The sequence below is a fragment of the Prunus mume genome, linkage group LG3 (genome assembly GCF_029339155.1).
Source record: "Prunus mume cultivar Tortuosa linkage group LG3, ASM2933915v1, whole genome shotgun sequence".
NCBI classification, from domain to species: Eukaryota; Viridiplantae; Streptophyta; class Magnoliopsida; order Rosales; family Rosaceae; genus Prunus; species Prunus mume.
This window is the reverse complement of record NC_142700.1, coordinates 9,956,064-10,026,643: the sequence shown is the minus strand read 5'-3', so window position 1 is coordinate 10,026,643 and position 70,580 is coordinate 9,956,064. Positions and strand designations below refer to the sequence as shown.

The 70,580-nt window shown below is 35.7% G+C and overlaps 9 protein-coding genes across 12 annotated transcripts in view; 4 read left to right on the top strand and 5 right to left on the bottom strand.

The window, feature by feature from the left end:
• Positions 1 to 5,577, bottom strand: part of LOC103325698 (cyclin-T1-3-like) — a 6,568-nt gene extending 991 nt beyond the window's left edge. The window contains exons 1-7 of the mRNA XM_008227879.2: positions 5,332 to 5,577; positions 4,509 to 4,828; positions 4,213 to 4,294; positions 1,859 to 1,993; positions 1,056 to 1,231; positions 820 to 971; positions 1 to 498 (exon numbers count right to left, since the gene is read on the bottom strand). The exon at positions 1 to 498 is cut by the window's left edge and continues 991 nt beyond it. Of these exons, the coding sequence (XP_008226101.1) occupies positions 1 to 498; positions 820 to 971; positions 1,056 to 1,231; positions 1,859 to 1,993; positions 4,213 to 4,294; positions 4,509 to 4,735 (1,270 nt within the window). The 5' untranslated portion in view covers positions 4,736 to 4,828; positions 5,332 to 5,577. The remainder of the gene's footprint in view (positions 499 to 819; positions 972 to 1,055; positions 1,232 to 1,858; positions 1,994 to 4,212; positions 4,295 to 4,508; positions 4,829 to 5,331) is intronic.
• A 966-nt stretch (positions 5,578 to 6,543) lies between these two features.
• On the bottom strand, positions 6,544 to 14,377 carry LOC103325699 (cyclin-T1-3-like). 2 transcript variants are annotated; one of them, XM_008227880.3, is made up of 7 exons: positions 14,236 to 14,377; positions 12,525 to 12,845; positions 10,264 to 10,345; positions 9,121 to 9,255; positions 8,508 to 8,683; positions 8,251 to 8,429; positions 6,544 to 8,023 (listed from the first exon to the last, which is right to left on the bottom strand). In XM_008227880.3, exons 2-7 carry the CDS (start codon positions 12,749 to 12,751, stop codon positions 6,966 to 6,968), a joined length of 1,857 nt encoding a protein of 618 aa, XP_008226102.2. In that variant the 5' UTR covers positions 12,752 to 12,845; positions 14,236 to 14,377; the 3' UTR covers positions 6,544 to 6,965. The 2 variants fall into 2 exon arrangements, with proteins under 2 accessions (XP_008226102.2, XP_008226103.2); XM_008227881.3 differs by having other exon boundaries at positions 8,278 to 8,429.
• A 1,531-nt stretch (positions 14,378 to 15,908) lies between these two features.
• LOC103325700 (Tetratricopeptide repeat (TPR)-like superfamily protein) lies at positions 15,909 to 18,267 on the top strand. 3 transcript variants are annotated; one of them, XM_089048293.1, is made up of 5 exons: positions 15,909 to 16,268; positions 16,535 to 16,723; positions 17,192 to 17,321; positions 17,352 to 17,886; positions 17,973 to 18,267. In XM_089048293.1, the coding sequence occupies exons 1-4, from the start codon at positions 16,089 to 16,091 to the stop codon at positions 17,717 to 17,719; spliced, it is 867 nt and encodes a 288-aa protein (XP_088904419.1). In that variant the 5' UTR covers positions 15,909 to 16,088; the 3' UTR covers positions 17,720 to 17,886; positions 17,973 to 18,267. The 3 variants fall into 3 exon arrangements, with proteins under 3 accessions (XP_088904419.1, XP_088904418.1, XP_008226104.2); XM_089048292.1 differs by having other exon boundaries at positions 17,192 to 17,886; XM_008227882.2 differs by having other exon boundaries at positions 17,192 to 18,267.
• Positions 18,268 to 18,442: 175 nt separating this feature from the next.
• WIN1 (HOPW1-1-interacting 1) lies at positions 18,443 to 21,020 on the bottom strand. The gene is made up of 3 exons (XM_008227883.2): positions 20,481 to 21,020; positions 19,909 to 20,343; positions 18,443 to 19,200 (listed from the first exon to the last, which is right to left on the bottom strand). Exons 1-3 carry the CDS (start codon positions 20,898 to 20,900, stop codon positions 18,661 to 18,663), a joined length of 1,395 nt encoding a protein of 464 aa, XP_008226105.2. The 5' UTR covers positions 20,901 to 21,020; the 3' UTR covers positions 18,443 to 18,660.
• Positions 21,021 to 28,091: 7,071 nt separating this feature from the next.
• On the top strand, positions 28,092 to 32,895 carry LOC103325703 (putative potassium transporter 13). Its single transcript, XM_008227884.3, is given in 12 exon segments — positions 28,092 to 28,287; positions 29,289 to 29,466; positions 29,469 to 29,519; positions 29,615 to 29,863; positions 30,003 to 30,053; positions 30,296 to 30,556; positions 30,635 to 30,687; positions 30,882 to 30,996; positions 31,325 to 31,579; positions 31,666 to 31,962; positions 31,965 to 32,187; positions 32,317 to 32,895. Coding segments are annotated over 12 exon segments (2,253 nt in total). The 5' UTR covers positions 28,092 to 28,233; the 3' UTR covers positions 32,783 to 32,895.
• Positions 32,896 to 35,074: 2,179 nt separating this feature from the next.
• LOC103325705 (uncharacterized) lies at positions 35,075 to 35,974 on the top strand. Its single transcript, XM_008227886.2, has one exon. The coding sequence runs from the start codon at positions 35,142 to 35,144 to the stop codon at positions 35,748 to 35,750; it is 609 nt and encodes a 202-aa protein (XP_008226108.2). The 5' UTR covers positions 35,075 to 35,141; the 3' UTR covers positions 35,751 to 35,974.
• Positions 35,975 to 38,219: 2,245 nt separating this feature from the next.
• On the bottom strand, positions 38,220 to 40,099 carry LOC103325776 (amino acid transporter AVT1I-like). The gene is made up of 3 exons (XM_008227960.2): positions 39,963 to 40,099; positions 39,256 to 39,863; positions 38,220 to 38,850 (listed from the first exon to the last, which is right to left on the bottom strand). Exons 1-3 carry the CDS (start codon positions 40,048 to 40,050, stop codon positions 38,332 to 38,334), a joined length of 1,215 nt encoding a protein of 404 aa, XP_008226182.2. The 5' UTR covers positions 40,051 to 40,099; the 3' UTR covers positions 38,220 to 38,331.
• Positions 40,100 to 41,104: 1,005 nt separating this feature from the next.
• On the bottom strand, positions 41,105 to 51,339 carry LOC103325706 (putative LRR receptor-like serine/threonine-protein kinase At1g56140). Its single transcript, XM_008227887.2, is given in 26 exon segments — positions 41,105 to 41,628; positions 41,631 to 41,682; positions 41,767 to 41,917; positions 42,042 to 42,273; positions 42,354 to 42,564; positions 42,981 to 43,099; positions 43,629 to 43,787; positions 43,886 to 44,081; positions 44,278 to 44,654; positions 45,206 to 45,270; positions 45,882 to 45,926; positions 46,165 to 46,230; positions 46,905 to 46,970; positions 47,060 to 47,131; positions 47,423 to 47,442; positions 47,444 to 47,495; positions 47,621 to 47,698; positions 47,781 to 47,852; positions 48,010 to 48,081; positions 48,192 to 48,263; positions 48,701 to 48,772; positions 49,021 to 49,092; positions 49,210 to 49,281; positions 49,375 to 49,446; positions 49,543 to 49,729; positions 51,185 to 51,339. Coding segments are annotated over 26 exon segments (3,099 nt in total). The 5' UTR covers positions 51,294 to 51,339; the 3' UTR covers positions 41,105 to 41,290.
• Positions 51,340 to 69,196: 17,857 nt separating this feature from the next.
• Positions 69,197 to 70,216, top strand: LOC103325707 (auxin-responsive protein SAUR72-like). Its single transcript, XM_008227888.2, is given in 2 exon segments — positions 69,197 to 69,628; positions 69,631 to 70,216. Coding segments are annotated over 2 exon segments (417 nt in total). The 5' UTR covers positions 69,197 to 69,348; the 3' UTR covers positions 69,768 to 70,216.
• The last annotated feature ends 364 nt before the right edge of the window (positions 70,217 to 70,580 follow it).

The following is a 70,580-nucleotide window of genomic DNA, read 5'->3' as shown; positions in this document are numbered from 1 at the left end:
TTCGGCCAAATTGTTTATCCTTCGGTTCCCATCCTTCCCTTGTATCACCTTTCCCGACATTGCTCTCTCTTTCTTGCTCTTCACTATGTCCCTCTGACACAAACCTTGATATATTTTGAGATTCCCCCACCTTGTCTAGGTGCAGTGAAACTGCTTCGGGGGGTTGACTATCTTTGAATTCAACATCCATATTCTGATCCAAAGCACCTTTCATTTCAGCACTTCTGTAGTCATTACATTGACTGTGGGTAGTTCTAGCAGGTCCACCATTCTCAACATAAGACTGCTCAGACCCTTGCCTAGATGCTGGCTTTGAGGTTCCAGGTCTTGTACCTCCAGCCTGCGAATGGCTGTTGCCTGTTGCATGTTCTTCATTGCTAGTTGTAGCTTTTGCAGAAGGCTGATGATTAGCGCCACTCACTGAACTTCCTTCAACTTCATTAGTGGACGGCGGTAACCGATTTTGTTCATATAGTTCCAACATTTGATTGCTCACTTCTGCAGCAAATAATGGTCAATTGAAACTGATACCCAACATATTTAATAAGATTCTTAACTAAATACATTAGACATGATCACAGGATTGTACGAACGGAGGAGGAAGGAAGAAACAGAGGGAGAGATTTCATTCCTCTCCAAAACATTTTATCCCCGCAATTGATTGGTTTCACACTGACTAACAAAAAGAATAAGAGCCGAAAATATTGGAAGAGTGAAGAGTGATGAAGTAAGTTCATCAGATGAAGAATAAGAGGCTAGGAAAGGACACTAATGATTGCTCTGTAGCATCACTTATTGAAATAAAGCAAGGACACCCACCCTCCAATTGGCGTGGGGTGACATCAAACTCTTGCCACCAGACCTTCTCGCCATCTGATGGAAGCTTTACTTTGAGGAACTTAGCAGCAAGAAAAATGGCACCAGCCGCAATGTGGTGGGGCTTAAATTGCAAGCAAAGTGATGTCCGAAGTCTGCATGCCACATTCCAAGTTCAAGAAGAAACTGAAGAAAGGCCAAGACGAACAAGCAAGATATATGAACTAAGAGAACCATACCCGTCATTAACAAAATTCCATGCAACTTGAGCAAGGGCATTTTGAGCTACTTTGAATTTCTTTATTGCCTCAACCAGTGGTTTATATGGATGGTTTACATTAAGATCAAAAGCAAGAGTTGCAAGAACAACCCTCTCTCCAAGTAGAATCAACTCTTTCTGCTGTTCATATACCTCCTGCATGATTGTTCCAAATGTATGAGAATAGATAAATAATTGCATTATAAAGCACATAAGAAATTAAAATCAAATTTGGATAGTAGTTCTGGGATAAAAGAAACATTAGAATGAAAAAGGGAAAAAGCAACAGGTGAGAGAGAGAGAGAGAGAGAGAGAGAGAGAGAGAGAGAGAGAGAACAATTAATCAAAGCCAGTTGGATTTATGTCTAGGAGATTTAGCAACTGGCTACACCTCTTGACATGTACAATTGCAGCATGGATATGCAGTCTTTGTGCTCAACCTATATGGGGAAGTTGGCATTTCTACATGGTAAAACCAGGGTAACGATAGAAGAATAATAGTGCACACATCAGGATTATCTTTACAGAAATTTGGAAGAACTAAATAAGTAGCATAACTAACATCAATAAATGTGTTGATAGATAAGTATAGGAATGCCAAGTGTAAGCACTTAATGATAATTTTTTTTAGTAAGAAACTATACTTTTATAAAAATTCACCAGAATGTACAGATCGGCGAACAAGAAATACAGCAAAAATACAACCACCAGAATCTTAAAAATAAAACACCTCTCTACCACATTTCACCAGAATGCACTATTTAGTGATAAGTTGATAACTACCTTTTGCTTGATTCTATGACCTGCTGCAGGATCCTTTTTATTAATAATTTCATACGAGACAAGAATGACATCTTTCAGCGGCCTGGGAGTTTCTTCAACCTTCCCAGCAAGAAACATACACACTGTTGCAATGGTCTGCAGAACAGTTCAATAGAATTTAGTCAATAAAATAAAACATCTTCCCTTTTTCTTTGATACGAATCATTTTCCCAATTAATTTCACCTTAATCATTTGTGGGATAGGAAACAAGTCTACAAATGAAAGTTCAACAATACAAAAACAGTGAAGCAGCAACACACTGAGGGTTCGCCCAACATTACAATTGCAGAAAAGCAGTATACCCTTTAAAAAGAACTAACAAATACATCTAACAACCAGGCCCTACCATAACACACAGAAACCCAAACAAACAGTTGTCTCCAAAGAAAGAACAAACTTTAAACTCATCTACAACTGAAGCCCATAATGACAGGCAACCCTATAACATAAGAATCCACTGCCTACGGACCCTTACCCACAAACATCTTGCTACTCATTGCCATCCAAACAGAAAATTGCCAACACATTACAATTCCACTAAAAGGTCTTTTTCCAAGCACAAGCAGGGGGACCACCCAGCTCAAGCGCGCTAACAGGAATAGCTTGTACCCCTGAACTCAAGGCAATAGGGCAATGAGGAAAAATCTGATCAGTGATTTTGGATGCCTTATGCACATGGTACACACCAGTGAGGAGATAAATAGGAGTAGGCTATTTCCTTCCAACAACATCACAAGTATTTACTCTCCCATGAGCAATAATAGAAACATAAATGTACCTAAAAAGGTGCTCTAGCCTTTCAAATCATTAAGGATGGGTTGAAAAGTAGGAAGAGAAGGGTTATCAATTAAGGGGGCATAGCAAGACTTGCACAAATAACTAACCAAGGATTCACAATGACATGACCTATCGAAATCACAATAAATGTAAAGTGAAATTTTAATCAAATAAGGGAGAGAAAATAATTAATATCATTCAGGTTTCTATGGATATTAAGATTCCGGAATATTAGAAAGTAGAGAAGACCAACTAGCTACCTATGGAATACATTATGCAATGAGGAAAGCCTAGAAAGGGAGAAAAGATAAGACACAAATATTGTACCTCAGATGCTTCCTATTCATTGGATTAAAGATTATATAAATTTATAAATAAACCCAATCCTAGACATGTATTTATAGAAAAACCCAAGCACTATTTAAACATAGAAACACACCCAAAATCAACTCCAAAATCAACTTTTTTGGTGTGTTTATAAATGAATTTTGAGTGTGTGTAATGATGGGTTTTGGGTGTGTTTATATGTTTAAATAGTGCTTGGGTTTTTTTATAATTTAAGCCCCTATTTTGGGTGTTTTTGGACTTAAAGATTATCAAGGTTTCGACTTAAATCTTTCATATGTTCCTTCTTCTTAGATAGATACTTAAATGAAAATACCCCTAAACATAAAATGATCGCATCTCATATGCGGTTGTGGCAATTCAATTATCACTGTTAAGGATCATACAAAGTCAAGAGGAATTGTATATTAGGTTACACCAATAGGAAATGTAAACTCGATCACTCCATCATGCGGAATTGCAACCACAGACAGTATGAATTTTCTTTCCAGAATGTAAGTGTTGGTATATTTCTAAAATAGATCTCCAGAATCGAATTATATCCCACAAATAATTTGTACCAGCATATTTCAGGGACATGCATCATGTCCCAGTTAATCAGGATTAAGATTAAGGCTTAGTTGAACAGATTCTATGTTTAATCTATGGTAACTTTAATGACATCATGGAAAACAGGCATAGTGATAGCCATTGAATGAGGTTGGTTGATCCACTCAAACCTATAATATATGCCACACAATGAAGATCAAAGGTCTAATAGAAAGCATGAGCCTTCTAAAGAAATCACATGTCACTGGAATTCCTTATATCAATTAATACTAATTGTCTTGCATGGCATTTGCAATACAAGTACAATAGAGATTAGAAAACTCTAATGCTAATTCTAGTAATATGCATGAAAGTCATGACAAAAGAGGTTGACATCAATCAGTTGTAAAAACCTTCGTGCACCCCACATAAAGAATCCTGCAACCATGAAAGGCATAATATTCCAAGCACACTGAGGTTTTCATTCATCTGAATCACACTCACAAATGACTACCAGTAAGAGGGAAAATAGAGACTAAAAACATGCAATAGAAACAGCGAACAAAATGCGCTAACTAGAAATTTTAAAGCAAACTCAAATATATATCAAATAAAACTATAAAACCAGAGGGGATGGGGGCTATTCCAGGTTGTTAATACTCACCCTTCTATCATTCTTTGCATGGGATTGGCAAAGGAAGAATCGATGACAGAAGATTATGGCTGTTGCAATCGTTACCTGGGGTCTGCATAATAAAATGTTCAGGATCAACATAATGCTGAATATTTTATCATAAATTATTTGATTTGGTAGAATTTGAGTCACACAACAAGATAAGGGTTTCAAATCCACTATGCCGTAGGAGAATGAGAATAAATGACAACCAAACAACAGTAAAACTACTATTAGAAAATAAAGGGTGAAGGAAAAGGAAATAATGGATAAGGCTTAAAACTCACACTTTAAGTCTCATCCCCAAGTCTTGTAGAAAAGTACAGTATGACTTGCGTAGATATGCCTCTTTCTTTAAGTCAATTCCATCTATTTTAGATGGAGAATTTTCTTCAATTTCCTTTCTGGAAAAGTACCAACAGGCTCCTTCGTCTAGCTTATCCTGAGTGTGTTTATAGGAACCAGTATCACTTATACCATAGTTAGAGGAATCGCCAGACAAAAAGGAAGCCATATGTATCTTTGTTCAGCACTTAATATAACTCTGACATAGACAGTTCATCAATATTGGAACCGTGAAGACTAATCACCAAATTCCAGCAGCTTCCTGCACATGGATTATCAAGTCAGAAACAGTGGGCCGTATGAGCATCACAAAAAACTTCATTAAAAAAAAACATTGCAAAAAATAATGAGACACATTGATTTAGAAAACTGTGAAATTCGGCACCCACCAAGTGATTTTTTCAAAAGTTCGGTTCTTTGGTCCTTTGAATCTTTTCTGGGGCTTCCTCTACTAAGAAATATCATGTATTGTTCCTTATATGGCTGAAAATCACTTGGCTATTATCTTAAAACTCAATTTCTCCCAATGAGCCAGGGGAAAATAAGACACACATATACACATGTTCCGCGAAATTATAGCACGCAATTACTTTTCTGTCGAAGCAGAAAAGACCCAGTATTGAGTATGTGCAAGGTAAAAGATAACCTAAATTTGATACAATTAGCTTAGATAGGGATCGAAGACTACGATGCCTTCAACACAATTGAATACAGAAAAAGAAAAAAACGAAAACCTGAAAGCAAAGTTAAACAAGTGATTGTTACCTTGAATTGATGAAGGCGAGAGTCCCAGGCAGAAAAGTGTCGACTTTTCCCAATTTGAACTTAGGGTTTTATGCAGTGAAGCGAGCAAGAGGGAGAGACGATAGAGAATAGAGATCGATAGCTTTCCTGTTTTGTGAATTTTGTATTTTGGTTTCTTTTATTTATTTCTCCTTTTGCTTTTGGGTTTTGTGGGTTTTTCTTTTGGTTTGTCTATTTCCCCTTTTTTTGGTCTAAACTTTCTATTTTGTTTACAAGTGATCCAGTGGTAGCATATATAAGCCACCATGGATAATATAATAATCATCATGATTTTATGTACGAGTGATTCTGCAACTTCCACCTAATTTGTTGGTCACTTTCAAAATAATTAGGATTTGAACACGATATCCCTTATATCGTTAGATTTCTTCATATTTCATCTAATTTATTGTCACGTTGTTCATTTTTGAGAACATTTTAATTATTTTAAGTCTCATAAGTCTCTCACCACAAAACTCGTCTTCTTGAGCTATGGAGTTGAAGAATCTTTCAAAATTAGAAGTGATTTGTCAACTCGAGTGTCAATTTCACTAAGACTTGTTGAATTCCCAATATTGCAAATCATTGTGTAACCCTTTGGTTAAGACTATAATTGGTACTAGAGCTTTTCAATTCAATTTGGCCCTTCACGACCTAAATGAAACATGAAATGATCAATTTGCCCTCAGAAATGCCTTATGGCAAATTGGATCAAATAGGGTAAAATCTGATGGTAGAGGGCACGTTTGCCATTTTCAATAATTCGAATCTTTAATTTATTCGTTTATAATTAAAAAAACATAGGGAAAACTGAAAATTACTTAAAAAATTTAGGGGAAATTCGCAAAATACTCTTCACTTTATCATGCTTATATAAAATTATTTATTTTTTTTTTTTTTGGTGGAATATAAAATTATTTATCTAAAACCCTAAAAATGAGATGGAAATTTGTGTCATTTAGAAAGTTAACGAACTCCGCATAATCTTTAACCGTACAGATAGAAGGTGAGGCCCAAAACGAAAGGTATCACACAATCCTTACCAGACAACTTTGTGCACGGAACTAAGTCATGACATGTGCTTGCTGCTCAGATGGCCCCAGAGTTCAGTGGGTTGAGAAAAAAGGGAGAGAAGGTCAGGGCAAAGAATCATGGCCCAAAAAAAAAAAAAAGGAAAGTGCAAAGAAAAAGAGATGCGCAATTTGTAACCATTGAATATATAATTGATTGGATTCAACAATGTCAAAAGTTTCTTCCCCATTTAACCATTTCCCCTACTTGTATCATCACCATCAATAAATATAGTGTCCAAAACATTCTAAGAATTAGATGAGATGGAAAAGCACCTATTCAGGACTGATAAACCTCGCTCTCATGCCAATTATATATCCGCAAAAGATCACAGTGGGGAAGGAATACACAGAAGTTAGTCAAGACACCGAGCCAACAGATTGCACTGACATATCTTAGGGTGCCTCTGGGGAACATCAAAAAAGGATTAGAGCATACCAAGGACGGGGTCTGCGAAGAAATCACAATATACACTTGGACATGAAGAGAACTTGCACGTCATTAAATCAAGACCTCTCCAGCAACTGCAAGCAGTGCACACCACCTCAGACATGATTTTCCTGTACTTGCCTCTTGTGATCCATTTCTGTGTGTACAACCCGGCCAACCTCGCTGTGATCTTCTGCATGATCAAACTGATTATGGTGGGCAGTTCCAGGTGAATAATCACACCGCTGCTTCTTCTCTACACCATTGAGTGGAGGGCTTTTTCTCTTGCGGTCACTTGAAATGGGAGAATGATATCCTTGGCCACCATCAGCAAGTGCAGATACCTCACCTTCTTCCACATTGCTTAAATCAGTTCTACCATTACTGGCATCCTCTCGTTGTTTTCCCTGATGCAAGTCCTCATTTTCTGATCTATTTGAGGACTTAACCCAGCTTTGACTCCCGTCTCCCTTGATTTTCTCACTCCCAGCAGCCAGTTCAATACCATCTTCGAGTTCCATCTCAATAAGATCATCCTCATCCATCAAATCTTTTTTTCGAGTCACATCACCCTGGGACTTCCTTCGTTTTTCCAGTGCTGCCTTCAACTTGTTTTTGTCAATCTTTTTTATTACATCCTGAGGTGACTGAACAAGTGCACCTTGTCCATTTTCCAAACTTCGGCCAAATTGTTTGGCCTTTAATTCCCCTGCTTCTCTTGTGTCAAATTTCCCATTATCTTCTTGACCTTCTTCATGACGGCCCTCAGAACCAGATTTTGATACGTTTTGAGCATCTCCCATCTGCTCCTGGTGCGATGACAATGGTGCAGAGTGCTGATTATCTTTGAATTCTACATTCACATCGTGGTCTGGAGCATTTCTGATATCTGTACTTCTGTTGTCATTATTTAGACTTTGGGTATTTCTAGGAGGTCCATTATCATTTCCAACATCTAATTGGTCGGGTTCTGGCCTAGATGATGCAAGCTTCAAGGTTCCAGGTCTTGTATCACCACCCTGTAGATTACTGTTGCTTGTAGCATATTCTTCATTGCTAGTTGTAGCTTTTGCTGGAGCCCGATGAGCAGTGCCACTTGCTGCAGTCCCTTCAACTTCATTGGAAGCTGGAACTCGATTTTGTTCATATAGTTCCAACATTTGATTGCTTACTTCTGCATAAAACAATTGAATGCAATTAAAGCTGACACCCAATGCCTTCACAAAATATTTAACAATCTTCTTAATTTGTTTGAAACTTTGATTTTTGTAGTTCTTCCTCAAACCCCGAATCTATATAGAGTAACAAAAAGAATTAGAGGGACAAAAGTAAAAGAAAAATCTGGATTGATGAAGGATAAGTGTGGGGGTAAGGACACTGTTAATTGCTCTGTAGCATCACCTACTGAATTAAAACGAGGACACCCACCCTCCAATTGGCGTGGGGTGACGTCAAACTCTTGCCACCACACCCTCTCGCCATCTGATGGGAGCTTTACTTTTAGGAACTTGGCAGCAAGAAAAATGGCACCAGCTGCAATGTGGTGGGGTTTAAATTGCAAGCAAAGCGATGTCCGAAGTCTGCACGGCAGATTCCAAGTTCAAGAAGGAAATGAAGGGTCAAAAATGAGCAGCGTATATTAACTATGACAAGCATACCCATCATTGACAAAATTCCATGCAACTTGAGCAAGGGCATTTTGAGCCACTTGGAATTTCTTTATTGCCTCCACGAGAGGTTTATATGGATGGAGTACATTAAGATCAAAACCAAGAGTCCCAAGAACAACCCTCTCTCCAAGTAAAATTAATTCCTTCTGCTGTTCATACACCTCCTGCAGGATTTCAACTTGTATTATAACACAAATGACAAATTGGAAAACATAATTGAATACACAAGACATATTCTGGGATCATGAAATAGTATCGTTTTCAGTTAAAAGCAAAAGTAAAAAGAAAACGGAACAAAAAAAAACTAATCAAAGTCTAGTCTAGTAGTATAGCAAGTTGCAACACAATTGTGCATGTCTGCCCCAACTGTAGGGGGAAAGTTGACATTTCCACATTCTATTACCAAGGGGGCATGCAAATGCAGTTGAGAACTTGTGGTATGGTTGAGAAGCAAAAATAATGTTACACATGCCATGAATACATAAAAAAATTTATTATGAAGTTCTGAATGAGTTCACAAAAGATAAGTAGCATCAATAGGAAAAATCTTAACAAATGAGGTAGAGGAATGTCATGCATAAAGGCACTGCAGTGAAACTACCTTTTGCTTGATCCTCTGTACTGCTTTAGGATCCTTCTTATGAATAATTTCATAAGACACAAGGATAACATCTTTTAGTGGCCGCGGAGTTTCTTCAACCTTCCCAGCAAGAAACATACAAACTGTTGCGATGGTCTGCGGCACATTTTAATTGAGTTTAGTGAACAGAATTTGATCATTTGTCCTATGTGAGTCTTACATTGATTCTCTCTTACTCTTCTTCTTACACCAAGATGAAGAGAAACCTAAATCTTCTACCTGCTCTTTATGACACATGCACACATGTACACCACAGGTGCACATATACAAAGGATGAAGTTGAACTTTGCAGCAATATAAGTAATTCTTGGGTTTTTTTTCCATAAGAAACAAATTGTATGGTTATCTTCTCTGTGCTAAGTTCAAGAAATTAGTGTGGTGATAGTGGAATCAATGATAGATTGACTCCATCAGAATCAATACACAGTTATTAACCTTAATCCTTTATCACCCATCCCATCCAAGAAAAACAGTACCCTAAATCCTTTAAGAGGGGACTTTGATGCCAAAATAATGGGAATTTCAAGAACATCATGGCATATTTGTCAGCCAATGAGGTTAATGTATCCACTCTAAGATCCACTACATGTATACAACCATTCATATGCTAGACAACTGAATATCATTGGTCCAGTAATGAAAATAATCACTTATTCGCAGGTCTAACAAAAAGTATGACTCATTTAACAAATTACAAGAAACTCGAATTTGTGAATCAACTTATTCTCCCCATCACCTTGCACGCCATTAACAATATAATTACAACATAAGTTTGACAAATCTTCAGGTTTGAATAGGAATGGGTGAGCATTCATGCCAAAGCAGATGCACCAATTAGTTACAATTAAGACCCTAGTTGAATCCAGAAGTTGGCAGAAGTTGCAATTAAGACCCTAGTTGAATAGTAGTATAGCTAAAATTTGAAATCTTCAAACAAGTATTCTCATAAAAAGAAGTTCACTAAGGCTAAACAGATGCACCAACGACAGCTAACACAACGCATTAGGTATCACCCCAAGTAGAAAGTTGAAAGCTAACTCAGATATAGATACATAGCCAAAGTTAGCCATAGGGGATGAGGGCATTCAAGTTTTCAATACTCACCCTTCTATCATTCTTTGCATGTGATTGACGAAGAAAGAATCGATGACAGAAAATTATGGATGTTGCAATTGTCAACTGGGGTCTGCATAAAGAAATATCCAGGATCGTTATCACGCTGAATCAATAAGTCAAAACAAGGCAAAAAAGAAAATATATCCAACCCTACCATGCAGTCAGAGATTAAAATGTTAGTTCCAGTGGTTAATAGCCTTTCAACCCTACATGATTATTAACATTCGAATCAAAGTTATTTCTGTTTTAAAAATCATGCACCAATTAGATGGAAACTAAGAGCATGCTGGATACCTTCTGTACTAATGAGACTTAAAGATATATATAACAACCTCTCATGACATTTCAGAAAATATTACCACCGCTTTTTGTAAGGTTGACTGTACCCACAGAAGATTTAAATAATCCTTTTACACAAATAAGGATTAGAAAGGTACATTAAACATACAATGTGCCTAAGGTAATAATGTTCACACATTATCCAAGAGTTAATCCCAATTTTGAATTGCATTTCAACAGGGTTCTCTTTTTGCATTTGAGATTATGCAATTAAGCATTTGGTAAGTTCTAACAAAGATGATTCAGATTCTGCTTCTGTTTTTACTTTCACATCTTTAGGTGCTCCACAAAAAAATTTAAAGAAACTTTTATAAAGCTACTAATGCTTTGAACTTGTTTTTTGACATTTTCACTCATATCATCTTACTACCAATTAAACCTATCAACGCATTACTCTTCTCTTCCTTTATACTGCAATATCACTTCTAGAATAGCATTTACCTAAAAACTACACTTACCTGCATAAACATTAACAAATACAATCAATTTATTTTTCACAACAGTTTTGGGGCACTACCAAATGGACCCTTAGTAATACACAAACTTTAAATCAATATAGAAACACTAAAAAATATGAACAATTCACTTTGCAGTAATAACAGGACAAGCACAAAGCTGATAAAAAGTAGTGAGAATTTCATCAAACTTAGTTAATCAGATCATTGAAAAATTAAAGAAAAATGCAAGGAACAAAACTTCATCAGGACTGTCTCCCATCATCTTAATCTTTTTAAGGTCTATATGAAGAATCTTTTTTTTCTCAATGGTATTCCTGACGTTTTCAAACATCATCTCTGGTGCACGGAAGCAATCTAGGCTCTAAATTTACATTGTTACACATTCTAATTGTCCTTTTGCCTTGAACTAATTAGAGACCATTGATGGAAAGAAACGTTCTAGTCAGTGACATTGGTCTTGGATGAATCTCCACGACCAAGACAAAAATGATAATGTTATGTATAATTTAAATAAATGTACTGGAAGCACTAAAAGAGATAAACTCCTCAGGAAACTATGCATCATAGAGAAATCCTCTCTTGAGGGACCTAGAAACTCCAGGAAAAATAGGAAAATATATGAAAACTCCCTGAAATTTGTTATTGAAATATCATAATCTTAGTGCCCCTCATAGGCTACAGAATGACTTATATATAAGCCTACTATATGCACTCATTAAGGAATGTACATTCATAATGAACCAGAATTTATTAATGAGTGTAGATTATGTATGCTCATAATGCATCAACAGTAGATATAAGTTCAATCGTGAACCTACTGTACAACACCATTACACAATCCAAGAATTCTCAGTTAACAAATTTTGAAAGAGAAATTGTTAATTCTTAGGGTTCAAAGGAATATTAGACTTTGAATTGTTTGTAAATTAGAAAAGAAAAGAAAAAACCCACACACAAAAATCTGTGGGTTTCAATCATAAACCGAATAGAGTTCTATTTGTTTGTAAACCCATGCAAAGGTCACATGCCTTTTTACTACACATTGTAGCGTTTGAGTAGCGTTCAAACGCCTTCTACAGTGGCTTAAACACAGATTTTTTTTATTTGTTATTTTGATAAAAGGTTTGGTATGGCTATATAGTTGAATAGGGACTTTTAAGATTTATTATTGCTTAAAAGGTTTAACAGGATGTTCAAGATTTGAAACCCTAAATCTTGACTAAACGCTAAACTCTAAGCCCCAAACTATATCCAATAATGAACTAAAAAACAAATTAATTGAGTGACACAAATTTAAATCTTACTAGTTACATTTTATTCTAGTATGGTATAGCAATCTTCTTGTTTTTCCCTTTTTTATAGAAGATGGAATCACAAACGATAGAAATAATACTTCATTGAAGATAAAGGGAAAAATAAAATCAAAATTTGAGATAAGGCTAAAAAACTCACACTTTAAGTCTCATACCCAAATCTTGTAGATAAGTACAGTATGACTTGCGTAAATATGTCTCTTTCTTTAAGTCAATGCCATCTCGTCTAGATGGAGAATTTTCTTCAATCTCCTTTCTATAAAAGTACCAACAAGCTCCTTCCTCTGGCCGGTCCTGCCCATCTTTATAAGAACCAACATCACTCATTTCACTATGAGAGGATTCAGCAGGCAAAAAACCAGCCATATGTATCTGAGCTCTCCAATTTAAAACAATTCAAATATAACAACTTGAGTGGTTGATAACAATAAAGACTATATCACCAAAGTCCACGAGCTTCCTGTTCATGGATCGCCAAGATGGGTCAGAAACAGTAGGCCATAGACTATGATGTAGCAAGGTAAAATAATATAAGAAATGAGTTGTAAACACAAAGTGAAAAACTAAAATCCATAAACGAAAGCATAGCATGCAATCATGATCATGATAGATTACAGAACTGTAAACTTCAGCAATGATTCAATTACTAGCATTAAGGCTATAGAAGAGGACAAGGTAAGCAAACACAATTGTTTTTTTACACACTCTACCTCATCTTCCACTAAATCAAACTTTCTTTCTTGTTTCCTTTTCCCAACTTTTAACTTTTTATTTCCATAGTGGAATTTACATCTTCATCTTCAAATTGAAATTTCTATTTCTCTAATACTCTTGCATAACGGTGCAAAAAGTCAAATTTGTGTCTTCCCAATAAAGCTACTTATGATTCAGGTACAAAAAACATGATGACCAAGAGAATGTCCAAATCTAATAATCCTTTAATTGACTTACTTGATGAGGTCCAAATTGTGAAACTCATCTAACTTTATGTAATAAAGTTTTAAGATGAAAATGTCAGAGTTCTTCCAATCACTCTCAAGTCCTCCCATCGCTATCATATATCTATACACTACAGTGGAAAACAATGTAGGCCTCACCATTAACTATTTTATCATAAGCCATCATTCTCTTGAATTTACCAAAAGCTCAAAATCTATGACATGACAAGAACCACTTTCATTCATCATTGAACTATAAAAACTGTATCATATTTTTATCTTGGAAATATAACCAATTTATTACTTGTTCCACTTTCACAAGTTTGAAAGATATAGAATAACGAAATTTTTCGTTTAGGAATTCTTAGTATCTAGAAGACTTTCTTAACCACTTCTTAGAGCTACCTCAATCATTCCCAAACTTCATCAATATATGAACAAAGTGAGTGGTCTCCTTGTTACTTCTTTGCTTACTACGAAATTCACCAATTCAACAACAAATTGGAAATTTTTCTATTATGATTATAATTAAACCACACACACACATATAATACCAGCAAAAGAAAACCAAACACACACTCACGCGTATATGTGTATACTAGTCAACATTTAATCCTTAAAGCCAACCCCGCTCCTTTTTTAAGCCTATTCTTCGAAAATTCAATTAACATAAATAGAGCATCATCTTAAAACCCCAATCTTTCTCAGATAAAAACAAAACAAAAAACTATAACGAAAGGTTCTTCCTCACAAACAAAAGACAAAACCCATTTTTAAGTTTGTGTACGTAGGATTGCGAATGAGCAACTTACGTAAAATTATCTTAAACGGGTTCGAATTTCGAATGAGTAAAATATAATGAAATGGAGAAGCTAAGAGCTCGAAACCAAAGTTAAGAGAAGTTATTGTTACCTTGGATTGACGAAGACAGCAGAACTAAGGCAAAAACCTACCCAATCTTCCCAATTTGGATTTTAGGGTTTATGCTGTGCAGACTCTGGAGAGGGAGAGCGCGAGAGAAAATAATCGCTGTGTTTTTAAGACTTTTACTCTTTTTCTTTTTTCCTTTTTTCCTTTTTCTTTTTTTCCGCTTTTTCTGATTGGTTTTACATGGTTGCCACGTAGGCACGTACGGATGTGTGGGATCTCATGGGTTTTCCTTTGTTTTTTTTTAAGGACCTTTCCTTTTTTGAATTTAAATTAACGATTAATCGATCTAGTTTTGTGAATTCTCTAAAAGACATGGTTCTTAATTATTTCTTTTTTCCTGAAATGCTATTCTTCATAAATAAGTAAAATAATTACTTGTTAAACGGTTAGACTATTTTTTAGTAATATTTACGCTAATAATAAGATTTAAAAAACAAAAACCTAACTAGGGATAAAAAAAATTCATTGGATAGACCTACCTCATTCTAAGCTTTTCCCTCATACAGGTGTTTCTTTACAAGGAGATTGTAGCTCAAATAGTTAAGAGCAGTTATCTATGCACTCAAAATTCTGTATTTGAATTCCTCTATATATACAAAAAAGTATCAATAATATATCATGCTAATTATGGTCTAGTTACCTCAAGGTCCGTGTTCAAATTTCTCTACATGTAGTTTGTGAAACCAACTCAATTGCATATCAATTAAATTAGACAAGTATCTTGATTGTTGTTTGATGAACTTGTAAATGTTGTGAACTATACTTATTAAGTTGGATGAGTGGAACTCATAAATGCTAGCTTAGACTCAATTTCAATCCATTTTCAAACTGAGCTATCAAATGAGGTCAAAAATCACAATTCACGAAGGCCTCAGTTACTCAAACCCTCCCACCCCTAACCTTGATTCACCTTTTTTATCCCAATCAAAGTAAGTAAATTTTGTTCTCTTAAGATGAGTCGAGTGCTAGGAAATTGTGAGTTCAAAACACGAACCTTCTACTAAAAATATCATTCTAGATTTGCAATATATATATATATATATACATATATCACCACCATTCACCTAATTATTGACCTTTTGGAAATTTGGAGTATTACAAAATTCATTACATTTCACCCCAATTCGAACCGTAATGTTTGTTTGGTATGCGGTTTGAGACATAATCAAAATCGTGATATTACATCAATTTGGCATGTGATTTTATATATTTTTGACAACATTGTATCAAATAAATATAATTTGACGGTGGATAGAAGGATCTATTTCTATATTTGTTCCATTTATTTTAGATCATTTTCTTGGATTTTATGTTATACAATATTAATAGATTTTGAATTGTTTGCATTAAATAAATTCTATGACGGATAAGACGATCTAAATGTATTAATAAATTCTAATGACGGAAAAAGAAAAAGGGTATCATGCGATTTGATGATTTGGTTGCGAAGCTTCTAATTAAATCAGCTAATTACGATTTAATTTAATTCCAGTCTAAAATTAATATTTTTAATATAATCACCGAATCAAAGCTCTCAATTTGTTGTGTTAGATTGATTTACACGTCGGCAATCACGTGTGACCCCACCCATATTTTTTTTAAAGTTTTGCAAAAAAAAGTATAATATTTTTGAATTTAAACAAAAAAGGAAATCAAAATCAAAATCAAAATCGCTATCTCATACTCTCAGGCTCTGTAAATCACAATTCACAATCACTCAAACCCCAAACTTTCTCTCTCTGATTCAATTTTTTGGGGGGTAAAATTCATAAGCGAACGCTGAACAATTTTGTGAAATTTTGGACGGTTGAGATTGGCGGGCAGAGGAGGATAGCATGGCGTCGGCGCCGGTGAACAAGATCGAGCGGGCCCACCTGATGTACCGGGAAGGGAGGTACTCGGAGGCCCTAGGGTTTTACACGGAAGCCCTATCCATGGCCAAGACGAAGCCCCAGAAGATTGCTTTGCACAGCAACAGAGCTGCTTGCTTCTTGAAGCTTCACGATTTCAAAAAGGTTCGCGCTTTTTTTTTTTTCTTCTATCGTTTTCTCTTTTCGTTTCTGTATAGGAAGTTCTCTAGTTCTGAAATCTTGATCTCAAAGGAGTTGCTTAGAGCTAGTAATTTTTGTTTTCGAATGCTCAGTTCGGTGAGAGAGAGGAAATCGCGAGTTCAAGACATGATTTTTCTGCTGAAATTAGTGTTCTGGAATCTGATATGGACTTGAAGGATGAAAATATGGCTTAATTGGTTTATTAATTGACTATATTTTGACTATATTAGGCTGCAGACGAATGCACCTCAGTGCTTGAGCTTGATTTCAATCACACTGGAGCTTTGATGTTGCGGGCGCAGACCCTAGTGACCCTCAAGGAATATCACTCAGCTCTCTTTGATGTTCATCGGCTGATAGAGTTAAATCCATCATCAGAAGTGTATCAAAACCTTCAAGCCCGTTTAAAGACACAAGTGGTATAATTCCTTTGTTCTTGCTGCTGAATTTTTCGTTTTAGAGTTTTTTGATACAGGTTTCTCACATTCTTATTTAGTACATTAGTTGAAGATTAGGGGCTGTTTAAGATTTTTTTTTTTGGTCGAAAGGGGCTGTTTAAGATTGATGCATAAGTTTGGTGGTCAGTTAATTTATTATAGAATGATTTGCATTTGGAGCCTAAAACCGGGGAAAGAGATTCTTTGTTCCTACCCTTCCGAAAACCTCTAGGGTTTTGTTTGTTGTTGTTTGAAACACTTTTTTGAGTTATAAGCATCATCATCATCATCGTCATGATGTTTGCAATTATGAACACCACTGTTGCAATAAATTTACAATTATGAACATCATCATCAGCAGCAGCAGTGCAGCAGGTGGTGAAATCATAAATTTGCAATTGTCAATTTCCTGGCTGTGAGTAAAGAATTATTTTTTCTGCTTGAGGAAAGTCCCTTGCTCCAATACCTGAATCCGACGCAGAGCTAGAAGAAGAGGAAGAAGACGAGAATGAAGTAGAGCTAAATGGATATGGAGAGGAAGAGAAGCAATACGAAGGACAAGAAGATGCAGTATTTTCAGGTGCAGTAAAAGAAGATGCAGTATTTTCAGGTGCAGTAAAGGATCAGTTTGCTGAGGTTAATAGGACGACTGCTGTTGCTGATGCTATTCCCCCCAAGACACCAGTAAACAGGGAAGTTCCTGAACTAGGAAAGGATCCAAAAGTTAATTACACAAAGACTACTTCCCCAGCTGAAGTTGCTGCCCCTCGTGCAGAACTCATCAAAGTACCGTCTGAAAAAGAAAAAGGATGGCAAGCAATCCCGAAACCGAAGGGGCACTCTTCTCTGGACTATGCACGGTGGGACACAGTAGAAGATGACTCTAGTGAAGATGATGACGACGACGATGATGATGAAGAGTCTCAACCTCAGTATAGATTCCGTGTAAGAACTGTTGGTGTCCGACCAGTTAAGTGAAGAGGCGGCAGATGAACAAATGTACACAATACACAAGATAGATAGCCATCATTATTGCTAAAACCAGCCACAAAGTCAATATCACAGTGAATTGAGGAGGGGAAAGTTCTTGTAGTTTCATATTCATAAATTTTGAAACCTATGAGAATATTGTCTTCAACAAGCAGGTGAGCTTGGAAACATATCATTTGTAAGAAACAGGATTCTGCATTTTAGTTCTCTGGCTGAAGTTGGATTTATTGACTTTGTGCAGTTCCTGTTATGCTGTGATTTTCAAACAATTCATGCTGTGACACAAACATAAGTGGAGGCTCAGTCCGCAAACAGTTGAAATCAAACTTGTCCTGGCTTATTAGTGCTTGCAGGGTCAGGTAAATTATTGGTTCTTGTGATGGCGTTTGTAAATTTTTATTGTAATGCTTGTAAGAAAATAATGAAAACTAAAAAGTTTTCAAGATTGCTACCAAATTCAAGCAACTTGTCGACCAGAAAGATGATACAAACTTGTATTTATTTATTTTTTTATTGTATTTTCTGGTGTCATGTCATGTGGAGTACGTAAATCGGTAATCGATGGCCTGATTTCTGTTTTTTTTGTAAAGTTCGGAAACGAATAAGAGAATTTGCCTAAAATTTGTGGCATCCAACTTGTTGGAAGTGTTTTGGGCCGCCACCCAATATGTCAATCCAAATAACAAGCAAACTCAATAAAAAAAACTAAAGTAACATTTAAGCACTTTCTTATTTCTAGTAAACGGTTCTAGAACCTAGATATAATAACATACTAAGATATACCTAGAAGAAAAAATATATATAAAAAGAAAATAGAGTCCCCATGCCAACTTTTGCCATTTGGGCTACAAAAATACATCGACATCAAATAGAATAACTTAAGAAGCAACAGCTACAACAATATATTATATGATGCAATTTTCTTCCTCCTAATTTGAATTAGTTGCATCAAGTACTGGCAAAGCTTGGCACAAGATCTCAGCTGCATCATCAAGCTCCTGCTCTGTTATGATCAATGGAGGCACGAGCCTCACAACGTTGCCTTTTCCAGCAGTCAATACTAGCAAGCCAGAATTTCTACATGCATCCACAAGAGGTGAGGCAGAGACATCCAATTCAATTCCAATAATAAGCCCGAAGCCACGTACTTCTCTAACATGTGGGTTCCCTCCCAGCTTCTGCTTCAAGATATTTTTGAAGTAGAGACCTTTCTTGGAGACGCCGTTCAAAAAATTGGGATTTGATATTTTGTTGAGAACGGCTAGGGCAGCGCTACAGACCAGAGGTGCACCAGCAAAAGTACTTCCATGGTCACCGAAAGCTATGGTGGAAGCAACTCTTTCGGTCACCAATGCTGCTCCAATGGGTAGGCCTCCAGCAAGTGGCTTAGCAAGTGTCATTATATCTGGGAATACACCATATGCCTCATGAGCCCAAAGATACCCAGTTCGGCCTAAACCACATTGAACCTACAGGAAAAAAGTGAAAGAAGCACAAACATAATTAATTGAGAGAAATTGAAATCATAGACAAAATACATGTAATCCGCTCTATAAACTTGAACCCTTGAACTTGCACCAAAAAGAGACTAGTGGTATAATGTATAACTTTCAAATAGAATATGATGATGATTATGATAACAAGTAAAAAACACCAACAAGAACAACAATTATGTATGCACAATGAAAAGTAATAAGTATCCAAAAACTGCAAACAATGGAATCATTATATTGCGCATGGTTATGTATGAAGTTTGGCATTTGAGAATTCCAAATTATAGTTTGTTTGATATCCGCAATCCCAACTCTATGAAAGCAGAAGATAAAAGGGGCAATGGGGACAAAGTTGTGGATTTAAGAATTGAGAAGGAAGGAAGAAACTAATACAAGAAAATCAAATACATAATAAAGAAATATTTTCAAGAGCCTTAAAACATGGACTGAAAGACGAAATAGAATCGATCCAATGCTCAAGAACATAATGACCATTATTCAAGGGGCCGATGAAATAGAATCGATCCAATGCAATTGCTACCTTAAACCAAACAAGATCAAAACCATTTTGGGGCAAACATGAAAGTATAGAACTAGTGTAAATAAGATATACTAGCCAAACAATACACCACCTAGTTGCACTAAAATTTGGACACAATCTGAAGATAAAAAGTAGCAGATTACCTCGTCGAACACCAGAAGAGCACCAGCATCATCACAAGCTTTACGCAGAAACTGCAAGAACTCCTTTGAAGCACTGTATATTCCTCCTTCACCCTGGATAGGTTCGACAAAAACCGCGGCAGTTTTTCCAGGCTGAATCAATTCTTTGGTAGCTTGTATATTTCCATACTCTACGAATGTGACTCCAGGCATGACAGGCTCAAAAGGAGACCTGTAATGCTCTTTGCTAGTCAAGGCAAGAGCCCCCATGGTCCTCCCATGGAAGCTGTTAGTGAAAGATATGAAGCTTGTAGCAGGCTCTTTTGCATCAGGATTAGTGTGTCTCTGAAACTTCCTTGCAAATTTAATAGCTGCTTCGTTTGCTTCAGTTCCAGAGTTTGTGAAAAACACACGGTCTGCAAAACTAGAAGCCACCAGACGCTTTGCTAGTTCCACCTATATATACCAAACAATTTGGCAACATGAACTTATCTTTAAAATCAAAATGCAACCTTTTACATTTTCTCTACACTTTCTCGGCAACCAAACAAAGCATAATTCCAAAAACAAAAAAATCAAGAAGAAGGCTAAACCTGAGGGATGGAATAGTACACATTGCTGACATGAGTGAGGGTACTGGCTTGCTCAACCACAGCCTTGAGCCACTCCTCATCGCCATGGCCAAGCGCATTCACCGCAATCCCAGAGGTCAAGTCCAGATACTCTCGCCCCTCGGCATCGTACAATTTACAACCCTTGCCACTGGCCAACACCACCGGAGTTCGCGCGTAGGTCTGCACCACGACCTTGGCCTCCGTCTCTATAACCTCCTTGCTCTTCGCAAGCCCTAATTTTGACTCGGTATCTGGTACTTCCACGTCCACGCTAAGGCAAGCGGTCACCGCTCTCCGGCCGTTGATTAATTGGACCCGTCCATGTAAGCTGGGGCTGAATCGACGGCGGAGATTGAGAGGTTGAGAAATGGGGTTGGGGGAAACGCGGAGGGAAGCCATCCTCTGTTTTCGGCTGCAAGGAAAACGTTCGAAATAGGGGTTGGCGGAGGAGGCTGCTTTTACAGGCGAGAATTGGTAGCAAAAAGGGAAGAAAATAGAGAGAGAAAGTGAAAGTATCTCATCTCTTAACCTAAAACGACAGCGTTTTAACGTGTAAGATTTTAATTTAGGAATTTTGAACAGTGTCAACTTCAGACAGAGTGATGACAAGGCTTGACAACAACTCAACGAGTCTGTTATTTGCGTATGAGGGCATCAAATGTAAAAAGTTAGCCAACTTCATTCCATTACTAAATTTGAATAAGCTTTTTATTATTATTTTTAAGACATTTTTTATTAAGAGGGAGGATAGTTATACTAAACTTACACACACTATAAAAATGATAAGACTCGAATTTAGGAACTTTCATGGGAGAGCAATTGCTCCAAATCACTACATTAGTGGGTCTTTTGAGAATAAACTTTTTTTTTTAAGTGTCGCATAAATTTTGTTTTTTTGTTAAATCTTTGTGGTTTTTGATTGCTTTGTTGTTTTGGGAGTTTTTAATTTGAGTTTTCAAGTTTGATGCCTCTTTTGTCTATATTTGAGAAAAATACATTCATCTTTTTTATGAGGATATACCATGATCTTTCTTTTCTGTACATAAATCTTTGTGGGGTTTGATTGTTTTCTGCTTTCAGGTTTGATGGTGTGGATATTGAATTACTATGTAAATCTGGAATCTTCTTGGATTATTATGTGTTTGTGTTGTCTTGATACGTCTTTTCGGTTGTTGACATCTTAGATGTGGCTTAGATGATTCCTTATATAATGAAACATTGAAATGAATTAGATGATATTTCAATTAGACTACACACACTAATATCAAGACATTTTGATAAAATCTTGTAAGCCGTTTGACACTATACTTCAAATATTATAATATATTTAAAGAATATAGCCGCGCAGCCATATTTTTAAAATATTCGAATATATTTAACAAGTATAATCGTGCAGCGATACTCTTATATATTTTCCTTCTTTATGTATTTGAAGTTTTAATAAAAGAAAATATGAAAAACATGTACAATAGAAACTTTTATAAGAGTTGACGCATAACTTATCGATTTAAACACTCATAAACTCCAGGTTAAACAATTTTTCCAATATAAAGTTGCCCATAAGAATCGAAAATACAAAAAATTTAAAAACAAGGTGGTTCCTTTCTATAATTGTAAAGTTAAATCTAAATCAAGTTAGTTGATTGCCTAATTGAGTCATTGGTGTCCAAAAACTTCTTCTACCAAAACAAGACTTAAGTCTTTCATCAAGAGAAACACTACACTCTAGGCTCGCCTACTTAACCTGAAGAGGAGAAATTTTAGATAACGGAACATTAATCGGATGCCAAGCCCACAAATATTCCAGCAATAACCTATTGATGAACCCTGATAAACCCCTCAAGGCCGATTCCTGCAATAACCTATTGATGAACCCTGATAGAACCCTCAAGGCCGATCTCCTTCGCCTTATCAGAACGAACACCACTTTAACTAATAAATGTAATTAAATAACGCTAAATATTATTTAATTACATAAAAGATAATAAATAAATAATTATTGACCTAAAGAAACTAATTTTATATTTATTTAAAAGAACAAATCTCTCCTGACGAAAGTTCTTTAGTTTAATGTATGTATTTAAGTGATATCTTAGTCTTTTTAAATACTTTAATTACTAATTATATTTTATTTATTATCTATTTAGTAAATGAATATTTTACTAGTTTCATAAATTACTCAATAAATAGTAATTAATTATTTTAAATTATTTTGTGGACTTTGTTTTTGAATTTTTATATACAAAATTAGTTTGTTTAGTTTAATATTTGCAATTAAAACATTTAATACTAATATATATAATTTATGAAGTTAATTAAAATATTTACTAATAATTATTCACTAAATAAATAATAATTAAAGTAATTAAAAAAAGGCAAAGGTATTATTTAATTACAAAAAAGAAAATACAAAAACTATTTATTGACCTAAGGAACTAATGCTATATTTAAAAAAAGAAAATAACAGACGTGTGAATTTTAATAAGTTTAACTAGAATAGCCGCTATTTAAAGATTCGAATTTATTTAAAGCGTATAGCCGTTCGGCTGGACTTTCCAAATATTTTAATATATTAAAAGCGTATAGCCGCGAGGCTATACTATTAAAACATTCGAATATATTTAACGCGTAGAACCGGTCGGCTATACGATTTTAATATTTTAATATGTTTAAGTAGTCTCGCCGGCCGGCTATACCTTTAAAATATTCGAATATATTGACAAAGTATAGCCGTGCGGCTATACCAGTTAAATATTGGAATTTATTTAAGTCGTACAGCCGCCAGGCTATACTTTCCAAATATTTAATATATTTTAAGCTTATACCCGTGCTGCTATACTGTTACAATATTCGAATATATTTAACAAGTATAGCCGTTCGGCTATACCGCATTTTAATAATTTTAATATGTTCAACGAGCATAGACGTCCGGCTATACGCTTGAAGGTTCGAAATAGTATAGCCGGTCGGCTATACTATTTAAATATTCAAATTTATTTAAAGCGTATAGCCGGCGGGCTATACTGTCCTAATTTTTAAATATATTTAAAAAGTATAGCCGTTAAAATATTTGAATATATAACGAGTAGAGCCGATCGGCTATACGCTTCAAATAAATTTATATTTCTTTCTTTATGTATTTGAAGTTAGTCTTCGATCCTTGCGGCCTCGGTTAATCTTCTACATGCCTCATGAGTCATTGAAGTTAGTCTTCGAACTTTATGTATTTGAAGTTATTCATTCAGTTCAAACGACATGCTGCTTGGAATTCGACTTTTGTAAATGTCAATCTTCGGAAGACAACGCGTGTTGTAGTTGAGGGCCAGTGTGAGGGACTTTTCAGCATCATCATACTTCCCATTCTTCTACACAACTGTTGCAGAAGAAAGCACTTTGTTTGCAAAAGAATACCCCTTTGCTAAACCCTTTGAAGAACACCCTTCACAACTTGATCTTTGTTGCCAGAAGCAATGCCTGACATGTTGGTTGCCAAAGCATTGGCATGGTTGCTAGACAACTTATGAGAATAGTTGCAGTCCCGACTTTGTCAGCCTTGTCAGCGCGCCGATTGGATTAAGGCACTCGATGCAGGATGTTGTTACCTCAGCACTGTGACATTCTGCTGGGATTAGTTTGTCATCTGCATTTAAACGGTTGACAAGTTATTAATTAGAGCACTGACCAGTTGTCTGTTTACATTGTAATGTTTGTCTCATTAGGGTTGGTTTGAAGTGAAGATCATCTCTCAGATCAGACTTCTTTGCTGTCATTGACTCATCATGTATATGATGCATGAATTGCATGCCATGGTAGCATTTCTACACAGATTTACTCATCCTCTTTCTATGGAAACAAAATTAGTAAAGCACAATTTTATAGAACTTCAAGTTTTTTACTGCAATAGATGTGAGTCAATTTTCGTATTCCTGCTAAGAAATTGCAAATCCTGACAATAGTTGCTGGAGATTGGTCATAAAGTAGATATTATTATATGGTTGAGATGCATCTCACAGACTCGCAGTGTATCTCAGCCATCCATTTCTATGCACATATACTAAATTGGGCCCTAGCAAGCCCAGCCCGGTTTTTCTTCAGTAAATGTATGCAGTAGGGAGATTTAGCCCAGCCCGGTTTTTCTTGAGTAAATTTATAGAGTAGGGAGACATTAAATTTTATGCAATAGCGCAAGGCGCTTTTAGCTCAAGTGGTTAAAAATATTTATCTTTACACCAAAATTCATGTGTTCAGATTCCCCCTCCTTATTATCGCTTGTATGAAGAAGAAGAAAAATATGATTTTGTTTGCTTGCTGAGAAATTGCAAATCCTAAAATACTTGTTAGAGATTGGTCATCGCAACTTGAGCTTATGCGGGGACAGTAAACTTGTGATGCAAAGGTTGGCCCAATTTCATGGTATCAAGTCCATCAACAGCCCTGCTTGATGCACTTCCAATTCACACTGGTAAAGCCTTTTGCACTCAGAGATCAAACTGAATTGGCAACTGCTGGATCACCCTTTCCCTATTTAGACTTATTACCCCATAAACACTCGTGATCAAAAGAAGATGAGTCAAATATCTACTTCTTATCACATTAAGATTAAATGCAGTCTGAAGGTTGCAATATGCCAAATCAGAAGACCTGCAATTATGGGTACCAAATCAGAAGACCTGCAATTATGGGCACCAAATCTCATAAATAATGAAGTATCTTTTCCATCTGTTCTGTTCAAAGCCCATATTAATTTTTTCTCTGTTTTGTACAGATAGACTTGTAATTCACTTGAACTTCCAAGTTTCAAATCCAATTAAGTTGTCGAGTAGGGTTATTACAGCGGTTAATCCCTCCCCCTTTCCCTTTGCTTGGCACCCAGGATCGAACCTCCAAGATTTCTTTCCTCCAAATGTAAAAAAAAAAAATTCGAGTTAAGTTAGATTCAAAATGCTTGGACATGTACAACTTTTTTGGGTCAACATCAAAATGCTTGGCAAAAAAAGGCACCAAAATGGTAGTAATACTAATAACAAGCTTGTGAAATACTATAAACCCACAAAAGTTGAATTGTCAATCCTTTTCTTGATTGTCCAACAATCCAACGAGTACGCTACTAGTAAAATATGATTAACTTTGGGTTTCTTTTTCCTCTCGATTATCTGAACTCTGTGTCACCTTTTCTTCCAAGTCAGCAAACCTATTGAGATCCTAAGTGTCAAAGATGTCAAAGATGTCAAAGATGTAAAATCAATCCAACTTCAATAATTGGGTGAAAACTGCATCAAGTCATGAACTCATACATAAGAAAGAGGTCATATTTCTATGGAAATAAAATCAAAGCGCGCATGCCCAATTGTTTGTCTATATTCTTTAAGTCAATATAAGCAATATGAGGTCCAGAACAATCAATTGGGCATAATTTTCCAAGATCACAAAGAATGCCAACCAGAAAGTGATGAAATTGCATGCATAATTGTATACCACACCAACCAAAATGAAACAGAGACTAATTATTTTTCTGGCTTCTTTTTTATATGGCATACTCTTATTGGTTGGCAGCCAAATGTGGCCAAGAGGCTGGACCAGTGGATTTGAGTTTTGTTGTTTGACTGAAATATATGCAAGCCCAGTGAGACCATGCATGAATTTATGCAAATCACATGTGACATACAAAGCTTTTTGTGTATCTCATTTTGCCATTGTTTTTAACAAAAAGAAGGAAGCAAACTTTGGTCCCAATTGTTTACTTAAGATGATTTGTTAGCTCATCCATTACACTGCCCACATGCTATGCTGCAGAATTTCTTGCGTAAGAACACCCACACACACACACACAAAAAAAAAAAAAGTGGCAGAAAAATGAGAAAGACAGGCAACGCATGTCTTCCGTACATAGTTCCCTGGCTTTGGAGTTCTATATTTATTTTTGGTTTTCTGCTCTTGTTTTTTGCAGTGCAGAAAAAATCTGGTGGCGGCTTTTTTTGTTTGCCTTGAGAGAATACCAGATTATTCCTATGCAGAAAATTTAGTTGCCGTCTGTCAGGATACCAGCTCCCAATTCAGATGTTCTCAGTTCGATGTGACTGGTTAATTAATATTTTCAACTCAATATATAAAGCTATTGCTTTTGTTCTCACTCATTTTGAAGAGATTACTCATGTTGACTTCTGATTTCTGGAAGTAAACACGCACGCAAAATAAGAATGCCATTGGGAAAAAGGATGTTGATTTTCTTGTGAACCGGTTTCATACTACGAGCACGAGATACAGGTGCAGGGTAAATACTCTTATTTCTAAATCTTCAGCTTTCATCAATATTGAAAATGCATATGACTAATCAATTGTCAATTAAATCTTCAAATTCACACATATTTCCATGACAAACTGTGATTGACCTCTACCATTGCCGTACAAGAGTATCTTTTGTTTTCGACGCCGTACAAGATATCATAGATTTAAAAGGGAAGAAAAAAGCAAGAAATCTTGTTCATGTATATATAAAGTAAAAGGTAGAGAATGATGAAACATTCAAAATATAAGACAATTACATCAATTAAAAGTGTCAATAAATCAAAAAAGTTAAGAAAACTTTAAATTAATTTTAATTGATGTGTTGTCCACATCATCACGTGATATACAAATGTGGTAAGAATATTATCCTAAAGTAAAAGGTAAAGAATGGTGAAACATTCAAAATACAAGAAAATACCATTGATTAATGCAAACATTAAGAATTGAAATTATTAATTAAATGAAGATAATATGGTAAATTCACATTTGTTTTATATTAAAAAAATTAAAATTAAAAGAAAAATCAAATAATAAATCCTATTTTTATGGAACACAACTACCCATTATGTTTTTTAATTTGAAAAATAAATTTTAAATTAAATTAAAAAAATCTCTCGTAGGCGCGAAAAGGCTAGTTTCTCTTTAATAGAATTAAATATCTACTTTTTATTTATTATTATTTAAATACAAGCAATAGTCTAAATTAGAGTTTCTCACACACATAATTTATGTTATGAGAGTTCAAACTTGAGACCTCTAGTATGCAAAATCGACCGAGGTCTAGTTGAGCATAAAAGGACCTTGACTTACATACAAGAGGTCTCAGGTTGAACCCCATGTCATCAATTATGTGTGAGTATGAGAAACTTTTTCCCTTGTTTAGAATGAAAAATGACATTGACTTACATAACAGAAATCTTAAGTTAAACCTCTATATCATCAATTATGTATGTATGTGTGAGAAACCCCCTCTCCTATTGTTTAGAGTCATTATCACTTGTACTGGAAAAAAATCTACTTCCTAAGTTGATTAATCAATTGACATTAGCATTCTTTAACATTAAGAAATTGACCATCTGTAGCAAACAGTCAACAATAACCAAAAAAAAAAAAAAAAAAGGAAAGAAAAGGCGGCATGACTTTTCTTGACACGTAACTTGTAACTTGCGCACGTATCCCTTGAAAGTTCGATTCTTAATAACTGCCTTCTCTTCTTCCCTCCCTCCCTCTTTCTGTTTATTGCCGTAAGTGGCTTCATTGAGCACAATTTCACTAGAAACTTTGAAACCCGAGTTCGGATCTTTAAGTTCTGCTTCTATCTTCCACTATTTTCCATTTGGGTGCTCTTCTTCTTCACCAGTTACAAAACCCATTTCAATATACACAGATTTAGTGGTACCAGACCACTGTGTTGAACTTACCATTGACTAAGAGCATTGGGGCCTGAATGGCAAGGCAAATGGACACAGAGTCGGCTTCTGTTTTACGGGGTTTTCGACCGGTGAGTGTTACTACTTTCTCTGTTTCGTTATGTTCCTATGCCCATTGTTTTGCTTTCTTTCTGTGTTTGTTTCCGGGGAAAGTAAAGTAAGCAACATGGGAAAGGAAAGAGTGAAATTTTTGAGTCTTGTGTCACCATTTTTTGTTTTTGGAAAATGGGTTTTGTTGTTTTTGATTTCAAACACTTTCAATCTTTATCATGTGTTTTCTTCCGGAATGTTCTTAGCAACCAAACGACAGATGCATTTTCCTTTTCATTTTATCACTATCTTTTGGTCTATGACTATCGATCTTATCGACTTAGACTATATCTCATTGTCATTTTTGTATTCCTGTACGAATCTGACTTGTTATTTGTGTTCGTACAATCACCGAAATTCCTCGTTTTCCATGTTACTTTTGGCTGTGATATAAAGTTTATGTTTTTCCATTTGTTTGGGTATGTTAGCTGATTCGGGACAGTTGCTAAATAATTTTTGTCGTGCTTATATGTATTGTTTTGTAAAATTATATTTTATCTATTCAAGAAAACGAAGTTGAGTTTTCCCATGTCAATCACCTTCATGGCTTCTTAGTTTTCTTTCACTGGTGCTGCATCAACCAGAATTTTTAGAGGCTTTCATCCTTAAATTCACGAATTCAATCTACCTTTATTCACCTTGTTAGTTTAGTACTTCTTCACTTCTAACTAAGTGATCCTTCTGTTTGAGCATCATCAATTCATTTGGTTGCATTGAAGACAAAGGATGTGAGAAGAACTCACAGTGTCCGAACTCCAGGATACCTGGAGTTGATTTCAACATCCACAATTGTCGGTCTAGAGAGTTTAATATGGTTGTGGACTGGATTAACTCATTATAGAGCACACATTTTGTCTAAATTCTGTTCTGCATTTATTTTCTTATTGGTTTTTCCTCTGCTTGGTTATATTAGTAAATGGAATTCAGTTCACTTTAAAATTTGCAAACATAGTAACACTTATCTTACTTGTTTTATTTGCAGAATCTGTACAAGACAACTCTATGCCTTGCTTATCAGAGCCTTGGTATTGTTTATGGGGATCTAAGCATATCCCCCATATATGTCTACAAGAGCACTTTCTCAGGTGATCTGCATCTTTATGAGGACGATCATGAGATTCTTGGAGTACTTTCTATCGTTTTCTGGACTTTGACTCTCATCCCCTTTGCAAGTACATTATATTTGTGTTAGGAGCAGATGACAATGGTGAAGGTACTTACAGTAACCTCAGTTAACTTTAGCATATCTGGGTTTGAGATTATAATTGGTTCATGTTGGACGTTTGAGATTCACTTTTAGTTTTACAGGTGGAACTTTTGCTTTGTATTCATCACTATGCCGGCACTCAAGAATGGGCCTTTTGAACACAGTTCATCCTGCACATGAACGTATATCTTCTTACTGTTCTGAAATACCTACCAAGGATACAAGAATGAGCTTACTCATAAAAGAATTCTTTGAGAAGCATAAGAGTTCTCAAATAGTATTGCTACTTGTAGTTTTCCTAGGAACTGGCATGATAATTGGTGATGGTATCCTTACTCCAACAATGTCTGGTATGATTTCCAAAATTATCTCTCTGGCCTTTCTGATTGACCCTTTCTTCAATTGAACATGGGAGTATCTTCCAGTTCATGGTTTCTCTCTGCAGTCACTGATGTTGACCTAATGAGGTTTTGTTATATATGCTGGCAGTTCTTTCTGCAGTTTATGGAATCAGAATTAAAGCTCCGGATTTACATGAGAGTAAGTGAATCACAAATAGATAAATAAAATGTTCTTTGTGTGATTCTTTCGACGTCATGGGTGTCAATTTGAAAATTTAAATCTTGTATAAGGATTTTTGCATCGGCAATACATGGAGTTGAGTTGAGGTGAATGAATATTGCGCAGCATTACTTATTGTCTGATATCATGCAATATAATTTTCACTCAATTTTTATGGAGAACTACCTTTTCTAATTGCATTTTACGTTCATACATGGCAGATTATACTGTGTTCATAGCTTGCATCATCTTGGTCGGGCTTTTTGCTCTTCAGCATTATGGGACACACAAAGTTGGGTTTCTTTTTGCTCCAATCATGTTAATATGGTTGCTATGCATTTCTGGGGTAGGCATGTACAATATCTTCCGCTGGAACCCTCGTGTTATAGGTGCTCTGTCACCCTACTATATTTATAACTTCTTTAGAAAAACTGGAAGAATTGGGTGGAGTTCCCTTGGAGGCGTTGTTCTTTGTCTGACAGGTTGGTTGATAGGAAAAAGGTTCTCTGTCGCCCTACTATATTTATTTCTAAGGCTAAAATAATATTTGTCTATGACAGGTACAGAAGCAATGTTTGCTGATCTTGGGCATTTTTCCAAACTCTCTATCCGGGTAGCTTATTCGCATATCTTAATTTGACTCTTTGAAGCATAAAACTGCTTAATAGTTGTTTAGTTGTCTTTTAAGGATTTTTGGTTGATGGACAATTTTCTCTTGCTTGTTTCTAGCGGTACCACCACATGTATAGCTGTTTTTCTTCATTCTAGCCATTTATTTATGACTTTTTTTTTTCTTTTTTCTGGCAGATTGCATTTACAGGCCTTGTTTATCCTTGCTTAGTCCTGGCATACATGGGAGAAGCTGCTTATCTCTCCAAGAACAAAATGGATATTAGTACCAGTTTTTACAAGGCCATCCCTGGTAAAGCTTGATTAATATATCTTTCTGGTGTAATGCACCAGCTAGTTGTTTTAATGAAAAGCCATTCTTCTTATTAGGGAACTAAATTTCAATTCTCAAAAGCAATGATTTCGACAAGTTTAGCTTCCACTTCCAATTTAAGGCATGTCATTATTCTTGGGTATAGCAGGCTTTAAAGTATTGGGCGATTATTTTTAATATCCATTATATCATTAGCTTTTTACTGTGTAGTAAACCTTTATTGTAGCTTCTGAATCTTTAGAAGTGTCAATCTGTGTGCATTGTTGTACCAGTTTTGGATTTCATCTGATCTCTTTTTGCTATTCAGAGGTTATGTTTTGGCCGGTACTTATTATCGCAACTCTTGCTTCTGTGGTGGGAAGTCAAGCAATAATTTCAGCTACCTTCTCAATAGTCAGTCAGTGCAGGGCACTGAGGTGCTTCCCACGTGTGAAGATCAAACATACATCAAATCAGATACATGGGCAGATATACATACCTGAGGTGAATTGGATGTTGATGATGTCATGTCTTGCTGTGGTTATTGGGTTCAGAGACACTCGTATGATAGGCAACGCATATGGTTTGTACTCTCTCTCTCTCTCTCTCTCTCTCTCTGCAGTTTTGCGTTTCTGAAATAAGCATTTTTACGCCATGTTGCATGTTCAGGGCTTGCTGGAGTGACAGTGATGTTCATCACAACCTGCTTGATGTTTTTAATTATTAGCACGGTTTGGAAGAAAAATGTTCTTCTGGCAGTCTTGTTTTTCGTAGTCTTCGGATCTCTAGAACTACTCTATATTTCTGCCTGTCTTGGTAAAGTACATCATGGAGGCTGGCTTCCCCTTCTATTCGCTCTTGTAATCGTGTCTTTGATGTCTATCTGGAATTATGGGACCATGAAGAAAGATGCATTTGAGCTGGAAAACAAGGTATCATTGGACAGGCTTCTAAGCCTTGGGCCAAGCCAGGTATAGCAAGGGTCCCTGGAATCTGCCTACTTTACTCTAATGTTGCCTTTGGACTACCTCCAATGTTTGCACATTTTGTCACAAACTTCCCTGCATTTCATCATACTCTCATCTTTGTGACCCTTAAGTCTTTGATGGTTCCAAAAGTTCCAGTTGTTGAGCGTTTTCATGTAAACCGAATTGGCCCACCAGAGTTATCCATTTTCCGGTGTATTGTAAGGTACTTTCCATAAAGTTTTTGTGGTATGAAGCTGAACTTCATCATGTTTTGCATGAAACTGAATTTTGATTCTTAAATATTCTGAATCAAGAATAGTTCTTGAAATTCTTTAATGCTGTTATGAATCAGGTATGGATACAAGGAAGTGAGAGATTGCTACAACTTTGAAACCCAACTGATTGAAAAGGTGGCAGAGTTTTTGAAACAGGAGAGTACTATTGAAGACATGACAGTTAGAGGGCAGTCACCAAACCATATATCTGCTGCAGTGGGAAACGAGGTTTGTCATGACATTGCTGAGCAGCAGAGGAAGGAGGTTAGTGGGGGCAGTGGTGAGCAGTGGAGTAACACAGGGTTTCAAAGTTTGGGATCCTGTCAGGAAATGAAGAAACTCATGGAGGCACGGGAAGCTGGTGGCGTGGCCTACATGATGGGCAATCCTTATATTGTGGCAAGTGGGGTATCACCATTCCTGAAGAAGTTTGCCATTAACATTGTCTATGGTTTTCTGAGACGGAATTGCAGGCGTCCAGCAATTGCACTTGGAGTTCCACATACCTCACTGCTTGAAGTGGGAATGTTTTATCAGGTGTAACTATAGCATGTAGTAAATAAACTCAGAGGTAAGAAAGGAGGTTGACAGAGAAAAGTTCTTTTCTTTACCAGGCTTTTTATTTGATGAAATAGAAATGCAGTTGATATGGGGCATTGACAGGATGTTTATGGTTAGGAAATATAGGGAAAAATGTGCTTAGCTGTGTATATGCAAGTTGTAATCTGATCATAGGAAACTTAAAATGAAGTGCTAACAGTCAACACTCTTATGTACTTCACGAGATATATATAATAAACAAGAAAAATGTTTTAGCAAAAAACTCATGTACATGGTGTTTTCCTTTTGTAACTTATTTACACTAACCTTCTCCATGTTCCATTGGTTTATAAGAGGAAGAACTTAATGATACATTTTCTCAGGCATATAAGTCCCCGACTCCCCAACCCGGGTGTTGGGACCAGAGACCTACACTTTGATTCTAAACTTGGCAGCTAGGACCCTGTTGAAGAATATGAAGTCCCACAAGTTTGATTCTAAACTCAGATTCAAATTTTCAAACCAAACAAACTCCTTTTCTCATTCCAGTCCATTCCACAACCAAACACCCACCTTAGAGTTTGCGTATGAAAATTGGACACCCAATTAAGGATTGATGATAATAAATTTGGTAATATAAAAATTGACAAATAACCATATAAATATGGTATTATATTGTATGGCTATGGAGCTGCAACATATCCTAGTTAACTTGAAACTTAATTTGATAGCCTAAGGTCCAACTGCCTGGTGATGAGAAGTCAATTGTGTGACCACAAATCACTCCCTTAAATCAATGCCTTATAGGGGCAGCCTCACACTTGTTGCCTGTCAACTTTTGGGGTTTGCGTTTCGTTAACAAATTATATAACATCTTCCACTATATCAACCTTAGTGCACAGAACATATTTTCTCAGGCATTTCTCTCTCTCTCTCCTTCTCCAAGCAAAAGGCAGGCTCTATGTATTATTTCTCTTTAGCTGCCTATAGCATTTTCTTCAATGCATCTAGATATCTACTTATTCTTGCTGTAATTCTTTTGGCTTCACTTTATGTGTTCTTGGCCATAGAGAAAGCCAAAATCTTTCATGAACTGGCAGCTTTGGCTTGTAAGCAAGAAGGCAGGAACTTGGTTCGTCTGCAGTTTCAGGAGACCTCTGCATATAATCATTCAAATCGCTCATATTACAATGATTTTCGAGACCGGTGAGATGATATTGATTAGAAGATCTAAAATCGTCATGTCAACCATGAAATCTTATGTAACAATCATACACAAGTAAATTGTAGTTCTTTTGGGGGCTTCAGTTAGTAAAATTATTGTCGGTTCCAAAAGGAAAATATTGTATATCAATTATAATATATGATTTGCTTAATACATCTCTATTCTGGGCTCCACTTCAAACCCATTTGCTAGATTTGATTGGGAACTTGCAGTTTTGGAATTTGTCATTATAGAAGGCCCCATACTTTTGAGACTGGCTTTATGGACCTCACCAATGGGTCACTATTTGGTGTGGGTTGTCCCAGGTGAGCCACTAGAGTCTATCTCTGGTGAGTATCATTTTACTACCGGCATGATCAAAGTTTGACTTCAATCATACCATTTCTTGGGTTGAAACAAATAAAAACCTTTGCTACATGAGCAATATGGCATACCCGCGAACGCCTTATTCTCAACTGAAGAGATTTTTGGGTGTTATTGGTTATACACGCTCTTTAATAAGTCACGTGATGAGAGAGATAGATTCACAGATACATACAAAAATCATCGTTAATTGTGGTAAAAGAGATATTTTGGAATCCCAATGAAGTAATCTGTTGACGTATCATTTAACAACTTTCAATGGTTAGATAGATGGGAGATATTTTAATACCAAAACAATTTTGTCAAGGAGAGAATCTAAGTACTCAGCATGACTAATGAATTTTCCATGGCTCCTTATTTGAAAATGAAAATTTTCTTTATTTTCAGACAAAATTTTATGATCATATCAAGCTACTTGTATTTAAGTTTTCACAACATGAATGTTATTCGAGATAACCTTAAAAAATAATAATAATAATAATAACATGCAAAGAATATTAGGGCACTTATTTAATTCATAATGACCGTTGGAGCTTGCCACTCCAAGGGGACAAACATGGAATTTCAGACGTCATATGTCTGATAATCGGAAAAATTCCTAGCCGTTACAACAGCTCGCGATCTCGTGAATACCTGCATACTCTAGGGGCAATTTTGGAATACAGCATTCAAATTATTCAAAGTTCGACCGTTATAAGACTAGAAAACCTCGCGACCGTTTCAAAAAAAACACAACTCAGCCCCAACTCTCACTCTCTTTATCTATACAAATCCATGGCCGACGAGAACGCAAACCAGTCAATCATGGAGCCAAAATCATGGCACCCTCTTCACCAAATCGCAGAGTCTCCAAGCCACAAGCTTCTGCTTAAGCAATGGCTGAAAGAAGAAGAGCTAATCCTCAACAGGGTCTCCCTGAAAGAGAACCAAATCGACTCCATTCGCAAAGAGATCACAATGCTCTTCATATTCTTCTTCCTCTTCCACTCCACAGCTCTCATCCTTCTCTTCAGTTCCTCCTCGAGGGACCCACATGGGTTCGCGTGCCGCCGGTCTTGGATCCCGTCACTCTGTTCTCTCTGCTTCTCTCTGGGGATCATTTGGGCCATAAGGTACAAGACTGACATGGAAGGTCACTTGGAGAAGCTTCTGGAGAGAGAAAAAGAGGATAAAAATCTTCTTGGTAAGTGCATCGAGGAGTTGAAGAAGAAGGGTTTGGAATTTGATTTGTTGAAGGAAGTTGATGCACTTAGGAGGGCCAAGAGTTTGAGAGTTGAAGCTAAAGAGGTGAGGAAGTGGTCTGCTAGGGACTTTGTAACTTTGTTTTTCTTCACCATGTCTTGCTTTGTGCTTGTTATCACAAGGGCTATTTTGTGTAACTAGGAGTTTGACAAATGGGGTAGATTTTGGGATTGGATTGGTTGGTTCTTAGATTCATGTTCTATTTTGGGTTGGATGGGTTTTGCCAGAAGATTTTGGATTCTGTCAAAGAATTGGTGGTGGGATAAATTGGAAGCAAAATGACTGCAGAATGTTTTGTTCTGCTTATTTGTAATTTGAGGAATTTACAATGACGTAGTTATGAAGCAAATTTGGATGACTGCTTATGTTGTTGGCCTTGGCATGTTCGTTATAATTTGTTTGTTGTTCTTGGATTCATTATAAGATTACTGTGATTGACGATCATTAATTAGTTTGATCCCATTTTAAAATTAACCTCAATGCTTTAAAAGAGGCAAAATGCCTCAGCAAACACTTCAAGTTTGATGGCCAACAAGTCAAACAAGTTGAAGCATCACATCTGGTCTATTTTTTTTTTTATTGGAACCTGCGAGGAGAAAATTATTAAAAAGAAGAAGTAAACAACAGAGTATAACTTACCAAACTCAACAAAACCAACTCCAAGGATGGGATCAAACTAAACACACAAAATCAACGAAAGCGAAACATGGAAAAACTCACTAAATCTTTACCATAAGCGGTAGAGCCCACGAAGGTAAGGAATCCCACCAGTAATAGGCAGGATTATCATCACCAAAATTTGTTAACATACATGCGACACAATTACCTTCCCATAAATATGAGTGCAAACAAAATTCATCTGCACAGGGAAGCCCAAATCTTAATTCATTGCAATGCAATAAAAAATCACCACAGATCCAAGGATGAATATGAGGCTTCCAAATAAGAGCACAACTCAATGGAAACCTTGAGAGAAACCAAACTTTGCCCAAATTGATAAGCAAGTGAATCAATCGGTACTTAACCATTACGTTCTAGCTAGTACCCAATTGAAATATAGATGAATAAGTCCCAAAGGCACCTGCTAAAGTTCCAAATACAATTAGTCCTACTATGCCTAATAGCTTGTACTTCCAGCTCCTATAGCAAATTCTGCAATAGATGAATAAGTCCCTAAGACACCTGCTAAAGCTCCAAATACAATTAGTCCTACAATGCCTAATAGTTCGCAGTTCCAGCTCCTATAGCAAGCAGAAAGCTTGAGATAGCACATGCATGGGATAATGAACGAAACCGAAACAGTAAATATTGAGCCGACAATCGCCGTGAGGGTCTCATAGTAGGGGAAGACATAGGCTATCATAGTGGAGATGACCAGTAATGCCATCCGTATAAGCAGTTTAACAGGTCTCCAATTTTTGTAGTCTTTCTGAAAGTCCACTTTCAATGGCATCAGCTACTGGGATTACTATCGCGGCGATTGTCGGCTCAATATACCACCAGCTACTGGGGTTGCAATATGCAACGGCAGGGTGCCCAAGCCACAAGGATTAGTTATGGCTGTTGGGTTTTCTTTTTTCCTTTTTCCTGAATTTTTAGTTTTCTATTTTAATTTTATTAGAAGTTAACTCTGTTATATGAGGAGTTGAGTAAATGGACAGGCGTCATGCAATTATATAGGGGACAGAGAGGGGATAGGTAAAATGGGGACCGAATGGCTTCTAGCCTAGCCCATCATCAATTATTGCTTAATGGGGTTGCTTTTTCCTTTTTCATTTTTCATACAAATGATATTCAAACGTAGCACCTCGGGTGTAAAGGTAAATACTTTTAATCACTTGAGTTACAAGCCTTGTTAGAGTTAGCTTTGTTTTTAGGAAGAGTTCTCTTTTGCTAGACTGTATACTTTGGTTTTAGCCTGAACTTTTCCAAGTTTACTTTTGTACTTGCTGGGATCAGTTCATTCAGCTTGAAAGCAGCCAATCCTAATTGGAGAGTATGGTATTTTCTTTGCTGAATGCTGCATCTGCAATCTACTCAAATCCCAAAAGGAAACTAACCATTTCAGAGTAGTTGAATTAGGAGGAAACGACAGAGAGAGCAATAATGGTAACCATATTCAAGCAATGGGAAACACGTAGGCACAAGGTATACAAGCCTCTGTCTGGTCCAGACTAGGGTTTGTAGTTTATGTTCTCTCTGTATCTTCCTTGAATTCACCTCATTGATTGCTTGGAAAAGCCATTAATATTTACAGGGTTTTGATGGAAATACCCATTTAATGTCGGTATTTTAGGTGGATGAGATATTTGATGAAAATACAATAAGTTGGTCACGTGATGAAATTTTATTAGATGAAGGACCACATTGATTTATTTGAGAATTTTGAAAACTAAAATAAAAACTTTGAAAAAATTCACGGACACTAGTGATAAAAACCCACATTTATAATAAATAAATAATGCAGTTCAGAAACCAGAAATCTAAGGATACTTTTGAATTGAGATGATGAGAAACTAATTGTATATTCTCGTAAGTCAAGAAATCTCATCTTTATCCACCACCCACCAGGTTCATAGTCATTTGATGAGACCATGCTAGATTGTGCTCATTATTCATGTAAGCCATGTGATGGATTATTGTAGTGTGATATATTATATTTTCAATGCTAAAATGTGTAAGTGTGACAATTTCTTGGTAGACTGAAGTTCAATACAATTATTCAATACTCTTGAACAAGTTCTGCAATCGATGAGTAAGTCCCTAAGACACCTACTAAAGTTCCAAATGCAATTATTCCTACACTGCCTAATAGCTTGTAGTTCCAGCTCCTATAGCAAGCAGAAAGCTTGAGATAGCACATGCAGGGGAGAACGAAGGAAACCGAAACAGTAAATAGCGAGCCGACAATCGCCATGAGGGTCTCATAGTAGGGGAAAACATAGGCTACCGCTGTGGAGCTGACTAGCAATGCCATCCTTATAAGCAGTTTAACAGATCTCCAATTCTTGTAATCTTCTGAAAGTCCACCTTCAATGGCATTAGCTACGGGGGTTACCATCAACGCATATCTCGCGATTGGAATAAGTAGAATGGTGTATATTGCAACTCTTGCACTCACTTCTGTTGTTGGTAGATTCAAAGTGATCTGCGATTCGACACCATCTCCATACATGAGATAGCCCGTGACTGCGGTTACCATGCAAGTGATGGTTATGAGTAGAAAGCTAAAGAACACAACCTGCATATCAATCAACAAAGGATTAGGTTATTAAAAGTAATTGAAGTAAAATGCCTATCATATCATCAAATCTTTATGCGCACTACATTAACATTCGTCTAACAAAAGAACATTACACTATATAGGCCGATTTTAAAGTAGACATACGCAAATTTTGCAAAGACTTCCACAGTCCTTTTGTTTGGCTCAATGGGGTTCTGTTCTAGTTTTGAAATCGAAGGATGGCTCAAAATCAAACCCTCATCGCACTAATCACCAACTGGAATTTGGATTAACTACCGAAACCCCTTCCATGCCCATAAATTTTGCGAATTCCTTATCTTTACATCCATATACATACATAACACATACATATTTTTAATCTCTGTTTCATACTGGAAATTATTTTGTCTATATCCTGCATACCTTGCTGAACTGATTTTTATCTCGCATAGAAATGTATATTGAAGGGATGATTGCATGTCCTGCAAAGCAAAAAATATACAAGCTCACAGCGGTGGGAAGGCCCCCCGCATTTAACAAGTCTCCACTGGCATGATACCCAACACCTCCAAATGCACCAACACACACAATGGAACCAACAATGATAAGGCAACAGAACACCCCAGTGGCCGAAACATAGGACAATATACTCATCTCAGTGATCAGCATTGTGGGCAAGATGATCAAAGCTGTAATTAACACAAATGACTGTCTACCACAGATTAACAACGACCCGAGCTTGATCCCGAATTTCGGAAACAGCTTATACAAGCTATCACTTTCTAATATTATGAGGCCTACGGCAACCAGATACAATTCTGTGCTCAAAATAATTAAGACTATGATTCTGGCCGTTTTACCAAAGGCACGCTCAGCAATGTCAAGGTAGCTCGTAATTGATGGATCAGAATCCATGCATTTCTTTAGCAAGATGGCTGTGTAGAAGGTGATAATGGAAATTAGAAACAAGAGCACCAAGCTTAGCCACCCTCCCCTTGAGAGGGCATAAGGAAGTGTTACAAGACCAGCACCTGAAAAATTAATCAAACAAGGGTAAATAAATTGTAATAGTCCTCCAAAATAGAAACACAATAACATGAGAGTGAAACAAATTTAAATAAACTACTCACCCAGGAAAGCATTTGTTCCATTAAAGCAAGCTTTCAAGAAGCTGGATCCTCTGCTTTGAGTTAGTGGAGTTCTTAACTCATTTGACATGGTTTCTTATGTTGGAGAGAGAGAGTATCTCGGAGGCCATAACTTCTGAAATTATGAGTGTATATATATGTATATATAGAGCTTCTATTGAGAGATCCTTTAAATAAGCTTATTTGAGAAACACCTCTTGTAGAGCCCATTTAGCATTGTATTTTACTAATTTCAAACCGTCTATTTTGTAGATATTCATACAAAGATCATCTCTACAAAAAATTACTTGAATCCGATATCATTTGACTACTCAATTGAATTATTGAAATTTTAGTATTTTTTTGAAACACCGTGTTCATTGTCTAATTTTTTACAAGGATGATCTATGAATGCAGGCTTAAAAAATAGATAATTTGGATCGTTGAAAAAATATTTGTAAGGGAAATTATGATAAATTGATAATGTTGATGCTTATGTATAGCTTCAGTAGTGATTAATTTTGGGATTTCTGGGAACATGATCATTAATAAGTTTATTGCATTTGTTGGACTAGCTACCCTAGCTTAAATGGCTTATCACTGTCTACCTAAATTTATCATCATATGCATAAATACAGTGGGCCTTGGACTGTTGTCTCAATGTCTATGTCATGTCCAGCTGGGTGTCCATGCATATGCATGATGCATCACATTCACGTGTGCCCTAATAACTCATATGGAATCTCTGTCTTGTCCAGACCAGGGTTTATTGCCCTTGTCTTGTACTGTGTTTATAGTTCTCTTTGTTTCGTCCTTGATTTCACCTTCAATGATTGCTTGGAAAAAGTCATTAGTATTAATAATAAGCCACATAAACAATGCGGTTCAGAAACAAGACATTCCTTTCGTTTTTTTTTAGGAAATTTGGAAAATTGGCCGTTGCTGTCCCCAAAATGCCTTTTTGATTCTTGGAGCTTTCTCCATATCTACCAAAAAGGGATATGCTGGAATTTTGAAGGATGGAATCTCTCTCTTGTGAATTTGAAAGTGCCTCTTATTCTGTTGATTTTTGAAAATGCAAAGCTCCAATTTATCTTAGCAATAGAAAAGGTTCCAAACATCACAATCAATCTAAGAAAAAGTCCAACCGAAAAACATAAAGAATAAGATATAAAGACAATAAATAAGAAATTTGTTTTACACATAATTACATATAGGAACAAGAATTAAAAATTATGTGTATATACATTCCTCCCTCTCCCAAGAAAAACAATAAAAAGAGAAACGCAATCACTAGAGCTGTACCTCTTTATTCAAGTCCATCAAAATTCTCACCTGCCATTGCTAACAGTATTGTAAATTATGGGTTGAGTGGCCTTTGCAGGTAATTGACTTGTATCCCCCACCACGGTTGTACTTGCCGATGAGTTGTAAACGCTAGAATCAGTTCCTTTAGTTGACATATCGATAGTCGTACTGTTTATTCCACTTATGTCATCAAATTTCCAGTCAGTCAAGTAACCAGGCTTTGAGGTTACAGTCGCCACTTCGATATCTCCTGAAAGCATTCCCACCACACGGGACATCGATGGTCGTAGCAATGGTGATGCTTGAGTGCACAAAAATGCTATAGCAATTACTCGTTTTACTTCTTCCTCGTTGAATCGGATAATCTGGAGTCCACTAGTTCAACTTCACGTTTGGTTTCATGCAAGTACCAAGCCTAAGAAGTAAGACCATGAAAGTGCATTAAGAAATGGAGTGAGCTGTATTGGTCCAAAAAGCGTTAGAAATGACAATTTCTTACCCATTCAAGAAGATAAATCTTTTCTTCATCCAAACTCGGGTCAGAATTTGGCCTACCACTGACAGTTTCTAGAGCCACAACACCAAACGCAAAGACATCACTCTTCTCTGTAAGGTGTCCACGCATGGCATATTCTGGGGCAAGATACCCACTGCATCATTGACAATAATGTGTACTACTTGTCAACATAACATATTTATAAGACAACAGGAAATGAAGAGCTATATTTGAAAACATAAGTAAGGTAACTGAATCTTTAAGAGCTAAGAGCTTACATTGTTCCTGCAACCCGGGTACTGATGTGGGTCTTTTTATCATCATAAAGCTTGGCTAAACCAAAATCTGATATTTTGGGGATGAGATTAGAGTCAAGCAGGATATTACTGGCCTTCACATCTCTGTGCACAATCCGAACCCTTGATTCCTCATGAAGATAAGTTAAACCTCTTGCGACGCCCAAGCATATGTCAAAACGTGTTGACCAATCAAGATTCAAACTTCTTTTTCCTGCTTTATACAAGACATTATTATAAATCTTTATAATCTTTTATATTCTACATGAAACAGTAATAATGTTATTCTCATACCAAATAATGCTTGATCAAGACTGTTGTTCTCTAGATACTCATAAACAAGGAGTCGCTTATGTCCCTCAACGCAGAATCCGTACAAATCCACTAGGTTATTGTGTTGCACAGCAGAGATAGTGGCAATCTCAGTTACAAACTGGTTCTTTCCTTGATGGGATGCTGCAGACAATTGCTTCACAGCAATTACTCTTCCATCATTAAGTGCTCCCTGTTTACAAAATTCATTAATGTTTAGAGAAAATAATATATTATCAATATCCTTGAGTGAAAATGAAACTTCAGCAGCGAATGAGTTTGATGGTTTGGACAGGCATACACACTTCTACATATAAGGTTAATTTCTTTCACTGGAATTGCAACGGCTGGCATCTTACCAATCACGACACATGGTCTCATGGTAAGAAGTACACTGCTGCCAGTGCCAGCCCATAAAAAGTATGGCAACCATTTTTAACAGGGACATAAGAAGAAAATTTTAGAAAAACAAAATCAGAAAAGAGGATGAAAACGTATGATGCTTGCTAAAAGGCGTGATAGACGTCACAGTTCTATGCTTGTATCAATTAGTAAAAACTGAGGCACTAACATGGGTGCAGCCACATGTCGTTTAGAATAATAACTTACCTTATAGACAGGTCCAAATCCTCCCTCCCCAAGCTTATTAGCTGGATTAAAGTCATTTGTAGCTGACTTCAGTTCCGAAAAGCTGAAAGTGAGTGGCCCGATATCTATCCCTAACAGCTCTGCAAATTTAGCATAACAACTGTTATATTTGTGAGCCTGTTTATCCAGCAATAAGTTTGCTTCTTTTTGCATTTTTTTTTTCAAGTTTGCATCTGCTTTAGTGGCTTATAAGCTTTACAGAGAGGAACATGTAAAAGGGATTTACTTATAAACACTCATGGATATTTTTTCATTAATGTTTTTTGGAACATGTGAGGGGCCACCCAAAAATGCAGCTCATTCTTTGTCAAGTATGGGAAGCGCAGGTGGCTCGCCCAACGACAATATTGAATCACATTTAGAAGACAAGAGTTAAAGTTTAAATTTTTTGACTACAAAGTGATAGACCAAAGGATGCTCTAATACCAATTGATGCCTAAAGTAGAATATATTTTTTCTCTTGCATCAATTATATATATTATATATATATATATATATATTGTATAATGATCATATGAATGACTAAGGGAAAATCAGTTTCTACACAATCGTCAGACACCTTTTGAGAAGTCAAACTTGCATTGATAAACCATAGAAGTAACAATTTACCTTCATCGTCCATTGTGTTAGTCCTTTTTCTTCTTTGGAAAATATAGAAAGTGGCCATCATCAGAATTAAAACTCCACCACCAACAACAATTCCTACAATCAGCCCAGTCCTATTCTTCTTACTAGTTGGGGGGTTGTTACTGACAGTAGGTATGAAATCTGTAGACAAGCTCTGTAGTCAACAGCATGGCACCACTTTGGGAAAACATTAGAAGCTAAATTCCTAAATCTTATCTGAAATTTGAATATCATATTACCTGGTGTAGCACTGATGGCTGAAATAACAGGTCCATATGTACCCTGCCCAGGTATGCAGCAAGTCCCCTTTCCAGCCCAAAAGAGATGAATTTCTAGGTAGTTCTCTGAAACATGAGCCGTGTACTCCTTCTGTACGGCTTGGAAAGATGCACCTGCCTCCTTCCGTATATCAAAATCCTTTAGAAACAGGTTTCCCTGAAAACAGAGAGAGAGAGACAGAGACAGAGACAGAGAGAGAGAGAGAGATGAAACGGGGTTATTAAATTTGTTATACACACTTAAAGTAATTGCTTCGGTTAAAATGTTTTCTTTGAAACCATGAGTCACGACCAAATAATTTTCAACTTTATGAATTCAAACAAGCAAAAAGTTTCCTTGAGATGATACAGACCTGGATATAAATATCAAATACACGTCTTCCAAGACTTTTCCATGTAGTAGAATCTAGGATAGCTGTTTCTGCAAATTCAAGGGTCACAGTGTAGTTACCGTTCTCAAGCCCCAAGCCATAGTATCTAAGTGATGAAGCTGAAAGCCTTGCAGTCTGGAATATCTCAGAATCTAAAGTATTTTTGAATTGAGATGAGGAGAAACTTGTATATTGAGGATTGTTGGTCGCAGTGAAATATCCAACATTGCTAACTCCCCATCTGTTTGTGCCAGTCACAAAATATGTAGCTGGACCAAGGGTCTGATTTTCATTCTCATACACAATACCATTGGAAGATGTAATCTGAGGACCACCACATTTAATCCCCAAGTTATAATCTGCATAAAGATACAAAAGAGGTACATATCACAGTATGTTCATATTCAGGCAATAAAAGGATAATAGTTTGTACAGGCATACTTATTCTCCATGTAAATCACAAACTTAAAAACAAAATATAAGTTAACAAACGACACTGCCCAATGTCGGTCCTACACCCGATTGGATCCTCAGAAAGATCTGATTCAGTCCTAATTCTTCTAACATTTTTACATAATTGGGCAATCTTAAGAATCAGATTTCACAGAGCAACACTTCTGGCATGACGAGAAAATTGCCTCCAATCTAAATAATGATTTATTTCGAACATAATTGGGCAATCTTATCAGATTTATGGCATGACGCCTCTATGGGATGCGCCCTTATTTTTTGCTATTAATCTTCTCCATTTTCTTTTCTTATGATGTACACTCCTGGTCATATTACTACCAAATAATGTGATCCTTGATTGGTGATACATTTTAGCAAAATTTCATTCTAATACATATCCTGCTTGGAGGGATTCTACTCCAATAACCACAGAAAGAAGCTAAGCTCTGACTATACTTACAGAGTCCAGTGCCACGATTGCAAGGAAAGTTCTGTTGAAGGCAATTCAACCCTGAAGGTAGAGCACTGAAATACATAAAAAAAACAAAAACAGAAGAAAAAAAACACTTAGAATATGTCAATTATTTGTTGGATAACAAGAAATAAACTCTCTCAGTCCCCAGCCATCCACCTAGGGAAAAAAGACAAAAAGGAACAGAAAAGAGATAAGAACTAAAATGGTTATTTGAGCACCTAATGACTAATTGTAATTAAATACAACTGCCCTAATAATAGGAAATTATCTTCAAGTGAGAAGACAAATGATTTTCCTAACTCCAGAATTCTAGGTGCTTTCCATGACATGAGGATTCAGTAAACGAGCTACAATATGACATAATGGTCCGTTTTGGTAAAAGTTGCCACCTAACCGTTTTAGGTCCCATTATTAGATTGACCTTGTAATGTGATAGCAGGATCCTGAGGACAGAACTGACGAGGGATTCGATTCAGGATCCAAGTTAGTAGTGCACCCATTCAGATGAAGCCTGAGACACTGGCGTTACACTAGTAACTTCAACTACCATACTTAAGAACCAAACAATGACACATATACATTCTAAAAGTGACATGCAACTGACACATCCATTATAAAAAATGTTCAAAACACTCAGTGTGAAGCAGATCCAAAGAATCACCTGCTGTTTGAACTTTCTATGCTGAAGTTGTTGGCGACTAAATTACTGCAAACAATGTACACGCAAAAAACTTGCAGTGTTAGTTTCAACTAAATTGTGAAAGCAAGCCCATCCTGCAAAAACAAAATCTGTAGGGCTGTTGGAGAGAATGGCACTAAAGACCTGGCAATTGCTATATACGAAGAGTAAACAAAGTTATTAAACTAAAAACCTTTTAGCTAAAAGAAAAAATTTATATAGAAATAGAAAAGGCCAAGTATATAGTGAAATATCAAGAACGTACAGCTGTAACTTCTGTTCGTTGACCCATGAAGGAAAGCTCCCCAGTAGATTATTGTAAGATAAATCTCTGCATGCATATCATGAGAAAAACATCAAATACATAGTTCATACAATTAACATAACGATACTGTGATCATTATTTTCATACATATATTGTGATATATACTGCATATTAATTTGAATATAAAACCTCAACTTCTCTGTGTTTCCTCATGAACCTAAAAATACTTTGCTTTGCAAGAATGGGTATCCATGTCTTGAGGACAAAAAATATGACTGACAGAAAAGACTGCAAGTCTAGGAATGGTCTCCAAATCAACTTGCTGGAAGAAAAACTTCAAAACAATTTGAGATTACTAAAATTGTTACAAAGTAGCCTAGGTGAAATGACTCTAGTGGTAAGCAAAATTTGTTCACGACTTATTGTAGCTTATTGCATATAAATCTGTACTTCCCTGAAGTTGTTTGCTTAGTTCTAGGTATTTAGTATAAATCTCCAACTCAAAGTCGACCTTTAGCATCTAGTAGAGGTTCACTAAAAAAAAACTTGGAAGAAGAAAAGTTGGGCATTCAAAATCCTTCAAGTTCATGTAGAAGCTGATACTGTACAGTTCAGATAAACCCAAAGTAAGTGCATTCCATTCATCGAGACAGACATGACTTTATCAAATGTAGACATAAAGAAAACTCCAGTTTAATGCATTACAGTGATGCTCAAAGCAAATAGGCTGATATACTTACATGTTGAGAAGAGACGGACTTTTAGATTCAGGCAGGGTACCGTTCAACTTATTGTTTCCAAGAAACCTAATTATGAAGACAGAAATACAAGCCTCAATACTTTAAGCTTACATTCAGAAGGAGTATAAAATAATTATGAGGGAAAGATATATTACAGAATAGAGAGCGAACTCAAGTTAAACAGCGAGTCTGGTATCTGTCCAGTTAAATTGTTGAAGCTCAAATCCCTGGGGCGAAAAAAGAATAACTCAGTTATGTCCATTAAGACAAAAGCAGCTAGTCCTTAAAATTCTTATAAAACAAGAACCATCATGTTGATGAATGAAAACTGGTAAAATTGAATACCCTCATGGTAATATTAGTAAACCTCAAATATATTAAATTCAATTATTTTATATGAGAGGAAAAGGTTGCATTTAGGATATGGTACACGACAGTACCCAAAAAAAAAAAAAAGTTCAAGGTTGAGCACCTTGGGTTTTCCAATGTATGCTCACCCATCACCAAAAAAAACTTACAGCTGAGACAAACTTTGGTAATTCTCCAATGTTGGAAGGAATTGAATCAGAAATATTGTTGTTCCTCAGCACTCTGCAGGATATGCAACCAAGTTATCATATTAGATTCAGAAGGAAAACAAACTAGAAAATAGAAGTATGATCTAGTTGTATAAATTTATAATAGATTCAAACGTAAGCAAGAAAGATTCTCCTTACAAAATACTGAGAGACTTCATATCCTTAATAAATCCAAGAGATGAGCTACCGTTGACATTGGATAAATCACTAATTCGCCTATTGTCGTATCAAACATGAGATAGTTAGCTTTATATACTCATAAATAACCAAAAAGTGATGAGAAGAACTAGGTACTCACAGCTCTGTCAGAGAAGTCAGCTTGGAAAATGTAACTGGTATAGGACCTTCAAAAGAGTTTCCTTGAAACCTCCTAAGAAAATATTTCGCTAAGAATTAGTGAAATATAGAAGTGATTGATTTTTCTCAAAAAAAACATTGAGCTTACTAAATCTAACTGAAGACTTAACCTATTATCACTTAAATGCAACTGCATGGAAATAGAAAAGCACTAATTTAGATTGTCTTACAAGACAGAAAGCTTTGACCAATTTCCTATGAAGTCAGGTATCCTGCCAGTCAGTTCAGTGTCCGATGCCCAACTGCAACAAACAAATGAATTCCTCTAATATATACTAAAGTAATAATTTTTCCTATTATTAATAAAAGCTTTTTTATCCGGAGAAAATAAACAATTTTTTTAAGTTCTTACACTGTTTCCAAGTTTTGCAGATTAGCAAATGTTGATGGAATTTCGCCACTAACTCCAGAACTATCAAAGTAACTGCCAAGGTAAACAATAATGAAATATCATAAATTTATTCCTATTGTACGTCTTTTATCAATCGAGAGTTAATATGATGCTAAGTCATTAGTAAAGAACAGATGAATGTGGAAAACTAACAATAGAATATTGTAATAAAGTAACTGAGATATCAAAAGAAATGATATCCCCATCTCTAAGTAATGGAGGTATCATACCACATTATGACGATTCTATTGTTATACATTCACTTTAACTTGGCAAAATGAACATTTGGGTGGAAAAAGGTTTTTGCTTTTATAAATGAAGAGGCCCTGTTGAGTCCAGAGAACCTTGTCTTGGTAGAAAATATTCACATTGTGCAAAAAAATTCCAAGTCCTGCTACCATATCCTGAAAAGATTCTTGGAATTTTGCACTGCATACAGAAAAAGGAAATGAACAGCATATCAAACTTACATCTCTTTTAGTTTTGATAAACTCCCTAGCTCAGATGGCAGAGGACCAGAAAAGTTGTTTGCTCCAATAGCGCTACAAAATTGACAAGTCATCAATCAAAAAATTTCCATGAATATTGTCTTTTAGAGGTTCAGATAATCAAGATTAAGTACAGGAACCAATTATAAGACAGCAGGTACATGCTTGAATTGAGCATAAAGACACTAATTTTGTAGCTCAGATGGCAGGGGTTCACTTCATGTCCAATTTTGTAGGGTAATGGTAGACTGTGTGCCAGGGGAATATTTTCGTATGCAGAACACAAAAACAATAAAACTTACAATGTTCTCAAATCAGTGAGATTTCCAAGTTCCTTCGGTAGCTCGCCTGATAATGCATTAATTCCAAGGGTCCTAGAAATTAAAATTAAAATTGAGATAATCATCATGAACACCACAAATTAAAAAGAACAAAAACAAAATTTATGATGGGTGGAATCAGTTTCTCAAATAATATTCAGATGGCCTCACAAGTATTGCATGCTAGTCAGATTTCCAATGGATGCAGAGAGAGGTCCTGTCAAGTAATTCTGAGCCAAATTCCTGTAAGAAAATGGAGGAACCTTAAAAATGACAGCTTGAGCATTTAGCAAATTACACAAACTAATCAATGGCTGTGCTAATTAGAAAGCATACAGATCGAAGAGGAAAGTCAAAGTCCAGAGCTCATCTGGGATTACACCAACAACATCCAAAGAATAAACTTTCCTGCAAATGCAGTTATGCAAACAATGAAAGGTGTGATTTTGAAGTTAGAGAAAGTGAAGCTCTTTCAGAATGGCATTGGCGTAAAAAGAGACTTACAGTTGGGTAATGTGGCAAGTGGAGTTGCTGTCGAAAGAACAGTCGCATTTGATGAAGGGGTTGTAATCCTCGTTGCCGAAGGCGGTGGAGTCTATGGCTGCTCCACTGCAAGGGTCGCCGGTGGTGTTCCATTGCCGTTGATTGGCCGAAATCTTCCATTGCGCAAAGATTGAGTTTAAAGCTCTCACTGCACCGCCAATGAATTGCTTTATGCATCAATATCATATGAACAAAATAACAGAATATAGACATTTTTGAAATTTTACACTAAGATTTCACTCTAGTGGGGTTCATTTTTTTGTTCATTTTTTTGTAGGAACTAAGGATGATAATATACTAAACTCACACACGGATGCTAGGATTCGAGTCCAAGACTTTGTATGAGAGAACAATTGCTCTAAATCACTACACTTGTAGGTTCTTTAAGTGGTTATATTTCTAAATCTTGAAAGAAAAGGCTAAAAATCTTGTGTTAGGAAATTAAAAAAGATTATTCTTTTCAAATTTCTAAAGTCTTAAATATTAAGAATAATAGGCGAAATTTGTTTTATAGAGACCAATTGGTTTGTTATTTTTTTTTAGAATTTAAAAAAGATAACGTGGGTAGTTATGTTCCATAAAAGTAGGATCTATTATCTGATTTTATTTTAGTAAATTTAGGTTTTAGCCATTAAAAATAAAAAATCACTTTTGGAAAAAGCCAAAACTTTTTCAAAAAATATAGAAAAACCTCTCAACTTTCAAACTAAAGACATGCAAATATAAAGGATTCCTTAAGAAATCCAAAAATAAATAAGGGCAATTTTGTTCATTTTGTCTTCTTTTAAAAAAAAATTCTCTCTCCTTTGGTCTTTTCCAAAGTCTCCCTTTTGTTTTTAATTTTAATTTTTTTAATATGAAAAAATTGAATTTACCATATTATCCTCATTTAATTAATAATTTCAATTCTTAATATTTGAATTAACCAATGGCATTTTCTGGTATTTTGAATGTTTCACAATTCTTTGCCTTTTGCTTTATATATAGATAAAAATACCCTTACATAGCGGTTACATATTACAACATTGAATAATTTGATGCATTAATTTGACAGAATCTACAATTTAAAACCAAAACTCTAAATTAGCCACACACAAAAATATAATTACAAGTCTCTTTTATATGTCTATATATACTATTATTTCCTTTAACTAATTAAAGAAGTTATGTAGTTCAATAATACATATAGAAGTGAATGCTAGTTTGTAATTTTAATCCATTAGAAGAAGAAAATATAAGGAAATTAGCTTGTTAAGCATTTTTAGTGTAAATTCTTGTGATCAACATGCCATGACACCTAGTTCGTTGCACGAATTTTTACTGAACTTCTATTTTCCTTCCTTTTATGGATCCATTGCAGATGGAATCTAATTATACAACCACCATCGATGCATGCATGTATAAATTTATATACTAGTAAATCGTTGAAGACCATTTTCAAGGCGATGTTTTAAGGAGGTCACTTTATTTGCATTCGAGTTACAATACTATTTGTACTATGATATTTTTTTTTCATGAATAAAGTTCATTTTCAATCAAAAAACACTTGAGCTCTTCTTGAAAGAGATAAAAAGCTTATAATTAAGAGGAGATAATAAGGGACCTTCGGATGGATCAGTGGTGGCTTGAGGTTGAGAAGTAGGAGCTTGAGCTTCTGCTATGCCAATACCACCAAACCCGAATATGCAGCAGAAAGCAGCAGCAGCATACATGAAAATTACCAAAGCTGATGAGGAGGAGGAGGAGGAGGCAGAGGTTCCTGTTCCTGACATGAATTTGATCTTCTTTTCCTGACATGAACAGATCAACCATATGGAAAAACTGAGAGATGGGATTATAAATAGAGATTGGCTTTGGAATATTTCTAGTCACCTTCCAAAGGGTGACAAAATAATTTACAATATTGACATTTAAAGACCAAATGCTGCAAGGCATTGCACTTGGTAAAATGGTGAATATGTAAACCAATTTTCTTTCAAACCCCAAAAACAAAAAACAAAAAAATTTGAATAAAATATTTTATGAGAACACAAAAACAGAGAGCCATTCAAATGCAGCCGCGCTTCTATTTGAGAAAAGTCTCAGCATGGTACCCAATTAATTGTCAATTTGGGTCGTCTCATAATAATAATATTTTCAACTTGGTTATAGATTGTGTCGTTGTGTACGCACCATCATATATTTTATATAATCCTTGGTCTATATACATCAATATCATGAGGTTATGTGTTCTTCAACAATCTCTTATTTCTTATTCAGGTTGACTTGGGAAGATATATATGCATAATTCAATGTATACGTAGTTTACTGCATGAACTAATATTTTACGTTCCTTAGCTTTGGACAAATAACGTAAATTCATAAGTATTTTCTTTTAGAAAAATCGATTATAAGCATTGAAAAAGGCGAAGCGCGAACCAGGCTAAGAGTATTAGCGAGTAAATCTACACATAAGAGTTTGGTCATTAAACTTTACTAGTAGTCTACATTCCTCCTGCCAAAGCAGTTAAAAAAAACCACTATTTTACTTGCTTAAGTTTTGGCCAAGTATTGTAAAATTCATTAATAAAAATTATCGCTTTCAATCCAAGAAAAAAAAAAATTAATAAGAAAGGGAAATACAACGGTCGGTAACTATGTCAAACCCAAGAACTAGAATGCCTTTGAATGAGATTCAATTTTTTCCAAACTGAGGTTAATTACATTGCAAGAGCTAATCTCCATGTAAACTTGCACATGCAAATAAAGTTAATTAAGGTTAATCTTACGTACACAAGTATGACAACTTTCTTCTGGTGGCTAATCTCTTTTATTTATTTATATAATAGCCATTATCATCATCATGGGACCAAAATCTTGACAACCAAATTTGACAAAATGGCAATGGTAGATCTACCTGATTAAAAAAAAATTGATCAAAACGGTGTGTTTCACGAGTGATATACTTGTTCAAACCTGCCTATTATATATAGAGTTCACATTTGGATTCTATAGATTATACTTTCATATAATCGTACGTATCATATGCCAAGAAACATCGTTATCAATAAGGGCATGCATGTTTAAATGTACGTACGTAATTAAGATTAAGACCATATGATTTTCTATTAAATTATTATTAAGCTACAAGTTGTTGGCCAAATCATCTCAACGTACACATGTCATGCCTGAACCAAAAGCAAATAATATTAATTAACAGTAGATATTGATTTGAATAACATATAGTTTATCTAATGGCGGAACTAGAAAATTTTCAATGGGTGGGCTAGCTAAAATTATTAACTTAAGATATAATGATCTTTTTCTTTTGTACGTACAGTTTCTATAGTTTTTTTTATAGACTTTAACATATAACAAATACATATTAAATGCAATCAAATAACACATATAGTCAGAATGAAAATATGACCTTTACCGTTTGAGTCCGTTAAAATTTATTGGCATGCATCAACCGAATAAGCTTCCCAAATATACAAAATGTAAAAACATAAACAATTAACTTTATCATGCATATTGGTTGTAAACACGAGAATAATGGAATTAGAGCCATATTATTCCCAAAAGGGTGAATTTTATTTATTAAAAAAAAAAATTCTCTTTTGGAGATAAATCAATGAAAAAAATTAAACTTAAAGAGTTATGGCTAAGGATTTTACCCTTATTCTGCGTATCGGTGTTGAGACACTCTTTGACAATAGCTATAAAGGTGGAAGACCTCTAACAATGTATGAAATTCTATAACTTTATATATTTTTAAGTTAACATATTGAGCTAATAGGAATAAATATTTTTTTTTTCCCCTTAGAAAATCCCCGCGGGCTACAGTCCAATGGAGTCCACGATGTGATTCACCCTTGAGTTTATCGCACGTACGCATGCATGCATGCGTACATATAATATGTGATTGAGTTGTCAATTTATTTTTTGTTTTCGTTTGCTTGAATGAATGAAAGGCATAAATATAATAAAATTGGTAAATATCCTAAAATTATAAAGTAATTACCAATTGTGAGTTGGACAAATTTGAAAGAATTAAATAAAGTAAGTTGCACAAGTAAAAGGGTATGTCATCCCATTAACTTGTACACGTATAAAATATATACATACTCAATATCTAGATAATATATAACTTGAAAATGACTTTTGACAATTGAAAATTAACATGATTAAAAATCATGCAATCCCACAAATGGTTTTGCGAGCATTCACATTGGTGTTTGCATTCATACGATCATAACTAGTACCGATTGATGGGGAAGAGTTACTATTACACAAAAGACTGATAAGATCTATTAAATATCTATAAAATGCTTTTAACGGTCATCCTTTAGCGCAAACACTAAACAAGTAAATTACCTTCCTTTAAAGCTTTCATTTCAGTAATTTCTTCCACCAAGATACCCTCCCAATTTTGAAGATCAACCCAAGAAAGGGTACCAGAGGCCATGTTATATATGTGTGTGTGTGTGTGTACTATTATTTTATTTTATTTTAAAAGGAACCCGTATAGCCGCATGGCTATACTGTGTGTTTATTAAGTAATAGTATAGCCGTCCGGCTATACTAGGGAAAAAACCGGTCTAGCGCCTAGGAGGCCCTTTTTTTCCTAGCCGAAGGCTATACTACTAATTAAAATAAAAATAAAAACTACATTATAGCCATACGGCTATACTATTTAATTTTAAAAAATTAATAAGGACCCAGTATAGCCGCGCGGCCATACTAGTTATTAATAAAATCACTTTTTGTTTTTCAAAATTTTAGCTACTCGTAACACGAGTCTTATTCAGCAAATATGGAGGTGTCAATAAAATTCGCACATCTTTTTACCCTTTCTTTTTTTGGTCGAAAACAATCTTTTTAGTACCTTTGATACACCCAAACATTCCGTTTACAAAAGAAATGGTCATTCAGTTTGTTTAATCATGGGTTGAGATCTGGCCCGGCCCAGCCCACATACAAGTGCCCCGAAAATAAAGGGCCCCCATGTAGAGCCTTGAAAGATAACAATATAGTCGGCCAGCAATACCAAGAGATCAGAACATTGATTTAAGTTTCTTTTTTATTTTGCTTTGGGGTCCATGAATAATTTTTTTTGGTTAAAGGTCCATGAATGTCTGAATCAAACCCAAAATTCTCCATGGCATGGGCTACCTGTAAGACCTTGGGCCCAAAGCATTTCTCTCTTTGTTTTGGATTAAGTTCAACTTTTTCTTATGAAAAAAAACTGGTAAATTTAGAAGCAGCACATCTCAACGCTTTCCCAACATCTGTCTATTATTCTCATTTCTAGATGGATGGCCAGCCACGTACTCCACATTCACAAGCATATATGCTTCTGAATAATTGTCAACCGTTAATGCACGTAGATTAATATCATGAACTTCACATACATCAATATCGTTGTCGCATGCCTCTTTGTGCATTTTTGCCATATGCTTCTTTCTACTTTTACCAAATAACTGTATAAACTAGTACTGTACTAAATGTTACCCTTGGTCAATACAAGGAGGCATAGATTGGACACAACTGCATTCAGAAACAGAATTTGGAGGACATAGAGACTTCATAAGTGGTTGATTTGTTGCTTTCAGATGTAACCTACCTGCCTGTTATATACGTTTCTTCCGTCCCAATTCCAAATAATTTCCCGTGACTAAATACTAACGTACCTAAACGACACAAAGGGCCATGCCCTCTTGGCCTTTTGTAGCATTTTCAAATCTTAATACTATCTCATTCCCTCATTCTTAGATTTTTTAAGTCGTTTCATTTTTGGATCCATTATCAGCTTATTAAACATTGTAGATTATTAGATATAACTACAAATTTTGGATTCACATAAGAAAATTGTGTGACTTACACGTTAAAATCTATAATCTAATATCCTCAAAATCAGGAATTGAATCTGTTAGACGTAATAATTGATCCATTTCAAAACCAAGTCTAAACGCCTCTCATACGTTCGATTTTTACAAGTGTAGACTTTTCTGATTTGTCATTGTGTGTGTCACACACGTATGATCAATGTTGTTGAGATTTGAATGGCCATTGCATTTCAATATCTACACGATACTTAAGCTAGCAACGAGAGAGAGAGGTAATTAAAAAGAAAACTCTCCTCTCTCTCTGCCTCAGGTTTTTGCAATGCAAGTGATGATAAGAAGAGCTAAGTGGGTTTCTTTTTAGGGTTACATTTCCATCATATGATTACAAACAAACATCGCGCCATTGCCTCATTCTCATAAGCTCTTGTCAATTTTGTCACAATTCCATCTCCTTCTTTTGCTTTTTCTTTCTTTAACATTTTCCGCCCAGTGGGTCAGGGCTTGCATGTGCTTCTCTCTCTCTCTCTCTCTCTGTACAAACGTACGGCTCTTTACACATTGCTTACCAATGGGAAAAATTAAAAATAAATAAATAAAAATTCTCCCTTAAGTTTTGGTAGGAAGAAGAAATCTCCTTGCGTAAAGGTTTTAACAAAATCTAAATTTGGAATTTCATATTATCCTCTTCACTTAAATATGTTGGGACAAAAAGAGTATAGTTTGACACTTATTTTACATGTTGGGAGCCTTGTGTGATAGGTATTGAAGCACATTTTGCCCTCTTGAATTATGAATTTGTTGGGATGTGTTTCAAGATTTTCTCAAACATTTTGAATGGAATTAGATGAAAGAATACGCAAAGTTGAATGATTTATTCGGAGTGGAAGACTTGCAGTGTAGGCAACCATGACTAAAAGAAGTTACGGCAATTGACAAGACAACCGTCGACCAATTTGTACAACGTTCTTCAGGCCTAGTCAGCCCTTGCTAAGCAGTGGGGGCCAATTTGATGAGATTATTGCTACATAACATAATTCTTTGACTATGCAACTTCAATGAAAGAAACTAAAGAAGAAAATGGGGCATGTGTCCTCGTCGTCCCCTTGGATTTGGCATATCTTGGACTTGAAAAGTTTAGACTACATTTACGTTTCCATGAGTTTTCTTTTTCGTATAATCGGAAAATCAAATTGGAGTTTCTAGAACGCTAACTTCAGCAGCAAGTTTTTGGAAATCTTGAATGCTGCAATGCTTGTCTAATCCTTGTGTATAAATTACTCGTTTCTATTTCGTTATCAAAATAATGAAATACTTTTTTTTTTTCTTTAAACAATTTGTGAAGAATATTTAAACCAAACTCATACTTTTCCTCCTAGCATCCCATCTATCAAAATTAAAAAACATGCACTACACATGCAGGGATAGTGCGGTCACAAATATGACAATTAGAATTGGGATAGTCTAGGACAACTTTGATGGTAATAGAGGTTTCTAGACAAATTCTTTGTGATTTGTTTTTTTTTTTATAGATCGTTTCAGCTCTAGAGCTTACTTTAGTTAGTTATTGGGAAAACTTTATCCATATCCGTTGTATTGCTAATCAAGATGGCTCTCTATGTACTTTTCAATTGATCTAATAAATTTTATCCATATCCGTCATATTGCCAGACAAAAAAATTCGTTTATTTATTTCTTTGAATAAAGATATGTACATATATAATCTCTATTTGATAAAAAAAATGCGACTAATATTTTGAGTTACCGAGTTCCTTGACATCAAGTGCCTTGTTCTAATTCATGGTTGATTTTACCTAAAAACTGAAACAACATTCGTTTTTACGTAGTGTAAAACAGTTTATTTATGACCAATTAGACTCGGAGCTTGTTTTGAAATGAATGTTGAAAACACATTCCCTCATACGTACGAAAAACATCCAGACTATTCCAAACACATTCCCTCACACGCACGGAAAAAGATCTAAACCATACCTAGGTTAACCTAGTCAGAACAAGATCGCGATCCATCACATAAAGGAAAAAGCAAAAATGAGTGGGTGGGAAAATTGGTTATTTACGCAAGAATAAGACAAAGCAAGGAAAGAGTGCGCCTTGCCTTGGAGTTGTTGATGGGGTGGGAGTGTGTTGTACAGTAGGAGTCAGCCGTGACTCTCTGCGCGCACGTCTTTGTCTTTATCGCTTGCCTTTTGGAATGGGGCAAGAGGCACGGGAACCACTCATCCATTGGTCTTTGGTCCGTGTCTGTCCGTACTTGTGACTCTCCGTCCGTACGGCACCACCGATAGTCCACGTTCTGTGTTCATCAGACACCGTTTTCAAAGTTAAAACGTAGAATAAAACTTAAGCAACTTTCTCTATCAAACTAAGTACCAATTAAATTAACCAAAACTTGACCCCCAAATTTTTATATTTTTTTAATTAACCAAAAGATTTGGACCTTGATTAATTATACTAAACAAGTTTAGGCAGTAAAAATACATATATATCCTTCCAAATTGATGGGGTCCATATTTTTGTTTTTAAGTTATTATTTTGACTCAATCAGATTGTTGCAGTTGGATCAATATGTAGGTTAACCAATACATAATCTAAGTAATTGAAGAAATGAAATGTAATGTAATGAGTGGAGTGTTGAATTAAAATAATGATGTGTACATGATTCAAACATAAAATTCTAAGTATATAGGATATCTAGATCCTCTCATTGTCTTGACTGCCCTTTATTATTTAATCTAAGTGATCTATTACAAATCCAATGGGTAAATGTGTCAATGAATTTTTATATAGATATTACACCCTAGACAACGTGGGTACTTAAAGAATAGCAATGACATGATAGTGTGTATGTGTTTGCACTCGAGTTCAATCCTCCTCTTTATATATTAAAGCACTTTAGAATATCAATTTGTCAAAAAAAAAAAAATTACAATGAGCTATCACTTGAGTTAGGAAGTTTGAAACAAATGTTAGTAGACTCAATTGCTCAAACATCACTACTTCAACTTAGAAACTCTTACCCCAAATTAGTTAGACATGTTAATTAAGACAAACTTGGAATGGTAATCAACAATGTACCACCATATATATATTAGTTAACTATACTACTAATTAATAAATCAAAATTAGAATTTTTTTTTATGACAAAAAGTTTAGGGGGAAATTGACTACTCTCACCATTAGAGGCATGGTAGATCTACAACCTCGAGCCAAAAGGACTTAAGCGTGGCACCTGCATTGTCACCGGCATGAATTTATGTAGAAAATTGCATATCGTACACCAACAAGGACTGTGGGCAGCATGACTCAAACACTAATGGGACCATACACAATGCATGAACCTTACTAATTGAATCAACTCTCGTGGACAAAATAATCATTTTGTCCTTTAAAATAAAAAAAAAAAAAGCTATAGGTCACTAATAGTAGTGGATAACCCACTACATAAATAGTGTAGTGTACGATAAAGTTGCAATAAAGTTGACAGAAAAAATTTCTGCATTATCTCCTCTATAATAGTGTACAAATTCCAGTCAACATTTGCCTACAAAACCCAAAAAAAAAACAGTTTGTGTACACACGTAGGGGGGATGATTGATATTAATAAAATCTTTCCCCATAATCTTGAAGTTCCTAAAAAAATTGTTTGTTTTAATATTTTCTTTTGCGAAAAACCAAAATGCAATAGGATATAGATATACTTAAAAGAAAAAGAGGACATTAAATAATCTTGCACAAGAGAAAGAGGACAGATTTGGTGCTGCATTTTTTTCATATAAGAAATTTCTTATTGAAAAGAACGATAATAGTATGCTAAATACATACATACTATACGAATGTTAGGGCTCGAAACTAAAGCACTTTTCTTTGGTGCTCCTTCAGAGCCTTTCCATCGGGCAATAGGGGCCCAAGCCCGTTTCATGATTCCAGCAGCCTTAAGTTGTCGGGGTAGCTGCAGGGGCCCATGAAACCAGGCTAGCCCTCAGGTAAAATGAGCCCGAGCTCAAGCTCGGTTTCTTGACGTCAAGAACAAAATTTTTATAAAAAATCTACAAAAAAATTAAAAAATAAATAAAAATAAATATTTAGTCATATTTTTCACTTCCTCACACCAAACTCTATATAAATTGTTCTCATCATATCTCATGTGAATAGTTGTTGCCATGAAAATGGGTGGAAACACCACAACTTTTTGCAAGGGCTGCCACTATTCAAGTAAATAGTAATAACGATTACCTTACCATTACCCTTTACCATGGCAAATGAATGGAATTGCTCTTAGTTCTCTTACTTTTGGCTTGATTGCAAAGTCATTATTAAGAACTAATATATATCTGGCCATATATAATATGTGCAGAACCTAACTTCATAAACGTCACCCATTTACTGCATGCAAGCCAACAGGTGGGGCACCTCTCTTAAGTAAACTGTTTTAAGATCAGCAAAACACCAATAATAAAACTCTAATGGATAGATCCAAAAGAGCCGTTGAGAAATTATTGGAATCAGATTTGCCACTAAAGAAATGAAGCTCACTCGCTCTTGGAAACCAATAGCCTTTCCTTTATACAACATACATATACAGACAACCTAATTTGAGCAATCCTAACAATGTATTGTGTCAACGGGTTTAACTTATATAGATTAACGATATCAAGTTCGAACCCTCATAACACTTTAGTAGTGTAAAAAAATAATATCTTATGTATCAAAAGAGTAATAATATATGACATTTGTTGATCGCATTATTAACTGTTACAAAATAAGAATCATTCACATGAATTAATTTGGAGTAAATCTCACAATCGTTGTTTGTACCATAACTAACCGAGCAATCTTCGACTAGAGGAATCAGCCTCTGACACCAACAAGCGTAAATCTATTGGCAACAATGTAATCCGTGAGTCATTAGGGACAAATAGAAATAGTTTTTATGTAAGTTAGAAAGCTGCACACACAAGACTGAAAAGATTTGATTACTCAGAAACGGGCTGCTGCCCTACGTATATAAAATACATACTATTTAAATAAAAAAATAAATAAATAACCCTCAAGTTAAAGAATAGTTTGATATTGCCACCAATTTTCTTGGTCAAATCTTGAAAATTCAACGAAGACGGAATTAAATCTAAACGTTTATACTCTCTGACAAATATTATCATAAATTCATAATTGATAAGAGAGCCGACATGAGGTCAGTCAAGTGCCATGGATAAGCTGTGGATGGGCCAATCTGATAAGATTATTGTTGGAATTTTAGACCAGAAATAAATAAATAAAACAAATCTTTGACTGGAAATGTGATGGCAAGGATCTTAGAAGCTGAAGAGAATGGTTATAGGAACTGGGAAGTTGAAAATATATAGGTGATATTGCCTGGTATGTTCCTGGTTGGAACATGTACGGTTTGACTTGCCTGGTATGTTCCTTTTTCTAGTTCTAATTGAAGGCGAAGTGCTAACCAATATTCAAAGTTCAACTCATACTTGTGTTTTTTTTTCTTCATGGAAAAAGAATTACGAAGAAAACTTTCTCTATTGATGGCTTGGCTTGGATCGAGGGAGTCAAAGCTTCGACCAAAACTTTTTTAACGACTAAAGTTTTATTTTATTTTATGCGAAAACTGAAGTATTTCAACATTTACTGAATTATTTGAAATTAGTTAACGGGGTCTAATTTATTGAAAAAATGATTTGACTTGCAGACTAGTATGGCACATCAACCGCGTCTATGTGAAAAATGCCCCTCTTTGGAGCAATAATTTTCACTTCAATTATTTCAATTTTGACAATTAAAGGTTAGGCCAAATTGCATTATTTATCCTTGTGATTTGGCTCATTTTCCACTTTATTAATCATTGTCACTTCAATTTTGATAGTTTTAAGTCATGTAGTTTTGTTTGGTTACAAATAAGTCCAACAAGTTTCACAATGTCAAGAAAAATAGACAAAATTCGTAAGATTGACTGCAAAGATTTTGTAAAAAGACAGAAGTACCCTTACCCGTAGCGTTATCATGCTGCCACGTCAAATTACATCTATTAATTTGACGAAATTTATGATTTGAACTTGATTGCAAAACAAATTAAACTACAAGACTAAAAACCTTAGAATTTAAAACATAATTTGACTAGTAATACTAATTGATGGCAAACACACACAGTATAAGCCACGTGGATAAAGTGGAGCCCGCAAGAGTGCTAATGACTTTAACAACAGGGAAGGGTGTTGGTGTGTGGTGTCACAAATGTCTTCCCTTTTTGCTTTTCTTTCTTAATGCTCTGTTGGGCTTGGTGGTTGTGTGAGTTCAATACGACTCACTCTCACTCGCTATCTGTACGGCACGACAGCAAAGGCTTCCATATCATGTCTATATCTATCTATCTATCTATCTATATAAAATTAGGGTTAGAGTGTGCCAAATTTTGCACCTCTTTCAACGGGCTATGTTTGTGTGTAGGCCTCCCTGCCCTCCCTGCTCTCGTAGTCTCACTTATTGCGTAGATTTCAACTTCATCTACAAGACTTGAACCCTACAACCCGACCTACAACCCTACAAAATACAAATGGTCCCACACAAAAAAAATAAAATAAAAAACATCCTACAATTGTTGAATTTCTTTTCTTTTTGTTTTCTTTTTTGATTACTCCGAGTGTGTGTGAGAATGAACCTTAATTTTTATTTTTTGAATACAATCGATAGTCTAAACTACAAGAAGGAAGGGTGTTTCTCACACACGCTACAAGGATATCATTGGAGTTCGAACGAGACTACTGTTCTATACAAATCAATACCCTTTTTTATTGGACTAAACCTCGTTGGCAAATCCTGATATTATTTTCATCTAAGCATAAATATTCAACCAAATTTGATTTTAATAACCTTATTATGTACGTTTGTGTACTTTTCTAGACACGACTAGAAAAATGCCATGTACCTTGTATAAATATCAATAGCGTGAACAGAATCTTATATTTGGATCCTCTAGTTTCTGTCATCCAACCATATTTACGTCGGAATTGGATTAAGATTGATAATAAACACATTTTGATTGACCAATAGGACAAGAGAGTCGCATGGCTACAAGTTACAACAAGAAAAGGACGTGGCATCGATCAATCCACTGCCTGCCCCATTTTATAAAATTTGATGTCAAACATGTAAAATATATTAGTATACTGCACACAGGTTGTGTCTGATTTTTGTTGTCATCACCCAGAGTGGCTTGTAGCCATGAAGGGAGATGAACATGTCTAAATTTGTTTGTTGGGTCTCTATTCATTTTTTGTACTTTACAGGAAACTCATTCGAGTACTATTCAAAATTCAAGAAATTTTTTATTCATTAATTTTCTGCCTCTCTTGGCATATGTTTTGTTCTGATATACTTTGTTTTCTATGTACTTCATTGAACTTTTCAACCTTATGATGTTTTGTTCTTCATATGCGCCAATAGTTTCTCTTGACACTAAATAAAGCATTTTATGCTATCCATCGCATCGACAAGAAGAAGAAGAAGAAGAAATCATCGAAAACCTCGAATATCTAGCAATGATAAACGAGATGAAGGGGGTGACTTAATCTTCTTGATCAAGTGCAATATATATCTTGCAAGAAATGAATTCTTGTAGCTTTCCAAGCCGAACCAAACCAAACGTTATTGTTTTGACAACCATTTAGTAGTGCTTTTGGAATTTTGGACTTCCCTAAAAGTGATTATAAATGGTCCTCCTCCCTCCACACTTCATTGCATTTTCAAAATTCATAACTCCTAGAAGTTGGAATATTCCTAAAACTAGCCTCTAAATATTCTGCTAGAATACGAACAAATTCAGCTTGCCAATATGCTACAATGTTACACCACAAATGAATTAAGGCATATGCTTTGAACATTAAAGCATTTGAAAGCTTTAGCTTCCCTTCCATTGCGTGCATGCATATAGATTAATTAACCAACTTTGGAAGCAAAGTTAATTAGGTTCCTAAATCTTGTTTAAAAAGATAAGCATGTAATTAGCACTAACCTGAAATATTTAGAGATCAATCAAGGACGTTTGCTCGTGAAGCTTCAATCCTTGGCCGTCACAATCAATGAAACTTTGGCAGAGCTTTTCTTTCTTGTTCATTACATATATATAATATTTATACATATATGTTTGGAAGGTTCAGAACAGAAGCTATGGAATTAATAAGACCTGGTTTTTTTGCATGCATGATTGGTAATAATTTAAACACGCTATCTCTCCACGCGGTCTGTGGAAGCAGCGGTACGGTCATGGTGGTGATGAGTTGCCATGAATTATTAAAGATGACATTTTCGAGCTGGCCATTGTTCATTCACAGTTCAAAGACGACGAAGCCATTAAAAAAAATTATTTTATTTTGAAAATTAAAATAAATATTTTATTGTTCTTGCGGTGCACCTTGGTAAGGCATCAACATGGCTTCTGGGGTTTCTGATTTAAATTAATAAACTATATATGTGACAGTTGGTTAGTTGATTCAATTAAAGAACATGTGTTAGTTAACAAGTTGAAGGACTTGGAATACCAAATGTCAGTGTTTTGTTGGATGAGGATCAAGATCCAAATTGAGTTCACATTTCAGCCATCAATGTTTTTCAAATGCTTTAGGAGTACCCTTCTTCTCCAAACATTAATTCCCTTTGGGTATTGAAACAAAATAATGATTCAATCATTTGGAAGAAGAGTTTTTTAAAAATCGAATTAGCATGTGTACAATAGTCTAACATATTTATTTGGTCACGATAAGTTAGCGTCGTGACTAAATAAAGTACAGGTATTCACTCTATTGTGATTAACGAATTATCACTTTACACACGTGATGAACCGTGAGTATTGTCTATCCATGCCCACGTAGTTGAAATATATTTGGATCAACTTTGTTTTAAAATATCTCTATCTCAGAAAATTCTATTTAATCTATTTAGCATGTATATATGTACACGGCATTGATTTTTCAATATATATTTGTTTACGAATATATATATTATATTGAATATTATGATCTCATTTTTGGCCTTGTATGTGTCCAACATATTCTAATAATTCTAATAGAATTATGCCAATATATCTGGAAAAATATTTGGTAAAGAGAGGAGCTTAGGCATATGCGTCTCTATAGATGCTCCTTTGTAAAGTACATGCAGGGGTACTGATTTCAACATATTAAAGCAGGGATTTTCCAACTAGCTTGTATATCTTCCATAGCCGCCCTAGCTAGCTAGTGGAAATAACTTTACACTAGGGTAAAGTTGTAGCCCCTAATTTTGAATTTGTGGACCGCATATACCTAGTCGCACTTGTTCAAACCATGTGTTTATTGGTACGAATAAGTAGGACCTAGCTAGGACAACAAGAAGTTACTAGGAACTTAATGCCACAACAAAAGTGAGGCAATTTCGATCTAGTCACGTCATGAGCTTTAATCTTTTTGATACAGGCGATACTGAAAGAGGGGAAAAACCAAACCTAAGACCTCAATTGCATGAATAAATACTCTAAACTACTTGAGCTATAAGTCTATTTCTCATTAGCTTTAATCTTGCTTTTTCCACAATTTTGTTCATACATGTGATCACACAAGCAAAATACGTGTCAATGAGAACTAGTAGGGTTGATCAAATACTTACAAATTGAAGTGAACTTTAGAAGATAAAAAAACAACTTGCCTAGCTAGTTCCGTCCACAAACTTTGAATGAAACATATTTTCCCTGATTTTTCTTGTCCATTTGTACCACATCCAACCTAGCAAAGTTTCTTTCGTGTCATGTATGACATGAATATTAGGGAGGATGAGTCATTCAATCAGATAAACAAAGCAAACTTTAATTCTTGTGCAACTTCGCGCATGCACATCTCTATGTGTATAAAGATTATATAGTAATATTACTTTTGTGTGGTTCTTAACATTTTAAACGTTTTGGATTACTGCAAATTCATTTAGACTAACATTTTAAACTTTACAAATGAATCTCGACTTTAGTGAATCTCACAAATTCTGATTTTTGATTAAGGGAGGTACTATATCCATATCCGAATAAATTGGATTATATCCACTAGCTACACACCACTACAACATGTGGTTTTTACCCTATTTCTCCATAAAGCTACTTAAAGTATCTTTTAAGTTTAACCTAAATATGAGGATGGAGAAATACTTTTGAATTAAAATATTCAGGCTACTTTCAGATAAATTTCTACTTCCGCCCTTGACCAAATGTACCGAAAGGAACATCCTACTTCAATTAAACGACAATATGTTGAAGGCACTTACTGAAGACCAAGCTCGTATAACCTAAATCTCTAGACATGTGTCATGACCACTAGGATTTGGCCAAAGTCCCACATCAAAAGTTGGGCAAACATCCACTTCATTTTTGCCTGTGAAAGGGGAAAAGTGCCTAGGTAAAAAGGTAATTAATCTATACCACATTCTTACTATGCTAAAATCACATTTAACTTATACTCTGCTGACTTAAGTATCAGAGAGCCTTCAGCAATTACCACATCAATGCCAAGATCTAGATGATTGTTTCTTTTGCTCACCTTTTGCAAATTCGCTTACTTGTTGAAAGCGTTACTACCGAAGGTCCACACCTTCCCATCACTTGCTGAAGAAACCACACTTCACCTTTTAAGTTGAATCCAGTTTTGGACATCAACATTATGTATTAATAAAGGATGTAATTGTATCGATATTGCTATAATGTATCAATAACATGTCGGTACGTTTTATTGTTGATATGTTATCAATACAATATCGATAATCCGTTCTTTAATTTGTGACACGCACATATGAATAATTTGTGACGGACGATAAATATGGTGCGGGAGGAAAATTCACCTTAGAAAAATTATCATATTATCCAAATCTTTGCTTAGATATTACACCAACAATCTTCTGGTAAACCAGCCTTTACCCACTGACGTGACAAGACTGGCAATCGAAATGTGACATACATGGGACTATCTTTGTGGGGATTCTTTCACAATTTTTCTGGTGCCAAGTTGCTCTGATTCCCCCACAAAACAAAAATCAATCCAAAAAAATATTTTATATAATGCACCTTTTTAAACCTTTAAAAAACACAATACAATACTTTATCCCGAAAAAGACGAACACATAAATCGCCACTTTTTATCCGGGCTTTATAAAGCGGACCACAGGGCCACACGCAACGCACGACCGCAGCGAGCACATCGAACCAGCGGCGATTTTCTATTGGCGCGTTGATTCAACGGGACCGGAGCCCGCGTGGAGGGAGTGGAAAAGTGACACGTAAGAAAAAGAGGCAGAGGACAAAAATGCTTAAAAGCGTGAATCAGAGTCACGGAACTGTACCCGCAACGGACTACGGAAAGACGACCCATCCGGAAACCGCTAATTGCGCTCCCTTCTTTTTCGCTTTGCTGTTTTGCCCAAATCCTTTACCAGCGGTTTTGATCTCACTTTGTCCCCCTTTTTTGGCCCGTTATCTTTACTGTTTTACTAGCTTTATACATAAAATTCTTAATCTATAAACATGAAATGTTATTCAAAATCAAAATGGTAGATACAGGTTAAGCCGGTTGACTTAAACAGAGAGTCCGTCGTCTTGCATCTGAATTCTATTCTCGTACGTTACAGTAACTTGATTTTTTTTCACGAAAACGCCAAAATTGTTTTTGATTAGATAAAGTAACTTGTTGGGTTAGTAAAGTAACACCTCTTGGTTTAATTGTATAGGTGTTTTTAAGAGGGGACGATTTTTTAGGCAAATAAGCAATATGCCTCTTTCTCGAAGTGTCCTTTATAGAAACTTCCATTGAGAAATCAACTGAATTATACAATTTTATTTCATTTGAATGGAGTAATAATTTTATAGCAAAGTTTATTTGACCCAATTAAAATTTTAGGACGGTTTGCCGTACATTTCAAATATAGTTATATTATCTATTGCAAAGTTCACACATGCAATTGCGGAGTAGTCACTATAGACTATAGAGATGTTGCATCATGACATGGACTCGCTAAGTATTATCTTAACTTAAACTCAGGTATTATAAAATGTAATTTCCACTTGTTCGCGTTTTCCATTTTATATTAAGCCATCCTAGAAAAGTAGAGGAAGCAATAGTTGAATAATGATAAAATTGCAGCATAAGTAGACCTACTTCTCTCATCTCTATGTGAGAGTTGCCATATTGGAGTTACATTATAAGGTGTAATGAATTCTTTTTATTATTATATAAACGAAGCGATATTTTGACTACTCTATACGAAGCGGAAGGGGGAATCGAACACGAGTGCAAATAAGAGGGTATATCATATCTTACTAAAATGCAAGAAGTTTCTGACAAAATCACACCTTTTTTTTTTGTTCTAAAAGAAAAAGAAAGAAATTAAGACGTAAGTAAATACAAGAAGTTTCTACCAAAATCTAAGATCGGTTTCCAAAAACAATTAAAGAAAAAATCTGACCTTAAAATTGGGAAAAAAAGGCAGTGCGATACTTTTATCGTGTCAACTTTGAGGCAGTCTTCGACTTTTGTTTGGTTCTCATCTGTTTGAGCAAATGGCAAACATGCCATAAAATCATCCCGTGAGAGTTTGATTTCTTGTGAAATGTTTTGGAATGTTTTTATTTATTTATCTAGGTTTCTTTTTGTGGCACCAAATGATTGGAGCATGCAAAAGTCTCAATAGCAACTTGTTTGTGCATCAATCAAGGCATCGATCTGCGCCCTAGATTTGCCTTAATCCATTGTTTAATTACGGTTCTAACCCCCATTGAGAAAGATAAATACTAAACAACCAAGAAGTAAAACAAAACAAAAAAGGATAAAGGGAATGTTTTTACTACCAAACATTGCTTAAATAACACCCAAAATTTAAAGGGAAAATATACATTCGTTGAAAAAATTTATTCGTATGTGCCAATTAATGTATAGTTGCTCACGATTGATTTATCTTTTAAATGGATTTATTTGTAAGAAATACTGAGAAAATTTTGTGAAATCAAGGACACAATGCGCAGACTTTCCACACCGATTGCTCAAAAAAAAGTATTTTGTCTTTCCATGCCGATTTCTCGCATGAATGACTTTGCTTCTCGTGTTGAATTCTCACAGAAACAATTCAATATCTAGAAACAAATAGCAAGTCTCACATTGTTATTATTAGACGATGGCACATTTCAGTGGCGTCACACGAAATTTTTATCGATTAAATGAATACTTTCACTTCATACCATTTAGTATCCGCAATTTAAAAAACTTTGTGTCGCGTATAGGCAACATTCTAACATACCGAGAATTATTACACTATAATGTAACTTATGAGAAAATTCAGAACAGTTTTTGAGTATGCATAGACAAAGATATGGGTGGATTAAGAGTATGATATCATAGTAGAATATAAGCATTCTTTTTCGTACTCAAGTTTTAAAAAAAATCAGATCAAATATGAATGCCAAACATCAAGTCTTACCTGCTAATGATGGTGCCCTATTAATACGCAATTAAAACCACAAAAGAAAATTACATTAATCTACAGTTCTCTAATCAAGAAATAAAGAAAGAGGCATGATATTTTAATTGAAGTTTAATTAAGACTAAGAAGGAAAATAAAATAAAGAGAAAAAAGAAAAGTCTGTCTCACTTATTGTACCTGCCAAGTACGCCTAATTGTACCTCCCAACCTTCTCTCATCATCACCTTTCCATGTCTCACATTAACTTCTCTCTCTCTCTCTCTCCCCCCTCTCCTCTCCTTACTTTATTCCCTCTCCTGCCCTTTATATATTCCACTTCTCCCCTCACACCTCTCACACCCACCACCACTCCATCATCTCTTCTTCTCTCTCTAAAACAAAACTTCTCTCTTTTCGGCTCCTCGCACAGTCCGTACACATCATCATCATCATGAAGCAGTTGATGAGAAGGCTCTCCCGGGTCGCCGACTCGTCGCAGTACTGCCTCCTGCGCTCCGCCGACACGGCGTCGTCCCGCCCGCGCAGAAGCGAGTCGTTTCGGGTGAAGCTCCGCCGCCGCAGGTCCTCCGCCGGCGAACCGGTGGTTCCAGAGGGACACGTGCCGGTCTACGTTGGCGACGAGATGGAGCGGTTCGTGGTTCACGCCGAGCTGCTGAACCACCCGGTCTTCGTCGAGCTCTTGAACAAGTCGGCTCAGGAGTACGGCTACGAGCAAAGGGCGTGCTCCGGATCCCTTGTCACGTGATCGTCTTCGAGCGCGTGCTGGAGGCTCTCCGCCTCGGGCAGCCCCCGTCACGTGACCTGCACGACCTCCTGAGCTCGATCTCCGACGACCTGAGATCTTGGTAGATTCGGTAATTTAGGGAAATGTTTTGGCCTTTTTTGTAAATACGGTGGCGTTTTCGATCGAAGTGAAGCAAAAGAGTAAAGAGCAGTTGCAAACTTGCAAGGTCCTTAAAAAAAAGTTTTTTTAGTTTTTTTTTTTGGGTGTTGTAAAGGGAAAGAATACTACTCAGGCTTTAGAGTGTGCCTAGAAATGCTAGTGCTGGTCTCTGTATAATTGAATTACAGTCATGGCAAAAACGGAAAATTACTTGTACTTTTTTGTCCTAATTTTTGTGTTGTTCTTTCTCGACTTATTTTCTTTCTTCTTCCTGTTTGTTTCCCGGGAATCCTGGGGAGAAACGGTGAAGAAAATCATGTAACACTAAAATTTGGATTCCGTGAGTGCCAATTTTCAAGAGGGATGATTGTCTCTGTTTAATTTATGGAAATGGACGATGATTTTTGAGATTCAAGAGTTTTTGGGGGTTTTGATTGGTTTGTTTTCCGTTTGATACATTTTGCATTTTCCGGGAAGCCAAACGGGCACGGCAGTGAGTTTTGGTGTAATTTCCAGGGCGGCAGTGGAAGCCAGACATGAAGTTGGTACTAAATTACAGAACTGGGACTGTATTGATTTTGGGGGGTTTAAGTAACATCCGCAACGGATCTGGAAAAATCTCTGACACGATATGACCGGGTTGGATTTGTCTCTGTACTGTAATTTACGCGATGTTTGGTGGCTCTTTGGGTAGGGCGATAACTTTGTCTGTCTAGATTTCTGGTGAGGGTGTTTTGGTCAATTTTGCGGGGATGATGGTTTCGGTGGCTTATGAGATC

Coding starts and splice junctions, on each gene's coding strand:
- LOC103325699 (XM_008227880.3), bottom strand. CDS start 12,751: ATGGCTGGTTTTTTGCCTGCTGAATCCTCTCATAGTGAAATGAGTGAT. Junction 10,346..12,524: donor TTGGGTATGAGACTTAAAGT/GTGAGTTTTTTA, acceptor TTCTTTATGCAG/ACCCCAGTTGACAATTGCAA. Junction 9,256..10,263: donor ATGCAAAGAATGATAGAAGG/GTGAGTATTGAA, acceptor AATGTGCCGCAG/ACCATCGCAACAGTTTGTAT.
- LOC103325700 (XM_089048292.1), top strand. CDS start 16,089: ATGGCGTCGGCGCCGGTGAACAAGATCGAGCGGGCCCACCTGATGTAC. Junction 16,269..16,534: donor AGCTTCACGATTTCAAAAAG/GTTCGCGCTTTT, acceptor TGACTATATTAG/GCTGCAGACGAATGCACCTC. Junction 16,724..17,191: donor CCCGTTTAAAGACACAAGTG/GTATAATTCCTT, acceptor GCTTGAGGAAAG/TCCCTTGCTCCAATACCTGA.
- WIN1 (XM_008227883.2), bottom strand. CDS start 20,900: ATGGCTTCCCTCCGCGTTTCCCCCAACCCCATTTCTCAACCTCTCAAT. Junction 20,344..20,480: donor TGTACTATTCCATCCCTCAG/GTTTAGCCTTCT, acceptor TGGTATATATAG/GTGGAACTAGCAAAGCGTCT. Junction 19,201..19,908: donor CTCTTCTGGTGTTCGACGAG/GTAATCTGCTAC, acceptor TTTTTCCTGTAG/GTTCAATGTGGTTTAGGCCG.
- LOC103325705 (XM_008227886.2), top strand. CDS start 35,142: ATGGCCGACGAGAACGCAAACCAGTCAATCATGGAGCCAAAATCATGG.
- LOC103325776 (XM_008227960.2), bottom strand. CDS start 40,050: ATGTCAAATGAGTTAAGAACTCCACTAACTCAAAGCAGAGGATCCAGC. Junction 39,864..39,962: donor TGGAACAAATGCTTTCCTGG/GTGAGTAGTTTA, acceptor TTAATTTTTCAG/GTGCTGGTCTTGTAACACTT. Junction 38,851..39,255: donor ATAAAAATCAGTTCAGCAAG/GTATGCAGGATA, acceptor ATTGATATGCAG/GTTGTGTTCTTTAGCTTTCT.